General features: G+C 43.9%; 1 long non-coding RNA gene across 2 annotated transcripts; it reads right to left on the bottom strand.

Annotated features, from left to right (window-relative positions):
- Positions 1-9,945: 9,945 nt before the first annotated feature.
- LOC138060974 (uncharacterized) lies at positions 9,946-17,757 on the bottom strand. Of its 2 annotated transcripts, none has more exons than XR_011134502.1 (3): positions 17,631-17,757; positions 12,361-12,495; positions 9,946-11,129 (listed from the first exon to the last, which is right to left on the bottom strand). It is a non-coding gene; the product is annotated as an uncharacterized lncRNA (long non-coding RNA). The 2 variants fall into 2 exon arrangements; XR_011134503.1 differs by having other exon boundaries at positions 17,636-17,757.
- Between the last annotated feature and the right edge of the window lie 43,191 nt (positions 17,758-60,948).

Raw genomic sequence — 60,948 nt, 5'->3', positions numbered from 1 at the left:
TAGGCTGTGGGGAAACTGGCTGACCCAAATGAGCAGTTCTCCAAGTCAGTAGCTTGTAGCAGCAGTCAGGGACACTGGCATCAAGCTGTCCTTCAACATTATGCCCACAGGATATTTATATAGCACTGATGTGAAGTGACTAATGGCAGGTTTCAAATGAACAAGAGGATGTTTCTGGATGCTTCAACTTTTGTTTCCAAAACATTTCTGGCTCAAGTGGTGAAGCTCACTGGAAAATACTGTTTATATTGGTGCTGTATAAATACATCATGATGCTACTCAGGATCCTTCTGTCATCGGGAAGTTAAACCTACTCAGGATTTTATTAATATTCATCAAGTGCATATCAAGGTCTGCAAAAGTTGTTTAATAATTTGGGATCTGAGTTCCTGAGGGACCTGTCATCTCCTTATGACTAAGTAATTTAGTTAGAAGAGATGTCCCTTCATAGCAGGACTCAACAGTTCTCTGTACTTGTCACCCTGGATTCTTTTCTCTACCTAACAAACAAGAGCATGCAGAAGACAGCTAGCCAACTAACATCCCCCCCACACTGCAAAAGTAACCGGTAAGGGTTTGAAAAGCTTACCTTCTGCTCTAATGGAGCCACGTCACCAGATGTGGTTAACTGGATTTACAATTTATTTTTTGGAGGGTGCCTGGAGGTCCCAGGGACTCATACTTTTAGTATTGCACATAAAGCTTAAATTCAGATTGCCTTGCACCTTTCATCACACATAATCCACCAAACCCATCTTTTTTCACTTCCTGCTGACCACTGTAAAACATGGAAGTCCATGCCTAGTCTCCCCATGCATGGGTGCACGTGTGTGAATGTACACAACCGTGTGTGCATGTGTGCGTGACCAATGCCCTCTAGAGAGTATCAATGCTGTAGCAACACAGCTGCTCTGAACCCAAGGGTGCCAGAAGTGGGTGCTGCTGGCCAAAGCTGATGACACCATTCTCACTGCTAGTACTTTCAGCTAAAAGCCAGTTGAGAAAGGTATTCCCTGATCTAGGGTTTTTAAAAAAAAAAAAAAAAAAAAAGTGCCCTTCCATGGCAATCACTAAGGGTCCCCTTAGGGAACATGTGTCAGTCAGAGCTCACTGCATGGCATGCAAGTTTCCTCCCAACACTCTTCTGAATACTGGGGTCAGAGAAGCAGAAGACAATCCTCATTTGATGAGGCCTTTGCATGCCAACAACTACCTAGTTAAAGGAGCCAACTGCTTTCTTACCAGTAGATCATCTTTAAAGAAGCTGGTCTGCCATTCAGGATGAGTCTGCATTTGTGGGAACCTGTATCAGCTGGCCAGATGAAACTGAAAATACTAGGTGAACCTTAGTGAACTAAGTCCCCTCTACCAGTGGACCCCCTCAGCTAAGTCCGAGCAGGGATATTTGTAGCAAGAGATAGGTGCTTTTAGTATCACTACCATTCTCTGACAATTCAATGCATGCACACATGCAATACCTCCCCAGGTATTGCTGAACATTAGTCAAAGAAAGTAAGTCTTGATCTGATTTAGCCTTCCTGAATGTGTCTGAGCAAGGAACTCTCTCTACAAATGCAACCTTGACCTAACCTTTCTGTATATGACTTTGATCTATAGACCCTGCCGTGAACACAGCTTTCATCAGGGAGCTGTCATCTGGGAAGGAAGGACCTAATGGAATGAATATATTTATATCTGAAATGCTTTGTAAAGCTGTTACATACAGTACAGTCTATTCTCTTTCATTGCATATGTATAAATAGTCTCCTCCTCATCTAGGGGTCAGTTGAGCTTGTAACTCACCGCCTGCTCCAAGCTCAGAGGCCCACTCAGTCTCAGTTGCTGCCTAAAATCATGTGTCTGCTTATGCCTACAAACTGTTCTGGTGCCCAAGTTTCTGCTGACCATCACATATGCTTTAAATCTTGACGCCACAGACCTACCAAGAAGCCCTAGAGGATCTTGTAAAACATAAAAAGCAGGGGTTTGCCCGAGAACCTCACCTGTAAAACTTCATCTGCCAGATATTGTGAAAACCGTCCTGAACTGGGCCTGCCACAAAAGCCCCAGCCAGAGGGACAAGAGTCAGAACACTGCCTGGCTTCTGCTCTCATTTCAACCAATAATTTTGTGGGTGAGAGCATACTGCAGGATGTGGGAAAGCAGGGTCAGGGCTCAATTCCAGCTTTCCAGCATCTGTGGAATATGCTTAGCACTGCAGTGCCTAGGTCCCACGGCAAATCCAGCCCTTCTGGTATCAACTAAAAGAAAAAACACTGAAGCATCTTCCCTGACTTTCTAGCCTATTCTTTATTATATTTTTGGCAGCCAGCACAGGAACCTTTATTTAGTGCATACTTTTCTAATCCCTGAAGATTAGCATCCCTGTTGAGGTAGGACCTGTAGTTGAGAGGAATGAAGCGTCTAATGCCCTCAAAAATTTATCAGGTAAGACAAAAGCTCTCCTGGCTGGTGAGCACCGCTGTCACCTCAACCTTTTGTTGTGATTGACAAAAGCTATACCAGAAAGCCAGCCCAAGGATGAAGCTAATCTAGAAATAGAAAAATCTATCTTGCCTCCTGTAGTGTTTATCCTCCCTCTGAACTCAGTGCAGTATTTGCCTGTTCCCCAAAGCTTTGGCAATATGGCTTTAAATGCCTCAAGCACTGAAGCCCAGAGTTACAGACCAGCAGTTAGGAAATATCTTGCCAAAAGCCAACTTACATATTGCTTTTGCCTCATTTTATCATCTTACTGCTGTTGTTCAAATTGTTCATCCCTCAAGGTTCACTTTAGACTCTCTCTTCTCCTCACAGAGTGGGACTGAGTGTCCCAATAACTACTGGACCTTATCTTAAGGTTTGGGAAACTCAAGGAGGAAAAAAAAAAATCACTCCATAGTGTTTTAGTTATTAAACATTAGAAGTTTTATTGATTTTAAAGTTATTCTTCAAAAAGTGCTTGGAACAATCTTTCCAAACCTCTGGCCAGGTCTGCTGGCCAGATCTATTTATACATGATCCCAAAATCCTGAAATCATAATAGTTCCAGGAAAAGAGAAAAGAGTGAAAGAAATGTGCTCTATGGGCTCTTGGGTGGGTAAGCCCACATCTATTTCTGCTTGAGATCCAAAGTCTGTTTGAGCTCCCTGACCACAGTCATTCACTGTTTATTTGACTTGTTTATGCAGTCTATGTAATTGCTAAAAATAGAGAGGAACTATATTTTTGTTGCATTAGAACTTAAGTTTTACTTAAAGACTTGGACATTAAGGAAAGAAGCCACTGGGGGAAAAGGCAGGAAAGAGCTAAGAACATTTCCTTCAGCCAGCTTCTCAAACACACTGCATTTCCTCTCCGCATGAGTTGGAGAGTAGCTTTGGAAAGCCCTTGTTTCTCACACACTTTCGTCTCATGGACTGGTTTCAGAGACCAGTATCCACAGCTGCATGAAACAACAGAGAATTTGCTATTTGCAATTGTTATTCTTCTCCTGATCTATAAGCTTTGGAGTGCTTACATATGGCTTCTTTTGTTCCTTCAGTCCCATTCATGTCACCAGCCAGCTGGCTTTGTGCTGGTCTGCCCATGTCTCACTCATAGGACTTCCCACCACATACAAACCTGGCAGGCTACCACATCCCTACCACTGCAATTCTTGCAGAAGGGTCTACACAACTTTGTGGTTGTGGCCAAATCATCATGCTCTCTCCAGCTCTCAGTCAGTTACGTGGATGCTATTAGCAGCTCAGAGTCTACAGCACTAAAATTTGTTGGTACCAGAATCATTTCCCTTTTCTGCTCGTCTGTATTTGCTGAATACAACAGACTACCTGTAATTACACTTGCTTTACATCTAAGCAGACCAAACATTTCACACGCATGCTCTCCTGCCAAGGTACTCCGTGCATAGGAATGTACGCGGCTCTTTCCCTCCTGGGGATTTCTAAGAGCTTTGAAAACATATAATTAAGCTTCCTCATTCCTGAAGCTGGTAAATGTTAGAACATCTTCCTCCAAGGTGCACAAGCGGAGGTTTATAGATGGGCTCAGCATCATACATATCCATGGCACAGGTGAGAATAACACCCAGGCTGAGAAAAGACCCACACTTTTGCTGCCTATGTGGGTCATAAGGCATTTATGGACATCCTCGTCCTTCTCCCCTGCTTCTCTCCCAGCATGGCTCAGCTACTCAGACACCAGTTGCCAAAATCTGACCCTTTGCTCATGCAGATCACTCCTTTGCCGTTACAGGGACACCTGGGTATGCAAGGTGGTAAACAGTGTTCAGAAGAGTATCCAAATTTGGCCCTGAATGAACACTGAACTCCAGCTGGCTCAATATGAATGGACTAACCTCAAGAAAAAACACATATTGGTTAAACCCAGTTATGTTTCCCTTAACAAACATGAACTTACAGATTCTTCAGCAGCTCAGATGAAGTGTCCACATCATGGTGGCAGGTGGCACTATGATGAATTACCTGGTTCCTGAAATACACGACTCTCAGTAAGGAGCTATGCCATTTTATACAACACTGAGAACATAATTAAGAGCCCTTCAGCCTACTCCTGCGTCCACGCTGAAAGCTGTAACATTGTCACAGGAGATGACAGGGCCTATACTAGAGAGGAGAGGCAGCTCTTTTGCTCCGTAGGACCATATATGATACCCGCAGCATTAGCCACTCTGCATACAGCGCAGCTCCAGGCCTTGCATTTCAATAGACACAGAGGCAGAAGGACAACATGACCCCATTCCCATCAGCAGGGAAGTCAATCTACTCTGAAAGGAGCACTCGCAGACAGGAGGGGTGGAAATCTGCTTCTAGCACTGACCAAAATTCCCATCCCTCATTTGCCTTGCAGATCACTTTTCTGTATGACACCAGCCTTCACATTCTTCACACTATTCCTATCTACTCAGGAGTACCAAGAGCTGTGTCATGGGTGCACAGATCTAGACTGGGTGAAACAGCCCGACTCACTTCACTGTACAATAGCCTTTCTTCTCCTCATCTGGTTAACGTATCCCATCTTCCATCTGACTAAATGACCTCCAGAACCCTGCAAGGGCATGTGAGAGAGAAAATGAAGGCACCTGTGATGAAATCTGCAGGCAGAGCATGCATGAGGTGAGATGAGAACAATTGCCAGACAACAATAGAGACCTTTATTTGTTTTCTGGAGAAATACCTTCCTACTGCCAGCAGAAGAGCACGTAGTTGATCAGAGTTTGCCAGGTCAGCTTTTAGCGCAAGCTGCTGCCATTTGCCTTCTCCTCCCCCATTCAGCCCATCTTCCCTCCCTGGCATGCAGAAGCTTAAGAGAGGAAAGTTACTGTGCCCAGGAAGGGCTTGGCACTGCACTAACATACATTGACAGCGTGTTTTCTTCCCTGGCGCCTGGCCACAATATAAATCCCCTTTACTGAGTCACTCCCAGTGAGAAAACCAACACCGTCGTTCTGCTCTGTTGCAACAGTAAGCCTGAGAGAGCAAGCATAAAGGGAGCTGCCTCTCAGAAGGGGCCAGGGATGAGCCGATGTCTGGAAGCACTGGAGACAAGGGGAGGGAGTTCCTATAAATATAGTGTAACAGTGATAAGGAGGGAATAAAAAGGTAGTAAAGGATGCTGGAAAAACATCGCTTGCAGAGCAGACAATGCAGTCTTCCACCAGTGACCAACATAGAAGGCTAAGCCTCACAGTCCTGATTCCCACTTTCCTCTTATTATTTCTATCGCTATAGCACTCCTCACCAACATCGGCGCCAGTTTTGCTCGGCTCTGTACAAATGTGACAGATGCCATCTTGGCAAATAACAGAGTTGAAACAGGGACCAGCAGAGCAATAAAAGCAGGATTCTCTGCAGCTTGAGGTGGAAAGCCAGGCCAGGCAGCTGGGAGCTATAAGAGACCAATATCCTCTGCAGATGAGGCACAGATGTGGACATGTAACCACAGGCCAGTGTGTTACACAAACACATCATGTGGACAATTCGTGCCTCGAATGCTTACAGCTTAAACAGAGGCAGAGGGAGGGAGGGAGGGAGAATGGGACAAGTAAAAGATTGCTAGCTAAAGCAGGAAAAGAGTCTCTAGTTTTCTCAAGAGACTAATATCAGAGCCTAGAAATTAACCTAGATCTCCTGGTTACTAGAGAAGAGCCTTATGCACAAAACTGCACTTCTTCCAAGAGAAAGTCTTTACACTTGTGTATGCAGTCCACAGTGCTGACTCAGGCAAATTTTATCTTTTGTCTCCAGAAAAGAAGAGAAAGCTGAGGTCATATATACTTCCAGTAACTTAGTTCCCCCACTGGCTGGTTCTTCCAGAGTTATTAAGGTTACTAGTCACTTTCTGCTCAAACAGAGCAGGTGGAGTGGAATGAGTTATAGGCTTGCCTGGCTAAAGGTAAGCCATCTTCTGCCTTGGCAAAAGCGTAACAGATGTCAGTGGGACTGCATTCAAGCACTCCAACAACAAAGTCCTCTCGGAAACCTTTAGACATAGCCTCTAGTATGCGTCTCTGACAGCAGAAACATGGCAGCGCACACAAGCCATGGGTCACTGCAAAGCCACCTCCCTGCCAGCCAGATACTAATAACAAGAGCTTCTCAGCAGTGTTTGGTGCCATTTGCAGAATCACTAGCTGGCAGTTCCTTCCTGACCTTTCCTCACAGCAAAGACACAAAAAGCAAATATATATCTACATATCCGATTACGCTTGCTACATACTTGAAAGCAATCCTGAGCTTTGGGCTGCTAAGACCTAGGTCAAGGAGCAGATTTCTATTTCCAAAGCTGTCTCTGACCAAGCAACAATTAGCTCCTACGAACAGAGGAGCCACATCTGTAAATTATTCCTTCCCTCTTTTCCCCTCTTCCCTGGTTGCTTCTAGCAGCCCCAGTTGATCATCTTTCCATAGAAAACATGGCTTGATCCCCCCCACCCCATCTTATTCCCACATTTCCCAAGTCTCCTTTCCTCCACATCACCAATATTTGGCCAGCATTGGATGCATCAGCATTACCACATTAACACTCATCTGAGAGGACAGACAGGGGCGTTAATGCTATGGAGGTATTAAGGGCTGCTGTAGCAGAGGGCAGGAGCAGCAGTTCCCCAAGGAAACATTGTGGCTTCCCAAGTTGCTTCCTAAACAAATTGCTGAGGTGCTTAAAATTGTGACTAAACTCGACAGAGATTGCATGCGTTCCTTTTTCTCTCCTTTCAGATTCTCCAAATCAAGAGGCATCTTACATTTAACACCTAAAATACACTCTTGACATTTTGGATTTGTACAGATGTAGCTATCCAAAGTTATTGCATTAGAGATGGAAGAAAGCTAGCATAAGTACTACAGGCAGATGAACTAACCTATTTCTGTAACTGCACAGTGTTGCATACTACACACCAAACAATCGACAGCCCACATGGTCTCCCATGTGACAGACCACGATGCCCAGGGGACTAAGTACAACTCAGTTTTAGGCAGCCACGTCAGGCCACACAATTCTGAGCAGTTCTGCAAAGCAGTAACTAATGTAATAACTAAAATACGACAGCAGACATTGAGTGACTTCAAACATCCAGCAACAGCACACAAGACTATGCCTTTATTATCTGGCTGCCACTGTGAAATGAGATGTATTAATAAAGCTAAAGGGAAAAAGGGCTTGCATGCATTAAAGGCCAAAACTCAGCAGAACTTAGCATCGCCCAGGATGAGGTCTCATGATGGTTATAGGTGATATGTCTGCACTAGCAGCCAGCCACAAATAAGCCAGCCTTATCTTGTCTTTGACACTATTTCATGATGAGAGCATCTCCCCTTGTGCACATTCATGCTTCTGTATAGCATGGGTGCACAGCACCCATCCACACAGGCCCTGCCAAACAGTTTCGTTACACCTGCAGAATTTCTTTTAGCAGGGGCACAAAGCCAAGGGAGAGCCAACACTCACCAAATCAGGATAAACCAAAGCTGCTCAGTCCACATAAAAAGGATGAGAGGAAAGCGTACTGCTGATACGTGGCACGAGACTGTGCAGCACTTCAAATTACAGTAAGAGCCTCCTATAGCTACTCCACGTAAGTGAAGAGTCAGTTGCTTCTAGAAGCAGAGCCTGGGTACAGGAAGATAAAGTTGGATTTATCTCTAGATATTATGGCTAAGTATCCTCCCTTGATCGCTATACTGCATGGATATTTTCTTGGCTTGCCTTTCTTTCCCCAGCACACATAGAACAATTTGAACTACCTGGAATGACTGCTCCAGGACAAAGCCTTTGGTTTTATCCAAAGCCTGGCTACAAACCTAAGAAGATATGTATGTGCATGCATGTGTATAAGTGTACATAAACATGTATATGTGTGTGCACGTGCACACAGACAGCATGCTCTGCACTGGCCCACCTAAGTGGGGGCAGAAGCACCACTAGAATTAGGCCAGCACTGTTGCAAAGCCCAAATCACACACTGAGGGAACATCTGTAGTGAGATTAAATCATTAGAGACATGAGTTTTCACCACTGGAGCATCTAACACTAAAGTGCCTCCCTTCTGCTTGTTTAAAACAAACTGAAAGTATAAGTTACAGCTTCTGTGAAAGAAAGCACATGCTTGCTAAGACATAGCAATCAGCTCCTCACACTAGCAGTGGTACCAGGTGCTGATATGGTATCTCTACCCTTGAACTTATCCATGCATGAGTCATCTCTGAGATTGTTGAAGCCGGCAGGTTGCTTAAAATCACTGCCCACAGATTACATTCAAAAGGGAACGTTAAAATATCTTCTAATTATTTTTCCTTCCACTCCATTGAACATTGTTAATTAAGAGTTATTTCCAAAATACGTTGTACTGTAGCAGTGCTGTACTCCACAGGAGATGCACCAATTGGGCTGGACACCCTCCAGCTCAAACTGTCAGATGACAAAGTTGTTCTTGTCCATAGAATAAGTGGCCTTTACATGCAGGGAACTTACATTTTCTCTTTATTTAGGCAAAAGCCAAAGCAGAGTGCACGGCTACGGAGAAATCAAACCGCCTAGCTTATTTTTGCTTTTTGATGCCCGTTCACCAAAAGAGATATTGATAAGACTTATTTTTCTTCATTTGTTCCTTATTTCATCCCCATTGTGGTGTTATTCCTTCAGACTACACACAATACCTGCTCATACCCGTTTCTTTTGGGCACAGGGACTTAAATCTCTCAGTTCCTTGCTGTGTGTTAACAACCAGAAACAATTTTACAAATCCAAAACCTTGGGATCCAGTTCTGTAAGTCTCACATCAGTTCTAGGGGGTGACTAACATTGTGGAGTACTTAGCACTTTCTGGCTGCCAAGACTAATTCACGCTGCTCCTGGTTTTCCTGTGCTTTGCATTCCCTGTCTCTTACATCCAAAGCTCAGTGTGTGCGTGCGTGCATGAATAAAACACAAAACAAGTCTCAGTATCTCAAATATAGAATTATTTGAAAATATCACAGCAATTGCAAAAGCCAGAATAGGTTCTACAGAAAAAAAAAAAATTCAAGTTTGTTTAAAAAGTGACCCTTTTCCTCCGAGCTTCAGAACCCTTTCCATAACATCCCTCATCTAGGCTTAGTAAAATATATGCAGTTGTCTGTGTTTCATAGTTCTCAAGTTTCACTCTACAAACGCTAGGAAATTTTTTGAAAAAAGCTTTACCATACATCTTTAGTTTACGTTAGAATTGTTATGTATGTGCAGTGACTACAAATAAATCGATCAAAAATATTCATTAAAATATATCTTCAGTAAAAAAAAAAATGCCAAAAGATAAATTTTTAGTAAAATGTATCTTGGAGAAAATTAATCAGATGCAGCTTATTTTCTAAACCTTCAAACTGCTTTTACTTAAAAAAAGAAAAAAACAAACCACCTTTAAAATCAATTGATATTTAGAAGCCTTGAAAAATTACGTTAAGAATAAAAACACCACCACCAACACCCAAAGTTTCCTGAAAAAAAGTAATTAATACTTTTGTTAGTTAACTAATCCACCAAGCAGCAGCTCTGATTCTAATGAAAGCAGGTCCATGATACTGAGTGTGGTCTTAGATCTGGATTCTTCCAGACTTTCGTCTTCCCTACATACCCACGCACATTTTCCTGATCACCAAAATAAGTGAACAGATCCACAGCTAGCCAAAAAATTCATATCTTGATCCTGAAGATGGTGGACTGCTCCGATCTGGAGTGTTTGTTCAATCTTACGACTATTTTTATCGATTTAAAGAGTGTTTTCACATTGCCTCTCCTCCTAGGCGTGTTTAAACAAGAAGCAGTGTGCAGTGCCAGAAATGAACAGAAACATGTTCTATAGACAAGTAAACAAAATACCCAATGGCTTTAGCTACCCACACCAAGCTGGGATTTTGAACAAGTCGCTTCAAATTATGCTCCAGTCTTTGGACGCAAAGCAGAGTCAGTTTAGAGCTCTTAGCCCATGTTTTGTTTTTCTTTATTGTTTTGTTTCTTAAGCCATTGGCTGGCCCACACTCCCCAAAGATGTGGTCTATTCATTCTGTTCCAACTTACTGAAACCAAGTCAAGTTTGAGTGTTTAAGAGCTATGTGGCATGTAATGTGGTTATAATTTAGCCTGAAAACATACAGAGTCATCCCTACCACACACGGCTTGCGGGCCTCATGTCTGCAGGCTAGACTACCCAGCCTTTAGATCAACCTATTTAAATTGGATTTGATGGGCCTTAATTAAACACGCGCTTGGTCGGACAGCCGTGTTGCAGCAGATGAATTGGGAATCGCAGCCCTAGATCGGTCTGGACACACTGCAGTCAGGTTAAAAAAAGAAAACTAAGGAAGAAAAGCAGCAGCCAAGGTTATACTTCTCCATAACTCTGTTGGCAGCAGCATGGAGCGACATACCACCTCCTCCCTCGCGGAGCTAGGGCCAGTCTGCAGGAAGCGGCCGCCCCGGCGGCAGGAGCGGGTAGTTGGCTCCCGCTGCCATGTTTATGCATCTCAGTGACATTCCAGCAGTAAATTTCCTGTCGTGTGACAGTGCAGGCAGGAGGGAGCAGAGCAGCCCACACATGGCTCCAGCAGAGATCATGGCTCTGTCAGGGAGACCTGAAAATAACAGCTAGTCAGCACCGCTTCTGAGGTATGGCATTGCCTCCCTTCCCTTCAGGCACTTCACAATATTAACTATGAACTCTTCCAGGAGAAGTAGCACGTCGTGACCTGGGGTCAGCTGTTTTCCATCACAGGCATTTTTTTCCTCCCTTTTCATTGGCTTTAAAATGGTCTTTTCCCTCTTGAAATCTGTTTTCCTAGGAATGGATTCTCAGGGCATCTGAAACCGCTCCAGAGTCTGTCATCTTCTGCATCACCAGCCCTTCAGAGAACGTGAAGGGCACATGGACCATAGGGTGATACCCAAAGGGAGCATCACCCTAGGCTTGTCAGCAGCAGCGTGCTAGCTATCTGTAGCAGTTCGGCATGAGAGCTGATGGGAGACTTCATTTTTCACTACTAGTCAGCCCAGTCTGCCCTGACCACTCTGATCATGAGGTCCCCAAGGCTGAAGGTGTCTCAACATTGCAGCTGAATCCACGCTAGAGCTGCGGTTACAACGCTCAGCTCCACGGAGGAATGTGCTGGCATGGAAGGAGGTGAAACTACGCTGACCTATAACCAATTCTCTAACACAAATATTGGCAACGCTGTGATAGGCTACTGTAGACACCTCCTTACTACTTCTGTCAAGATTATTGCTAGCAGATACTAGGGCTAGCCTGTATTTCATACTGAAGAGCAAAAAAACCAAGCCTGCTCCAAATCGATAGGCACTTTCTCCCCCCTCTTTCCTTTCATTCTTTTCTCTATGTTCCCTTCTCCCTCCAGCCGGAATATTTAGTCTGTTTTGACACCAGCTTGCATCAAGTGCCAGGAGGCATTTGACAGCATTTTGTCAGTGACAGACAGCACATCCTTCTCAGCCCGTCCCACTTTTGTGGAGCGCAACTCTTTTCGCTTGAAACCGACCACAGGTTCAGCATTTAGGCTAAATGCTGTGTTAGATCTTAGCATCTTCTGCTATGTCTGATTTTGGCATCTCCTCACTTTTAAGGATTCAACACTGCTGACATCATAAAATGAAACCTAAAGGTGAGGTTTGAGATATTGTTTACACCGAGGATAGGAACTGCATAGTATGGGAACTTTCCACCACAAATAATTATGACCCTCATTTTGAAATCAGGGCCATACTTTGTGTTCCGTGTTGCAGTCTGGGCTTGGATAGATTTAGTTACATGACAGCAGATGGGTATCAAGACCCATTACACTGTGTACTCACCCCGCTGTAGCCAGGACATGATTTGGAGATGACTCTCTACCGGACTCAGACATCTAGAGCAAGCACATGAGTCGCACTGGAGCTAAAACCACAGTCACTGTACTCACAGCAGAATGCTTGAGAAGCCCTGGGAATCTTTAAAGGAAGACAGAGATGACTGGAAAATGAAAAGTCACCGAGAAACAGTATTTCAGTGACCTTCCCCATTCCCCCCCCCAAGCTTTTTTGACATTTTTCAAGCAGCACCAAAACATATTATATTACTTTTAAAGGTGTTAGTTTCTAACTGTTTCTTTATGGTCAAAACCAGCAACCTATTTGCTTCCTTCCTGAAATGTTTTTACTCCTTCACCGCACTGACAGTTTTCAAATGAACTGGCTTATTATTATGGAGCTTGTCTAGGGCACACAGCACTTTGTTGACTAGCAGTTACCGCATACAGAGGTTTATTATTGTAGGGTTGCTTGTAAGTACTTGGCTTTAAAAAAAGCAAGTAGATTTTATTTTTGAAAAATAGGGCACAAAAGAGCTCAAAGGTGCAAAGTCAGCCACATTAAGAGTGGTTTGAATAGGGGCACCAGGCATTTATTTTGTTAGGGCTGACAGCTGTTTCAATACAGCACTTATATTCCAACCAGCAGATTGGGGGGGCGAAGAAGTAGTATTTGGAACCCAACTAACTTCGACCAAGTCTCTAATAAAAAGTGATACAGCAAAGTGAAATGCCAGATTTGGGGCCTTTTGTAAACAACAATCACATTTTAGCCCTTCTTCCTAACCTACAAACCTTCCCCCATCGGGCTAAAAGCTCAACACTTACTCAGGTTAAATGGGGCTACACACAACAGTAGTCCTGCACGGTATTTAAGTCTTGCAAAGACTTACTGACTGTTTCACTTCCACCTGAAAGTGATCACAGCTGGGCAAATAGCTGAACTTTCAATCCAATGGCAGAACTGAAAAAAATCTAGGAAATTCAGTTTGTCTTTATCCAGGAGAAACTACAAAAATTGTTTAATGACTTTTTAAAAACTGAAATTTGACTCCTCCAGAAGTTCTTTTTGCAGGCTGTTATGCCATATTGAAAACCTATTGGATTGCAGGAGGGGGAAGTAGAGGGAAGGAATGGCTATTTGTTCTCAGTTCTAAATTTAGATCAACATCACCAAATTTCAAAAATGTCAAGATGTTTCTGCATTTCCGTAATATTTTGTTCTGAAAACACTGAAGCAGAACATTCAGACATTTTCTGGAGTAGCTGGTCTTTTCAGCTGAAACAATGTTGTAAACAACAAACTAAACACTTGACGTTTTAGAGACAGGTAACGGAAAAGAGGTGAACAGAGATCTTACTATTCACTGGAAGACTGTCCCCCTCCCTTCCAGCCCAGATATTAGTGCTCAGCATATAAGCATGTATTATACCTTTACAGGTTTGGAGCTTAAGGACTTGCAATAATAATTAATCTACAAATTGGATTCCCATATGGCTTAATTCTGCCAGAGAATCCAAGCATCTCACAATACAGGCATTTCCAGATAATTAACTGTTATTGCATCCCTGGCGCCATTTGAGATGTCAGTGAAAAAATAAATCCCATCTTGATGAAAGACAAAGCAGTGTGGTTTCTCCTCATGAGTTTCATGCAAATAAAAGCAGAAAATAAATTTTTCACACATCAACTATTTGAAAGCATCTGTTCTCACTGTGAAAACGGTGCCATTCCGTAGGCAACAAACGCCCCAAGGTTTTCTGCCATCCATCATTTTTCCCCTTGTAATGATATTACAGTTAACGACCAAATCAGCAACTTTCTAACATCACAACTTTGCAGTTCTCCATGGCAGAAACCTCCAGATCAAAGGTCCAAACAGACCATACACACCATCTGCTACATACAGTTGACAGAACATTTTTAATTCATTTAATTAGTGATGCATGCTACTTTATCCAACTTGTGCACAAGCCCTGGTAACTTCATGTGAAAATTAAATGCGTGATTGCACCAAATCCACATCATGCTCTTTGCAAAGAAAGGAGTATTTCAGAAAGGTTGCATGGACACGGGTAGAAGTGGATGAGTTGTGGAGCCTACTGCAAGTCTCCCTCTCCCACCTTTACCACTATCTGTCTACTACAAACTGACCTGAACCTGCCCACTTTTTTTTTTTTTTTTTTTTTAAATCTGCAGCCACAATTCACTGCTACCTTGCTTCCCAAAACAAGATAAAGCGTCCTCCACTTGTGTTTCGGGATTGGCGTATTATATTTATTTAGCTCCAGGATGTTTTACTTATTTCACTCCCCAGGAAGTAGACATGGAACAAGTCAACCAAGCCACATGCCTCCTCATAGTCCAGGCAACGCTGCACACTCAAGAGTCATAAAAATAGCAACACAGGAGCCCGATTACTTCTTTCTACAGAAATAACTGCAGCAAGGGAAGCAACTCTAACCTTCTGCCATGCCACCCTGCCAGCACACCTGCACTTTAGCCCTCAAGGTTTCCCTCATCCCCAGCCGTTCTGCTGAGGCTGCCAATGCAGACAAGCAGTGTCAGTTGCAATGGGAGGATCTGCGATGCTGACATATGACCCCATGGAAACTGCACAGTGCCCAACATTTTTATTTCTACAGGCAACTAAGCAGCTGTCAAAGACTGCTGACCTCTAACTCCTCCTGCCCCATGCTAATTCCAAGTCAGCAGCAAGATGTGAAAGGCTCTAGGCACCCATAATCACCCAGGCCTGTAGAACGAGGAACCGTCTAATCCACAGTACTGTTTGTTCAATGGCCAAAAGCATTTTACGGCCAAAGATAAGCACACCTCTCCAATTTCCAGTGATCTACAACCTCAAGGGCAGGCAGTCTTCAATCCCATTTTATACTGTGAAAAAGGAACTAGTTGTACTTCGGAAAAGATGCCAGAGAGGTCCAGCAACTGCTGCCCCTCCCAAAAAACCTAACTGCTCACCACTGTTTCTGGCAGAAGTACCCCTTATCAAGGGGGCGTTCAGATGGCTTTCCATCCTTTGAATATCTGCCTGCCCCTGACAATTTCTTTCAGGCTGGATGGTACCATCATTTTGGTGTTTGCATTCATAACTGAAGAGGAAAACTGCTGCAGTCATTTTGCATGGATAAAATGCCTATTGGAACATTGGTTTTAGTAACATTTTTTTCCCCAGCAAAGTTCAAGCAGGCACTGTAGGATTCAGGCTACAGCATTGTAAGTAATGATCTCCCACTGTTCTCTTTGCACCTAGCCCTCTCCTCATTTCCTGTGTCCCTTCTCTCCTCCACCCCGTCCATTCCCACCCTTTAATATATACCTATCACATGTATGTATGGTATGGAGGATCACAAACGTGTTCTGTCCACCACACAGGTGAAGTAAGACCAGCTCTCACAGCACACTCATAAGACCGGGATTTGCGTAACCCCTACCTTTACACTACTACCTAATCCTGCTATGTTCCCTTTACTTCTCTCTCTGCCTTGGCTACCCTTATCAGGTGTTCCTCGTGCAGGCGGATACGGCAACGGCTGGGACACAGCTCCTACCCGCCTGCAGAGATGAGAGCCTGCTATGCACTTCTGATTTACATCCTGTAAAATGCAGTGCATGAAGTTGCATACAAGAGACCCTGTAAACAAGCAGAGGGCCAGTTGCTTTATACAGCATGGAAAGTTTCTATTTCTTGGAACAGACAGGTCAGCTTGGAAGGAAATCAATCGTCAAGGTCTTTCTCCCTCTTTGGGGCTCATCTGAAACGCAGGCTAGCTCAGACAGTGCTGCCCAGGAGTTAGAAAAGCCAAACAAACAAACAGATCAGTGTAAGGCAGCCTCAGCTGCAGCAATGTTTCCATTTCTTGACTGGCCAGGCACTCAGAGGTGGGGTCATGTCGTCAGACCACTAGTATTTCCTCATCCGAGGGAGTCAGCAGTTTAGAGATTTCTGCTAACGAGCAGCACAGCTGGGACTGGCAAGCAGCAGTTGTCCCAGTGTTAATACATGCCTGTGTGCCTCGCCTGAGAAACTTGGGAACCCGGGGAGAGAAAACCTGAGGACTGTTGCAGAATTAGATCAGACAGCCCCAAGCCAGCTCTGGGTGCCAGAGGACAGGAGAGGCTCAGATACAAGTTTCACACTCATGAGCCAGGTCCAACACCAGGCAGGATGAAATGAAATGTTCATTCACCTCTCCCCCTCCCTTTTCCAGCTTGCCTCTTCCACCAGCAGAGCCTACTTTCTGCTTTGTTTCCCCTCCTCCACACAGCAGTGCTCTGACTTTCCTCCCCCCACAGCTCCCCATGCCTAACTGAGCTCCAAGCTGTCGCTCGAGAGGATGACACTTCTGAAGAACATCCAGATGCTTCAGCTATTTCTACTTTGTCTGGCATAAGGTGAATATCTGAGTCAGCTGGCTGTGCTCTATCAGGTCTTCTACAGCCAGAGTCCTGTCCCTCAAAAACACCCACCTAATTTTGGAAACACCACTCCTAACTTCGGTGCTCCTGATGAGAAGCAGAAAAACACACTCAGCTTAATCCCAGCTGCAGAAAAGGATCCAGGGAAAGAAGATGCCCGAATAGGAAAAAAATACTAGCTCCTGCTCGCTTACAAACATTTCACGTAGTTGTTATGGGAGGAAGACAGAAGTCGCTTGCCAAACACATTGTCTTGGCATAATTATTCCTCTCTCTGCCTCCCCCCGCCAAGCTAGCCTCCCTCTGAATCAGGCCATAAGGAAGGAACGGAGCCAGACAGGACTTCTACGCATCTTGGCTCAACATACTGCAAATGTAAGCTGTCAGGCAGTACTGTAGCAGCAGAAACACGTTTCTGAATTGTATAGGAATATTAATGAGCAAGATATGAACATGAACATCTGTCACAGAGGATCTTTCAGAACTACAGAAAGAACAGGAAAGGGCTAACAAGAAAATAATCTGCTCTTCAGGGCTGTACCCCCTTACTCCAGAGAGAACAAAGTTACCCCACGCCAAAAGCTTCCTCATCAGAGTGCTCGTTTGATGTGACCAGTCAGGTTGAGATTTGCAGAACTGGCTTAACTCTGCTCCCACTGACATCAACAGTAAGATATAGACAGATTCCAGTGGCAACAGAGATAAACCAAGGAGGAGTACTTTTCAAATGCTCACCTTCTTCCCCCAGCTTAGAAGCAACCTCAAAACAAAACCAACCCCCTCAAAAGCTCTCACCCTATTTCCACGCTACAGGATTAGCTCTGCCTTTGTCACACCTTACCAACGCTTCTCCGCCCATCCTTGGAGCTTTGCAATGCTAGAGGCACTGCGCACTCCCAGGCACTTCACTGCCTTAAAATCTCATCAAAATCTCTCTTCCAGCAACATAATTAATCCCGTTCCTTCTTGCCCAGTCTACCACAAACAGAAAACAGTTTGTTCCCTTTCTTTTTGCAGGGAACTTTGCACTATCTGACGGCTGCAAACACTGTTATCAGTTGTCACTGTCACATTAACTCCAGTAATGCTGCAGTCTCACATTAAAATGGTCCAGAAAGCAAGGCGATACAAACACAAACCTAAACTTGGCACCACAGCACCTTTGACTCTCAAGGAGAGGGCTGCTGTGTGGGTTGCAATAGTAAGAGACAGTTTTTAGAAGCCTGGCCCTGACCATTGACAGCTACCCGCTTCCTAGGCGGTTAGTTCCTTTTACATACTAGCCACACAAACACAGTCAGCTATCAGGCCCTGGTTAATCTCTGAGGTATTTTTCCCTTTTAAGACATAGCTTGTAGTTGCCTTTTTGTTTAAAAAAAGAAAAAAACACTGCAAGTTCCTAATATCACTCACCCTTCACAACACAGCCACCTCTCATTCTTTACTGGTACTTCCACCTTCAAGCCAAATCCACAAATGAAAACTTCACAGCCTTGACTGGAGAAACTGAGGCTTCTCTGGGCATGGCCTTTCAGAGCTGCACCTCATCAGGTTAACGAGGCTGCCAAGGTGCCTGTCTCCTGGGCTGATTAGCTGTGCTCTGACCTTTCCCTAGAGCTTCGATGGGGACTACAGAAGTGTAGTTCAGTATAGCTCTTCAGCCCCAAGTGGGGCTTTGCAGTTTAAAGTTAGAGTTGAAACCAGAAGGAGCCTGTATGCTATTTCCAGTTTGACTGTGGACCTTCTGATGGAAAAGCACTGTGTATTTCTAACCCTTGAAGTAAGGGCTAGGAGGATTTAAGTCTGAATCAGCTGTGAACCTTAATTCAAATCTGAATTTTGGCTCTTTGGCCTTTTTCTAATTAGTATTCTCTGTTATTGGCACAACTAAAAGGAAATGTGTTCTGCCACTGAAAGTAACTACTCGTTTGTAGTTTGACCTGCAAAGTCAAGAGAGGCAGCCCTGTATTAGCTAGGGAAAAATCAGGAGGAAACTCAGAGGTAGCGGGCAAAGCATAGTGCTGGGAATATGGTATTGCTGTGCTCTTATTTGTGTTATGGTAAGGCATCATTTTGATGTCACTGGGAAGATCAGTTAATGTCTCTGCACTTTCTTCTCTTGAAGATCTTCATCTTCTCCACGCTGAAGATAAGGTCACTACATGCAGCTTTTCATCCCTGCAGGGGATGGAGGAGGAATTGCTTTTTGCACAGAGCTTTGTAAACCTGCATTTTTAAGAACTATCTGCTGGCACCAAAGTAAGGAGCCGTAACACCCTACATCTAGGAAATTAGATTCTATTGACATCCCTGAGAATGTTCTGTCTGGCTTGAAGCTGTTCTTATTTACGTATCACCGCAAGCGTGTCTTGTAGCCAGCATTGTATTGTGGCCAATACTATTGCTATAGCTCTATAAATCTGCAGACACTCTGCAGTAGGAGTACAGCGCCAAAAAAATGCAGAGTTCCCTGCTAGCTTTCCAGTTTGGGAACACGTGTTAGAGTAATCCAGCTAGACAGATGTGGCATACTGAACACCTGACAAAGCCACTTGGTAACCACAAAGGCACTTCTGCATGTCTCAGAACCTAAAGGATTTTTCCTGCTCAAGTGTTACTGCAAATGACTGAAAAATAAACAGGAGACACAGCACGTTAGTATTGTTAGGGCCTACACTCAGAAGAGGTGTAGCTGGCAGTCACTGGGGCTGTCTGTGTGTTCTCAGTCTCTCTTTCCTTCCCTACCAAGATCAGCTACCAGTCTTACTTTCCTTTGTAGCATGAATTGGGTACCAGCATGCTGGAAGACTGCTTACTGCAGGAAAAGCAGTGCCTCTAAAGAAAGGAACAGGAGTCAATCCAAGCTGATGGGGCCAAAGGGGGTTTAGCAGTGCTGCAAGAGCCACCATCCCATCTTTGCAACAACTGCAGAAGAGAGCTGGGAACTCCAGGGATGCTCTTTCTTGGCACCCTCCCACGTTCTCAGCTGGCTGCTCCATTCCCGCTTGGTATGAACGAAAGAAACTCTGGCTTCAGATGCTATCCTGACTCTTTGCAAAACCCTGCAGTCTGGCAGGAAGGGAGGTGTTTTAGCAAGAGGAACTCAAATTTATTCAGTGCAATTCAGCCTGCTGGGGAGGGGAGCTCTTACAGAGCAGGTGGGAGCTTTACAAGGGTAGGAATACCTACAGTAGCTCTGCAGTGATAATTAGCAAGATGCCCAAAATCACAATCTGCTACCTCATAGGCAAGGCTACTTTGCCAGCCAGCACTGCCACCCACAGCAGCAACTGCAGCCATTCTACCACCTGCGACAGTCCAGCACCAGTATTGCTACCAGGTGAGCAAGTTTGTGCTTGCCATAATGTGTGACCGTCCTGCCTTGTTTGCCACACCATCTGCCAGGTGCTCCTCCTCCAGGTCACGTATTAATTGACTGCTGGATACTGCAGTCTGGTCCTTAGAGCTGCTGCCTGCTTGAGAAGATGGAAAGGGAAGAGAATGAAGAGTTACCAGAGCTGTACTGACACCAACTCTCCACATCATGTGCTGCAGCCATGGGATTTTGCCCTTAGGTTGGCTCTTAAATGACTGCTCAGCTGGAGTGGGCTACTGTCTGGCCTTGCAGCTCACAGTGCAGGAGGAAATCTGAAGAAAGCGGCTGTTCCACTGCTATGAGATGGGGACTGTGGGTTGTTATTATTTATATTGTGGTGCTGCCTAATATGTGCTGGGCACTTTCCAAAGACAGGGAGAAACACAGGCCGTGCCCTGGAGTGCCGTGTATAATTGAAAGAGCAGTCAGTGCATTATCCAAGCAGCAGCCTCTACGAACAAGCCATTCCTTCCATTCAGAGAATTGTTTGAGGCTGAAGGGAGTGCCGGGGATCATGCAGACCACCCCAGCTACTGCCATCGAGTGGGATTTATTTAATCTTTCCAGAGCGACAGCTAGAAGCTTAAAAGTGATTCCACAACGTCCCCTGACAGTTCATTCCAGTTGCTGTAACTCTTCTTGGAATTATAAAGTTTTTTCCTAATATTTATACTAAATGTTCCCTGGTGCAGCCTTAAGCCATAACAGCATTTTCTGTCATTTTACTAATGAGAGCATTTGATGTGTGCTCTCCCTCAGAACATCCCTTAAAGTATTTGGGCACAGCCAGCCTGTCTCCTCTGCAGTACGAACCAGCCCAGGGCTCCCAGCATTTCCTCACAGGCCACAGCACTTTTGTGGGTCAGTGCCCAGCTCCAGTCAGTTTGCCTGTCTTCATCTCAGCTTGTACCAATGAACAATTAAACACAGGAAACTCTTTCTCTGCCTTTCTTAATATGCACCGCATGGCCAGTGCTCTCAATGCCTCCAGCATTTGGGTGCTCTGAGCTCTTTGCAGACCATCATTTATGAAGCTTCACAGCCACTGACTCAATGTAGGACTCTCTAGTTATAATCGAACTCTTCTGTTACAGAAGCAGAGAGATTAAGTGGAGTTTCATAAGGTGTTTCAGCAACATAGTGGCAGAACTAAGCCTACAATCCAGAAATGCTGCAAATGGACCTCTAGGCAACATCCCACCATTCTGTTCTCACACATGTATCTACATGGGGCTGGAGGAACAGGCTGAGGTGATGTCCTGCTCACATATTCCTGGCAAATTAAATTCTTAGGCAAAGCTACATATTCCCTGAAGCAGATTCATGTGGTTATTCATGAACTGGGGAAAGGTATTTTGTTTTAAACTCTCCTCCTCTCTCATAGATAAGTAAAAGCTTATATGTTGTGGTCTCAGCTGTGAAAAGCAAATGAATTATTTATTGCAAATCTCCCTGGACAAAACTTTTCAAAACCATGTTCTAATCTTTGGTGCCACAGCTGAAGTTCCTGGAAAAGGAATTTGATTTCTGTGAACATTAGGTAGCTGTGCAAGGCCTTTTATTAGCATCTGGGCACCCACAATCATAACCCCCTCTGAAAATGCTGGCCATCATTAGCAAACTGGTTGAAGTGCACAGCAGGGGCCTGAATCCTCTGTTCTGGATACACCCACGTAATTGTCATTTCACCAAGAGGAGCCATGAAGGGCATAGATTACGTGGGTGAAACCAGGACTGCACTTACTGATGATTTCAGTAACATAGGAAGTTCCATCTGAACATGACGAAAAACTTCTTTACTGTGAGGGTGACTGAGCACTGGAACAGGTTGCCCAGAGAGCTTGTGGAGTCTCCTTCCTTGGAGATATTCAAAAGCCGTCTGGATGCGATCCTGGCTAATGTGCTCTAGGTGACCCTGCTTGAGCAGGGGGGTTGGTCCAGATGATCTCCAGAGGTCCCCCTTCCAACCTCAACCATTCTGTGATTCTGTGATTTATCTCAATAGAGACAAATCGGAGAGGAAAGAAAAAAAGAGAGGAAAAAAAGAAAAAAATAAGAGAGAAAGCAGGATACAAAGGCAAGATCTTTAAATAAGGATGTTTTGCAGGGTTTGCTCTGAGGCATTGGGTAGCCTTCCTTAACCCTGACTCAGAGAGCGCATGAATCTTCCTGACTTTAGTAGGAGAGAACTGTATTGCATAATGTTATTCTCTCTACATTGCTCTCTGAAATGCATGCATGGGCTTCATCGATGTTTATAGACCCTTGCTAGATTCTTCAGTAGCTCCATCCTTTCTCTGCAGATATCGTGTGAACAGGACAAAACTCCAGGAGGAGGGAATATCAGCTGGTTCAAAGTAGCATAGCTCTACGCACTTTACATCTTTACAGGTGATGATGGTCTCAGCAAATGGATGTGTATTCCTTCCAAAAGGACAGTAAATATGCTGTGGAAAAGTCTACAGCAGTGATCCTGGGTTCTGCAGGCTAACAGTGCACGTACAGAAAAGTATTCGCTTTTGTCAGTTTTACTTGTGTCTCTTTAGGTCCTGAATCACATACTAGGCAAACTTCTAGGGACTCAAGCAGGAAAAATCAGTGCCAGGGTAACTGGTATCACAAAACCTGATATTTCTTCTCAGCTTAGTACCAATGTGTCCCTGTAAACATTTTATACTGCATTTGGCCAAGCACCCGAGATGAATCCCAGTCTGGTCTTGCTGTCCTCCACCTACAGAAGCAGATCTAGGCATTTCCAAATCTAGGTGTCTATACAATGCAATTGCAAATCTACGTGTTTATACAGTGCAACTTTTCAGAATGAAATATACATCTCAGCACATAATGCCAAATATCTGAGCTGACCAAAAGAGATTGTGAGCCTTTAGAGAGGGGCAGCAAGCTGTTGTGACCAGCCACATCATGATAGCCATGACCACCATGACACTGATCAAAGGACAAATGGAAGATGCAACTATTGGTGTTCACTGAATACCCACTCTGAGGATGGGGAGAAAAGGAACCGTGCTGCCCATGGAGCCTTAGGGGTGCTGCACACGGTACAGCATGGCAGGACTCTCAGCATGGCAAGACAAAACAAACTGGTCATGCGGTCAGCATAACCAGCAGAGCTAACGTGAGTCTTCCAGTTTGGAAGAGGAAAGGATGCTGGGGTTTGGGCAGTCCCTGGACTAAGCGGTTCCAGCTGCCTTGCCATCATTTGCTTGGGGTTAAAGCTGACGGCTGCAAAAACATTTCATGAACTTGCTGTTCATTGCAGGATTTGTCATTCAAACTCCTGGGTTTGGCTGGACTTAGAGGAAATCACAGACTATGTTTCCAGCACGGGGAGTGAAATGAAAAGCCATAGCTAGAACAGCTGCTTCCTTCAGCCTCCCTGACCCCTCGGGTGGAGACCAAAGCAAGTCGCTTCCCCTGTTATGCTCACCAGCTTGAAGGGCAGCCCTCACACATGCTATTCATTCTTAATGGGGAGGAGGACCTCAGGTAAAGCTGGTGGAAATCCAAAAAATTTTTTAAAAGTGAGGTTTCAGCAGCTGTTTTCATTCTGCACAAGAATGAAATTGAGATGTGCATATCCTCCCCAGAAAATGAGTTTATCCTTCGCTTATCCTATTCCTATCTGAGCTGAGCGACTTCCCAGTTGGGCAGAGACGCAAGCTGTTGGAGCTCTTCCAGATCAGGCTACTGAGTTATTCTTTCAGTTTCTTGCAAGGGAGATGACCCAGTAGTTCAGAGCAGGGAGTGCCCACCCAGCTGTAGTATCTGATGCTGGGGGCTCTTCCCTTCTTCCCACCCCTCCAGCTTGCAAATAAGAAACTTTCCCAATGAAACATTGGCTGAAATTCACTTGGGAGAGCTGGTGGAGGAATGCTGACAAACGCTTAATGTGTGACTGGGCAGAGCTGGGAAATGGGCACTGAGATGTTCTGATGGGAGCATGTTTAGAAATAGCTTTAGGTATCTAGGGTACTTTAAGAGCAAATGGGAAAGCATGTAATGAAGTTTAACTGCTTCCTTAGTGGGTTATTGGAGAGCACGCAACCAAGCTGGAATAGGATGGGAATGAAACCCACATTCCCAATGTCCCAGGGCTCTATTTTCCAGATTGTCATTTCTCTCTCAAATAAATTGCATGTGACTCATATCTACAACATCTGAAGTGAACCACCATGCCCCAGTAAATGGAAGAATGTTTCCAGCCCCTCCGTGACCTAAAGTTCCTCAGAATTTCAGTCTCCCTAGAAGGAGAGGCAAAGGCAGACCATAAAGGCAACTGGACAGAAAGAGTACTCATATATCGCTGAATCCAGTCTCCTGCTATGCAGGCAGCCATGAGAGAAAATCTTTTCATACAATGATCAAATATCATCTCCAGGCTAAACATATTTCAGTAGAATATAAATATATTCTTGGTCAGTTCATACTCTTTTTTCTGTGCCAAAGCTGTTCTTCAACTTAAATACATTGAATGCAGAACTCTGGTTCTGCATTTTCAGAATAATCGAATCCCCACTTGGCCTCATCTTCTTAGGCATAATAAGAAAAGGTTCCTTCAACTTTTTCTTTAATTATAGCTTTTCTATTGGGATCAGCCTAGTAGACCATGTCATTCCCATTTGATTTCCTGCTTCTCCTCTTCATTGACAATTCCTACCATTCATGAAACTATTAAGATAGGTATCAAGCCTTTCTTTGAAGAATTGTACTGGTAACATCTCTACAGCCTTTTTCAACATTACCCTCTATCCTCTCCCCTTTAGCTTGCTCCTTTTCCATTTTTTCATTCTTGTAGTAATCTCCAACTTCTCCAGTTCAGCTAGTAATTCCCCATCATGGCCTTGTATCTTTATAGTTTCACTGAAGTCCAGACAGATCAGATATGCCACATCTCCTTTGTTTAGATCAGTTATCTTATCAAAGAAAACTGCGAGGTTAGTCAGGCCCGATTTACCCTTGATAAACACTTGTATTTTACCTCATTTGCCATTACTTCCTTGTCTTTAATTATTGTTTCCTTCAAAAAGTCTTGTCTGCTATTGAAGACTGACTCAGAGTTTTACAGTTTTCCAGATTGCTTCTTCCTTCCATCTTAAGTTTAGATAGTATATTTTCTGTTCTTTAATCACATCGTACCACCTTTGACTTGATGGTTCAATTAAAACTACTTTCTAATAAACTTGCAATTTCATGTGCCAGGTCTTTTCAGTATTTGAGGGTAGGGATTATTTGGTCCCCCAGCACAAGTCAATTAAGCAGCCTACGTTTTCCTTCTGTCTGTCTCAACTGTGGTCATTCCCATCAGCCATCCTGCATTTTTTGCCACATTCAGTATCTTCAGAAGGAATCTGTTTCATCTTTTTATCATCTCTGGATTTTAAGTTCTATTGACTTTATGCATAAGTAGATTGTGTGATGCATCCACTCAAAAAACATGTACGTTCACAATTTTCTGCATCAAATCATTGTCATTAGGCCTGCAGTTCTGATTCCCCTGCACTGCTACCTCAACTGCCATTCTTACATTTTCTTCCTTCTCCCTACCTTTAAAGTAAGATGGGAGAAAAGATACTCTATGTCCCCAACAAACTCCCTTTGCTGTTCGCTGGCTCATATGTGTTTAGCTCACCCCCAAAAACGTATATCAAGGAGAGAATGGAGTAATTCCTAGATCAAAAAGGGGAACCTGAATTCTGTTATCCATTCGGATGTTAGAAAGCAAAGAAAGATATTGGCTGCAGGCAGTGCCTTCCCAGAACACTTCTGGACTGTCCATAGGCAGTTCATTTTTAGCTCTATAAGTTGAGACCAATGTTATATTAGACGACTATCTGGTTTCAGCTATAGCTCTAAAGACGTCCATAAAGGGTCCTAAAGTGAGACATGTAAATCATACAGATTAGCTCAATCTCCTTGTTTTAATTCCAGCTACACGATCTTTGAGAACGCCCTGTCCTTTTCCCTGCTTACAAACCTTATTAGTAAGTGGCCTCCACTCAGTTCAGATGGGTTTGTTGCCAGATGTCTCTGCAGACAAGACTGCTTCTTAACCTCATTCTAATAATAAATACGAACACTGCTTTCACAATACCTTTCAGCATGGGAATTCAAAGTGTTTTAGATATGTTGAACATTTTAACAGGAGTTAAGAGTAAATTTTGCAGTTTGTTTCAACCTTGTAATAGCAGATGAAAATTAACCCTTGGAAGTGTATAAATATAACAGGATGGCTTTGTCTTTTCAACAGGTGACCATCTACAACCTCTAATGTGACAAAACCAATCTTTAATAAAGTTTTTCAAGTGAATCGTAATGCTGCTGAGACCTCCTTCAGCCAGCAAGGATGGCTTCCAGATAACAGATAACAGCAATCATTGAAAGCATGTCCAAGGGAAAGCATCCCCTTGGACTCTATGTATAGTAGGTTTATTGCTTTCCTGCTAGGTTTTACTTAATCTACAGTGAACCCATTAAATTGGTGTTTGCTCCCCAGGTATATCCAAGAGCTTCAGGGAAGAACAAGAACAGGATATCATACCACATAACAGGCTCACTGCTCTCTGCCAGGTGTTTCTACAGGTAACGGTCCTGTCAGCAGTGCAGCCCTGCCCCTGTAGCGATCAGGCTCTGAGTTCAACTGCCCTTAACACCACTGAGTCATGTAGTGAAGGCTTTGCTTCTTCAACATCATCCTTATCCTAAAGACTACATGAATTAGCTTAGGAAAAAAAAGTGTGATGGGAATGCCTCAGGAACCTCATGGCCCTCTTAAGCACTTGTGCTACTTGTGACTATAGGAGGTTATTGAGGTGCTGCCCATAGGAGAATGATTCTGTCTCCAAAGGAGATGTTCTGCAATGCTAGTGCCTGGAGTAGAGCCATCTGCAGGATTAAGTCCATCTTCACATAGCAGCTGTGCTTCACACTACATCCTGGTGAAGGAAAGACATTTTTCCAGGCAGAGTACGATGGTTCAAATCAACCAGCCAACTTCTCGCTGCTGGAGGACAACAATGCCTGAACAAGGGGGATTCAACACCCCTGACAGAAGCTTTTTGCACTGATCCAACATTCTGGAGACACTTCTAGTAATCTTTTGTGTGCCACAGAGTTTGAGATCAGGAAACTGCCTTTGTTTCAGAAGGCAAGAACATGGGAGCTCTAACCCATGATGTCAGCTGCAGAACGCCCAAGTCTTCCAGGGCTACTGGACATGTGGATGGGAGCTTGGAGGCCTTGTGAGCCCCAATTCAGCATGCTAGAACTACTTGGGAGCTGCAGACCCTTGTTGCCTTCTTGGCCTCCTGCCAATCATGCTAGAAACCAGGCAGAGATCCAGGGGAATTTTGCCTGTATTTCAGTGGGAACTTAATCATTTCGATGAAATAGGGTTTGTTTTCAATTAATCAAAACTTTTTGATGAAGAGACTGTTTTGTCAGAGAATTCCCAGAAAATTCTATCCATGATTCACTTTCTAGATCTCAGCAGTGAAACTCAAAAATCAGCTTGGATTCCCTCTTCCACCTCTGCACACAAAGCTCTTTAATAACCTTTGCCTCTGCGAAGGCCCCCCCCAGGGCACCTTGACCTTGCTGCAGATCAGTGGGACTGCAGAACATAGCAACCGTGGAGAGGAGGCTTGCTCTTTAAAATATAGCTGTGGTTTTGCTTCTCTGACTATCTCATTCCCTCCCTTTTGCTGCTTCATCACGTATAAGAAAGCCCTGAAACATTGTCTTCTCTTCCCTCTTCCCCCAATTTGTTTTTCAGTCCCAGAAATACACTGGAATGGCTGCTCTACTCTTCTTGGAGTTAGAGAATTGGCTGGAGAGCTCAGAAGTTCACAAGTGTTGGCAGCTGCCACTGTTTTGTCACAAGATCCTAATATTTACTGTTTGTCATACAGCTCCAGCACCCAGACCCATTTGATAAATACAAATTTTCATTTTTGCTTACATTTATTGTGTCATAGTAGCGGAGAAAGATGGAATAACTGAACAGTAAGATTGCGAGAAAAGAAAACAGAAAAAACTCCAGGGCTTATTCTCCTATTCTAATGAAGTAAGGTTTCAAAAGGTCTCAAAAACAGTAACTTTTTGTGCAACATGTGCAAATAAACAGATGGTGAGGGATAGAGACCCTGTTGGTTCGCTCTGAGAGGAAGGCTGTGGCAGGGTTCAAATGGTATTAGACATCAGAGAATTCAAAAAGGCACTCACCTGCAAATGTGACTCCACTAGGCTCTATTAGTTCTTCTCCTTTTCCATTTCATTATTTTGAACTCAGTCCTCCCATGTTAAGGAAGGCAGAGTCTCAATGTTTTAAATAGAGTCAGTAGTAGAGAAGGTGAGTGCTCAATTTCTTTTTACAATGGCAGATTGTTGAATTCTTTAATAAGCAAAGCTTTATGCTCAACTATTTATAAGACATTTAACAAAAGTTAACAAAACAAAAGACACTTAAAAACCTCTTAAAAATCGAAACCTGTATAGTTTGCACTTCTTTTCACTCCATAAAGGAGAGAAGGAAAAAGAGGCCAGAACCATTTTTTTCTTTAACATCATCCTATGGAAATACACAGCCAGCTCCATGGCACTAGTCAGCACAGACCCAATGCTTCACACTAGGCAAAGATTTGGTGCTGTGTGTTTTGCCTCTTGACTGTGGGAAAACACTACAGGATAAAAAGTGCTGGTGCTTTCCATTTCTTGCATTAATCCTTTCAGTCTGTAGAGTTATCATTGTCATTCATATAAAATGATAACAAACCCAGCCATCTGCTAAAAAAAACCCAGGCTGCTCATAAATCCACTGGTTCTCTTAGATTTAAGAGAGGGGGCAATGTTCAAAGCGAACAGGCTCTTATGCAATCTCAGTCTCCTCCCTGGGAATGCTGAAACCTTTAATCACCTAAGGAGGGGGGAGATGCACCCAGGCTGGGGAGCCCCTGGTGTCCATATTATTCCTCTTATGTAACATTCTGCTTTATTTGCTGATTGAGTGGGTTTTCTTTTTTTAAACTGAACTTGTCTCTCAGATGCCAAAAGAGCTTAGCAGTAAATTGTAACCCTCCCCAAAAGAAAAGCAAACCTCACCGGCAAGCAAAAACAAAACACCATCACAGACTGAGATTTGCCATCTAAAAATAAACAATCATTAACAAGAAACAACCCAGGAAAGAAGGTACAGCAAGCAATGGGCACCTGGCTGACACAAAAAATTAGGGCTAGCAAGGATGGACAGAAAGACAGAACTCCCTCTCTCTCCCACAGAAAGTGTGCAGCGACAACCCTGCTTGAATCACCTGCTAAGTATTTTCTTTGCCTCCTGCAGGGAAGATGTTTTATTGATAAGGCCTCTCCTAGCCTTCTGATTATCCCCATAGGGCAGTGCGAGATTTGAGGCTGGTCAGCTTGACCTCGTGTCTAGACAGTCTCTTTCATTGGCAAACACTCAGCACACCTGGGAACAGACCGGTGAGTCCGATAATGTGCAAAAAGGGGCAGGAGGAAACTTTAAGGGGCATTTGGTCCCAGTGTGGAAAACATGCATACACTGAGATGCTCACTTATGCTGCGCATACCACAAAAAGTCATTTTTTATAGGTGTACACACCTCGTATAGGTGCCCACTCCTGTCCACGCACCCAGGTTTGCACAGTCATTTTGACGTAATTTAAGCACCATCCATGCTTCTGGCAAGGACACAGGCAAGTGCAGCCACACATGCAGCAACAAAGATGCCTTTGAGGCATACGTACATCTGTAGTGACAGCGGGGCAGTTACCCCTCCCCATCTCTCAGTACCCGCCGCCCCGGCACTGACTTGGCAGGGCTGATTTACGCTGCGCGAGTGTGTGCAGGGCAGTGACACCACCCAGCACCTCCAGCCTTCTGCTGTGGGCCTGTTGCATAGATAGCTGAATTACTTGGGATATCCCTCTGCAGTTCACAATCTGAAGCTTAAAGACAAACAAAATTAGAGCGAGTTAACCTTAAAACAGAGCAGCTGAGGAACAGCTTTACCAAGCTGGAAGGGGAAGGAACCATATCTGCCCTCCAGTGAAAACTATAGTTCTTCTTACAGCACAGCCCCTGGCTTTATGATACACATATGTGTACATGCCCACTAATTTGCATGCTTGCATGCTAACGATCACTTATTTGCACACGAGAAGAGCTACATCTCATACTCTCCCCTCTTCCAGGGTAAAGGCACCCACATGCATCAGTGCTTGGACAGTCAGCTCTGCACACAGGGTCCCTATTCACCGGATTCATGTGCAAAAAGGAAAGGGTGGAGATCTTGCGATTCCCACAGGATAGCTAGGCCCTAGATTGCCCTTGTCATCTAAGGCTCACATGATAAAGCTGCTGTCAGCAGACCAGGACCATGCCAACTAATTTGTTGTCTTGGCCAATCAACACCCACAGGGCCCAATCCCTTTTGTGCTCTCCCTCTTTGAACTGGGCAGAAATCATCTCAGTGAAAACTTCTGGTATTTTTAGGCCAAGGCAGAGCTGCTTGAATGGCTCATGTCTGCTTCCCTTCTTGCCCTGTGGGAATGGAGCATGAAGAAGGCAGGGAGGAAAAGGCACGCTCACAGCACACTGTTTTGCAGCGGTCCTCAGCTGCCTGGGTACCACAGAGAGTCTGAGGGCACTTTATTCCCAGAAGTAATACAGACCTGAAGAAGCTCTACGTACAGGAGGAAAGGTCAGAGCCACCTTTGCTAAGAAGTGGCACCAAACGGCTGTGAACGGCTTCCCTCTGGTACGGGTTAGCAGCTGGCTGACTCAGCCAAACATCCATCACACAGTGAAACGCGATAATTGTCTTGATCTGTGCTCCCCAAACCTGCCAATTGTGGCCGTTGCCCACTGTTAGCAAATCCGACCCGACCCTCATTAGCTGCTCCCCACCCTTGGCTTTCCAAGGCACCTAGCACTGCAGTGTGCAATTAAGCACCCGCCATCAAGTTGCTTCTAGGCCTATTTGTCATCAGCAGCATTTGTTTGGGAATGTTTGTTAGGAAGCACATGGTGGCAAGGTCAGTGGATGTTGTTGGGGTTTTTTCTCTTGTGCCTGCGGGCCGGAGAGCTTTGTGCGTTTCTCAGTATGTTAAACTCAATTAGAAAAAAATAAAACAACATCAGGATAACTTAAAGCAGATGTGAACACAACAAGCCTGAGACCCTTCTGAGCACAAACACAGCCATTTCATTGCAATTCCAAAAGACTTGCTGGCAAGCCTCCCCTCCATGTCCTACATTCTTTCATTCCAAGGAAGACAAACAATTCAGATTGGAGCAGCAAGGCACGTTTTTCAAATAAACAGGTTCCCTCAAACAATTTTTGCCTTTGTGTCACCCCAAAACACACATTCCTCTCTTAAAGGATCTTTTGGTATGATCTGAAAGAGAATTCAGCTACTTTCTGGCATTTGTGTCACACCTTTCATGTAAGGAGCTCAAAACACTGTACTCACTCCGTGTGATGCTCTCACAAAACACTTCTATGCCTCAGCACTGTATCTACATGACCTGAAGCTACAGAGACAATCTGCAGCATTTGTGGTTGTTAAAGCCCGAAATCCTATGCAGGCCTTTGCAGCCTTTCATGGTTGGAAGGTGAAGGGGGACTAACTGTTGGTGAGTGAGGACGCATCCTATGAAAAGCAGGTTGCTTGATTGTTTCTGTTCCTCACTACATCCATGTTTTCAAAAGAAAAGGTAAATCCTGTTTTATCATACTGTTCTTCAGGGGCTCAAATGCAGGGCCTTTTTTGGACAGAAGTACAGTTTATAATGCACTGACTGATTCACTTGTTAGCTTGTCTTCATCTCTGTTATGTCTCTCCTGTACCCTTCAGTCTGGCTACTGCCTTGAGGGAAGTTGCTTGTTGCTGCCTTCTGGCTTCTACGTTTCATGCTTACTCTGCCAACTACTTTTTATTCTGGCTTTGGCTTCTGTGACTGCTTCATGGGTGCTGCTCCTGCCCTGCTCATGAGCTCACTAAAGCCTCCTTTTAATGGCTCCTTGCTTCACTTTGCTCCACCTGTCTCTTGATGGGGAAATACAATGCTTTGTTTTGGAGGACCTTACTATTTCAAAGTTTTGTTTCATGATACATTTTCCACATTCTTCTTCATGAAAAAGAACAGGGATCACCTCTGGAGAACATCAGGAGCAGGGGTGGAGACAATTCTAAAAACTACCTGGGATTTAAGACTGTTTCTCCTGGGTCCCCCACATAAGAGCAAACAAAAGCTAGACAGACTCAGCTTACAGCTGTAGCCTTCTACCCAGAGAAAGCTGAGCGTCACTACTCACAAGTGACTTCCATTTCAAATCAAGATTGCTCGGAAATATACTGAGCGGCCCTGTGTAGGCAACTTGAAGGGTTTCTTATGCTTTCCAGTCAGAGGCCATCTCGCTGCACCAGGTCAGCACTGGGCCTATCAAACAGGAGAGCAAGAAATGCCCCCTGCACAGGGAAAGGCTGAAAATCTCCCTCAGAACAAGCAGTGGAGAATTACCTTCTGTATACAAGAAAAACAAGAAGGTCTCTAATCTGTTAAGCAGCTGCATCTATTACCACTGAATCCAGGACAGCACTGTTGGAGACCCTGAAGAGTGAAACAAGGTATCACTGGCCGTGTTTAATTAAAATGGGGACCTGGAAAGCTACAAAAAGTTAAAGAATCTGTGCCCCAACCACAGACCAGTTCCTATTCATTACAGCCTGAGTCCTGCCTGTTTCTTCAGAAAGAGGATATCAGTGCTGATTTCCAAGGGGGAAGAAGTTTGACTGTGGGCAGATCACCTCGACACTAAATCTTTCAAGACAGGAGTCATCTCACCTAACTGCAGACGTCTATGAGATGTGTTAACAATACTTCCTCTGTGGCCAGTTGAGAAAGATACCAGCTCTGGAGAACAGTTAGTCTTAGGCAACTATGGTTGGATATAGGAAAAACTGCCATTTGAGAATGCATATCTCACACCACTGATGGCAGAAGCATAATCAGTTTAGGCTTAGACAGAATACTGCTAATTTTTAGATGTCTTAAGTTAGATGAGATAAACTCTATACTTGTAGACCGGACTTGGGGGCTACGGAAAGCCTTGAGAAAATAAATGTCCTTCTCTCAGCCATAGGCATGAACAGAACATCTCCTGAGTGATGCAATCCAGACAGAGGCCACTTTTTGGTGTTAGCTAAATGAAATCATCACATTTGAGTCTTTAATTCCCCCTTTCTGAACACAGGAAAAATCCAGATGTATGTGCCCGTCCTTCCCGCCTTGGCACTGTGCTCCCTGTGGCAGTGTCTAAACAATTCCCAAGCCCCTTGGCACTTGAAGAACACTAGGCAATGTTACTGAGTAACCTGCTGCTTTCCATTCTCTGATTCAAGGAAGGGGAGCAGACTGTTCTACAGAAAATAAATAAAGAGGGAATAAAATAAATTAAAGATGCAATGCCTTTTGCAATGTGGGCACAGAGCAATGGCTGGAGGACAAACAGCAGGTTAGTCCACAGCTGAACACTTTCCATTTGCACTGCTTTCTCCTCAGCTCCAACAGCTTCATCACAGGTTTCTAAGCTGGAGTAAGCAGTGTTGTTCTTAGTGGGACATGAGTCCACATGTGATGGTTGATGTAGTTGGAGCCTGGTGACTCCAGTGGAAGGGGGAACACAAGAGGAATGAGAAGGCCTTCACAGCCCACCTCTTACAGGAGGTGCGTTGTTACATCCTGTAAGAACAGGAATATCTACTTCAGCCTCCTGATAGGATTTGCATGTTCTTCATGAGCGTAATATGGGAAAATATGTATGTACAAAAAATAAATTGATCATTCCAAATTATGATCTTTTAAGAAATCTTTAAACCTCTGAAATCTTTCTAAATCTCTTTACAGGATTCTGTACTTCTCACAGTAAGTTCCTTTGGTTAATTCTGCCACTGAGTTAAGGTACCCAGAGGAGAAATAAAAAAAGCTCTAGTTGAAAAACATTTTTGAGTGCTGGACTTCACAGGACCTGAAAAATCAAGGGACAAGCATCCCACATCAAGGACAGCTGCATAAACTTCCTGAGCACAAGAAATTAATCATAATAAAAGGCCTTTTTTTTTTTTTTAATACAGTTAGGTACCAAAGATAAAATGGTTATTTCCCAGAATTGTTCCTGTTTGGCACGGCTCCTGATTGCTTAGACGAAGAAATTTTATTATTTAGCTTTTCATAACCTCTACCCTCAAAATCTGGGGAATGTCTTACATGGAAAATACAGAATGCACTAAAATTGCAAGCATGCCAGGCTTTTGCATTCCCTGACACCAATATTCTTTCCTCCCCTTCAGCAACTCACCCTAGGGCCAGGCAAGCAGCAGTGGGGTGAATGCTGCTTCCAAGATGCCTTTTGGCTAGAAGGACTGAAAGTTGGATGAGCAAAGCAGAGCAAAGCAAATTGCTACCTAAGTCTATCTGTATCTGTTTCTACTTGCACAGGATGGTAAATTGTGATTAAGAGATTCAGGTTTTTCCTAAATTGATTTATGTTTCAGATCCCCCTACCTATAGTGCTTGAAAGCTACTTGCTGTCAATATACACTATGTGATGGTCTCTAGAGGGTTCTACTACACAAAACCATGGCTCCGCTGTGCTGTACAAACAGATAAGAAATGGGAGCTCATTGCTTATTGTCTGGAGATAGCTCCACAGAATGACTTGGGAATGTCGGCATAAACCTGAGTAGCAAATGTCCACCCACAAACCAGGCTCTATTGAAACTGGTGGACAGGAAGTGGGAAGGAGCAGAGGAGAGATGCCCTGCTGCTGCCTAAATACAGTAGAAATACAAAGACTGCAGTTCTTTTACCAGGCCTTTGCTCACTCTGGATCTTCAAGCAATGGGGGAACGAAAATAAAATGAGAACCAGGCAGAGGTGAGTTCAACCCCGATCAGGCTGGGCTGTGGGAACACAGGCTGGGCAGCACAGCTTGGGCCTCACCGATGACATGGGAGCACACATCACACCAGCTGGTCCTAAGGAGGGAAGGAAGCGGGGAAGCTCTCTCCATCTCCTCATCTGCCACAGATCTATGTCTAGCCTCATGCTGTAACTGTTGTATTATTTCACCACTTGCAAACTTTAATCCTACTTACTAGCCTGTCCTGTAAGCTGTCTGCACAGAAAATAAATGTTAGTGACACACTTGATCTGCAATGGCCTTTAACATCAAAAATGAACATAAAACTATTAAGTGCAAGAGGAGAAACAGGTATGTGGAGAAGGAGGAGGAATTGTGGCTCAATTCTATAGGGTATTCATTCAGAGGAATAGTCCCTTTGAAATTATCATGCAAATCTGGAGGCTTTTCAGCAATTCTAGCTAAATCCTTTGAGTTTGTGTACATGAAGAGGTTAACCTGGATTACAGGCATATGGATTAAAAGCAGAACAGTTATTCCTGATTAATTCACTCTGTGGTTGCTCCTATTTTGGAATAAAAATGCAATCCATCCCCAATCTGGATTCAGTTTATTAAGGGTAAGCCAGCTTTTTCCAGTTAACAGTGTTCATAGAGAAAATTAATTGGGAATAGCCAGAAAACACTTAACATGCAGCTGAACCTTTACTAATTCAGAAAAAACACATAAAATGTGGTATATTTACTAGGTCAGATTCAGGTATCAATTATACCATTAAAAAGTTGAGGTTAATTCTGTTTTCTTCCATGAGCCAACTTTTGAGCTAATCCAGTGTAACCAAGATAAGAATCTAACCACTGACTGTAGAGGATGTTTTTCCAAGAATTGAAAAAAAAGTATAAGCAAGCGTTTGGAAACTGATTTGGGGAGAGTCATTCAGAAAGCAAAGGGGGATAGGACTGACCTTTTATTTCCATGTAACTAGACAATAATTTGTGATTTGAAAGGAAAGATTCAAGGGAGGAAAAGCATCGAAGATCTTGAGTTGGTTGTAACTTTTTCAGCTGGAATTTGCATTTGCTCTGTTATAACAGACGATGAAATGTTTTATGAACTTTTTCTAATGGTGATGGAAACTGTAGAAAATCTGAACAATGCACCAGCCAGGAGACTGAAAGTGCAGAGACAGCCTCGTGCTGGCTGGCTTGAAGAGCCTGCTGAAGGGAACATTAGAGCAAACCTAAAGACAGCCAAAATCTGAAGCTAAGATACCAGCAAACTACCTGTGAGTTCAGGAATGCTCTGGGGCCTAAATGTGCAACTACACAGCAATGCCTTGCTGCGCTGCAGAGCTCTTGGAGGAAGCACTGCCTCAGCACGTGCCTTCTGCTCAGGAGTAAAGCCTGTCCAGACTACATGCTGATTTGGGTTTCTATAAAACATTAGTTTCCCTCTGCTGCAAAATTTAGCCTCCTCCAAAGGGGAGCATAGCAACTTTTTGAATGCATATGGCTACATGCCAAGGCAGGCAAAGACAAAACCTAACGCAACATTATCTAGAATGGAATAACTGGTCCTGTAGCAACTCATTCAGGCAAACTCCAGCAAAACATCTTCCCACTCCTGCCCCATAGGCAAAACTTTCACCTATCAAATTCACATCCCCTTTACACCACAAACTGTTTCAGTCACCAGGCCAAAAACATGCCTCGTGCAACCAAGCTCAGAGGGGCTAATCCTAAAAAACACATTTACAAATCTCTGTGCAGTGGATGAAGAAAGCAGGAATTACCTGACTAAAAAAGTGAGCAGCAACAAGGGAATCTTAAAACGCTGGGAGTTTTGACTCAAAGCACCTCTAAAATTTCTGCTGTCACTCTCAGGCTGCCTTACCGTCATGTCCTACAAGACTTTGGAATTGGTAAAAATATACTTCAATTTACAGATTGCCCAGGTAGGTGGCAGGCAGATTAGACCAATAGGTAGAGTGACTGATTTGAAAAAAAATTAGGTTCTTTGGGTGACAGACACCATATAACCATCAGTCACTGTTAGTTACTACAGGTGAAGCACAGCAGGGTACACAGAATAGGGCAGGAGGGGGCCCGTCACCAGGCTGCGAGTGCACAGAGATGCCAAGCTATAAATATGCTGATATATTTTTACATTTGTTATGGCAAAGTCAGGGTGGTTGTTGTGATGCTGGGATGTTGCTGGGGCTGTTTCCTAATTATAATTAGATTCTGTTACTTTTCCAGTGACATTATCAGAGACCCAGTCATGTGTGCTTGCTTTTAAATGCTACTAATTATTCTGGGCACAAGGGAACTCCTCAGGCAGGGGGGATACAATTCCAGTCCCAGGAGCACCTCCTTCCACTGTCTGATGGTGGGTACCGTTCTCTGTCCAGTGCCCTCACCTGTTCGCCGCGTGTCCGCTGGGACATGCTGAAAGATGCTGTGACTGATTTTCTGAGCCAAGCAACTATCCAAAAGCACACTTTAGGGGGTGCCGGCAGTCTCTCTGCAGGTGCTCTTGCCTTGCCCTTGCTCCCTGCCCTTACATGCTGGTGCCCTCATGTCTGTTGGGTTTTTTGCACCTGTGGATTCAGGGGCAGGATTTGAAAGCAAATGTACTGGAGCATTTTCAGAATCCAAAAATAAATGACACCTGTCATTATAAATGACTAGCTGAAGCAGCCACGCTTGAATGTCCATGCCTTGTCAGAGCGCCTGATGCTGAAAGGGTTTTTTGCTGTTGCTTGCGGTACCCTTGCTCTGCATTCCACAGATGCCAGTACGGGAACCTTCCCAAACAAACTGCTAGGAGCCGTGCCCAAGAAAACCAGGATGCTGGGCTCTGCTAGTGAAGTTGATGTGCAGAAAGATTCCAGTGGAAAAAACTGGAGGACTTTCCGGAGCAGTTTCTCACCTACAAATCCACGGGAAAGTGGAATTAAATGATTGGAATTGACAGCTAGGGAGAACTACGCTTGCTCTGTTTAATCTTGCTTGTAGGATAACACAACCAAGGCAAGGGCAGGAAATAGCCCCTCACATTGATACAACTCTCTGGGACTTTTTGTTGGAATGATACACTACCAAGGACATTTTTGACACTAAACAAATAGTACGAAGAAACTTGAGACAGTTCTGTAGAAATGTACAAATGCTCCCAGAAGCCTTGGCCATGCAGCGTCTGATCAGGTTGGGTGGATGCTCAGGTGTCTCCATGTGTACTTCACCTCTTTGACCCCACAGCTAGGAGATTCTGGTCACTGCACATGAGCCATTCCCAGGATGCCTCCTGCGTTGTGCAAGGCCTCCTGCAACTGAAACGTAAAGACTCTTGGTCCATCAAACCTTGCTAACCTCACTGTATTCACAGAGATGTATCCTTAGGGTTGAGGCATTCCTTTATACTTGGATCTGAATGAACTGTTGGAGCAATAGAGGAAAAAGACCTTCAAGGTCATCCATAGTATAACTTTTATCAGCTGCAGGCTGTTCCTTACACTGTCTCCGTGTGTGTGAGAGGAAGAACAAACCGACCTGACTCTTTCATCCAACTTTCTGTAAAAGTATTTATAGTTTTCCCTAGCTGCACTGGCTTTACGTCCATAAAATAATGGTATTAGTGCCCAGCCTGTGTCTCCCTTTGATTCAGCATCAGTCCCTGAGTTCTGCTTTCCCTTCTACAAACAGTTCTTTCCTCTCCTGATGGCGATGCCCTTCTAACATTCGTAGGTTGTTTTTAAGTCACCTTTTAATCATCTTGTAGAGCTAGGCTGCGTATACTTAGCTCCATTAACCTTACTTTATTTAGCTTCTATGCTGCAAGACAAGATGCTTCCATCAAATAACCCTTTAGCTTACCCAGTCTGTCTGAACAGCAAATTACCCTCAATCTGAGGGACCAGTCACCTCTGGAGACCCTTCTTGGCAACCCAGTAAGTGCTCCACAGGCAAGTGTGGGCCTGCATGATGGAAGATAGTATTTCATCCTACTTTACAGCTTTGAAATGTAGGAGACAATCCAAAAGAATCATTTTTGCTTTTAAGAACATTATATTCATCCTCCAGATCAGGAAACCTAATTGGCCTGGCGGCTCTGACAGCATTTTCTCTTGGGAAAAAAAGTTCTGTTGCACTCCTTCAATGTCCTGAACTTCTTAATCCTGATGCCAAACGCATTTCTCTGAATTAATAATATTGGTAGAATGAAAAGACTTTCTTCTGTGCTTCAGACTTCTCTCCCAGGATAAATCTTTTTGGAATTTGCTTTATATATTGTGCTTTTGAATGTTCTTTTCAATGTTGAAAAATGACTGTGTGAGAATGTCGCCTTCTCATTAGCAAAATTTACTACATATTTTCCCCCATTGTTACCAGTACAGCTCCAGCAGTGTTAACAATGGGAACCCTAGAGCAAATGGTCTGGCACCAGCACTTGTCATCTATGACTGGTCAAAAATGTGTTTGAAAAGTGGTTTTGTGTTTTTTAAATGTGCTTGTTTTCAGTAAACATTTGCAAATGAAATTTTAAATTTAAAAATACAATTTTTAGTTATATCTTAATCAGGAAAATATTGTTTTTCTTGTTTTTTTGGGGAAAATCTATGGTGATGAGTAAAAGAAAGTAGGTTTTCTACTCCCTTGCCTTTTTCTTGACTAGACAGAAGAAATTAACCAAAAAAGACCAGGAGTGTATGATTTTCCTCATCAGAATGAAATTAGGTTTTTTTTTAAATAAAAAATTTCTAACAAAATGCAAAAAACAAATCATAAAACTTTCTGGTGTCTTTAAAAAAGTTATTTGGGAGCATATTTCTTTTCTTTGTAACTCAGACCAGGGTCAGTATAATATACCCCATCATGACAAGAGTTTGCAAGCAAGTTTTCAAGTCTCCACGAAGCTCTCACCACTGTAAGTAAAAAGAGCTTAGCTAGATTCAGCAGTGGTAGGAAATGTTTAGAAGATGGTTCTAGCACTGGTGGAACAAATGTAACGTTTGTTACATAATTCTCTGGCAGAGGCTCTGCAGGAAGCCAGAATGGTCTCCTTTAATATTAAAACCTAGGAACTTGTGAAAGCTGCTTCGACTCATTGGAAACTACTGCCTCTGTTTTGCCATTTGGGATTACCTAGATCTCCTTTGTTACCACAAGTCTTTGCTGTAACCAAAACACAGCAAAAGCACATGCTCAGAAATCCTTCAGCTGTGCCTTCCTACAGCCATGGAAACAGTTTTGCACGCCCAGGACAAGGCAAGGTGGATAGGTTTTTTTCTGTGATCTGTCACAAAGTCTATTTGTTTCGCTCGTGAATATACAAATCAGGATCTTGGATGGTGGCACTGCTGTTTTAATTCAAAGCAAAGGTCACACCTGGGCATGACCTGAACTTCACCAGCTTCCCTCAGTGAACTGCTTTTTTTTATACTGTTCTCATAATGAATTTAAGTCATCAGCTGTTAATACTTCTGCAACCCTCCTGCTTCCTTCCTGGTGTTAGACTAGGATTCAGAGGACCCAGTTAATACAGCTCTATCCAATTTAAGAAGGGGATTTGGAAGCTGAACTGGGTCGCTTATTGGCTGGTTCTGAATCTGAGCCTGGACTAAACCGTGTCCGAACCTTCCATTGGGTCAGACTGAAATAACCTGAGACGCGTCAGGACACCTGAACAAAAGCCCCTCTCTACTTTCCATTCCCTGGGCGGCTTTGCATTCCCTGGGCGGCTCTGAAATGCCTGCGTTTGTATAGGAACCGCTCCACTGACAATGCAGCCTCTTTCATTTGGTGCTGGCATAAAGTGATATTATTAATAGTCTGTGATCTACTGTGCCTTTCATCTGAGGATCTCTCCCAGCATATTTCAGGAGGCTGAATCAATTTTCAAAACACTCCTGTGTAATACTATCCCCGTTTTACTGGAAGGAAAACTAAGGCAGTGGGAGGCAATTTTCCCAAGGGTTCATTGGTAGAGTCAGAAATAGAGCCCTGGACTCGTGCTGCAAATATAGCCTAAACTCTCACCCCATGGCTGAAAACTGAATGCAGGAGTCCCCCCCTTTAAATGCTAAACATACACCTTCTGCCTAGGGGTTTATGCTTCTGACACGCTGCCTGTTGCCATGGGAACTGCAGTTCAGCTCTCTGGACCAGGCTTCAGTTACATCAATGCAAATCATGGGCAAATTCATTTAAGTTAATGGAGCTACTCCAGATTTCCATGTGGGAGGGGGGGATGCAGGCAGGATCCGTCCCTCTGGATTTGATATGAGATAGAAAAGATGGCAATCTATGAGTGTGGGGGAAAAAATCTTTGTTCGTTGAGGGGGGCTAGGGAGGAAGGATGAAGGAAGCTGCAACAAAGGTATAAAAGGTAAATCTGAGACCTTGACTTTACCTGGGGTGAAAGGACGTTCTTGGACCTACTTCTGACCATTATCAGTAGATGCTCTTAAAGATCCCAACAAACATACTGCTGGTACTGCACTGAGCAAACACCAGGTTCATACGTTTGCTGAAAGAATAAGGGATGGTGAATAATGGAGACCGAGGCAAAGGGTCTACAAATAGAAAGTGGAAAGAACCAGTTTTCGGGGATCTGCTTGCTGCAGGGCCTTGCAGGGGGGCAATAGGCTGCAGTGAGTCCCCAGGATGCGTTGCTGTGGCCTTTTTCTGGAGGAGAAGGGAGTGCCTGATGGAACAGGGCAGCCACCTGAACAGACAAATGCTTTCTTCTGCGTCTGCCACACCATGAGGACTGCTGCTGCCCAGGAGATGGAAGAAATGTGGAAGGTGAGAGCTGAAGCAGACACCCCTACTAGCAATAGTAACCATTGCCCATAGCTTCCTCATGACCTTGCAGCCGCTTGGCTCTCTAGATCAGACCGCAAAAAGCAGGCTGACCCAGCCAGTCCCCCCTCCCCAGTCATACACCGCTGTGCATGCAGTGAGAGATGGAGGCTGTCCACTTGCACAACTGCAAGAGGAAGAGTATGGTATATTGCAGGGAGGGGTGTCTCAAAGATACGCAGATTGGCCAGCTGGCACTTGTGCTAATGCACAAAGTCTAATTTGAGATGAATTCCTGTGATACTGGAAAGCAAACCATCCTGTGCCCAAAGCTGAGGAAGCAGCTACTGTTTCATACAGTTCACACAGATACTGGAAATATCCTGCTATAAAGCTCAGTCTTTCACACTGCCATGGCACATGCTATTAATATTGGTGCCAAACACTGGACCTCAGACACTGTAATCCTCAATTACTTATTTACTTGTTTTCATGAATTAGTACTCAAAACTTCCCAAGCAGCTGGCCATGCAGACTAGATTGTTGCTGACCACCCAAAGGAAACCCTTTGGATCAGGTAGATTCAGTATTCAGAGAAGGTGTTATCACCCTGGCAAAACTGATGCAGATTTCCTGTGAGTGGAGACTCCTGAACACACAAGAAAGAGATGGGAAGCTGATGAACAGCAAGGTTTGGCACCATCTGCTGTTCCTTATGGTGAAAAATCCTGCAGAGCTTTCAGATCTGTTTGGATGTTTGCATGGCAAAGGTTGTTCTCCTGATCTGGGGGTGAGGGCACCTGGCAGTGAATCTGGACAGTGGTAGGACTCAGCACCACTTTGGAGGACTGCAGCTGCCATTCCAGGGGGACATTGCAAGCTCAACCCTTGCACACTTACAGAATCACAGAATCACAGAATGCTTGAGGTTGGAAGGGACCTCTGGAGATCATCTAGTCCAACCTCCCTGCTCAAGCAGGGTCCTCTGGAGCATATTTCCCCAGGATCACATCCAGACGGGTTTTGAATATCTCCAGCGAAGGAGACTCCACTACTTCTCTGGGCAACTTCAGACGATGCAGTATGAAAATCAGAGCTAATCAGTCTAAGCATAGGACCCTACTGACATGGTGACTATGCCAGCACTCCTAAATCTCCCAAAGCTGGATCTGGCTCATGCACAGTCAGCCAGGCCAAGTTCTGTATACCTGAGATTTCAAAAACCTCAGGATTTCTCGCAAAACAAAAATTATTCTTTTGTCCACCTTGAAATATGAGATCAATACTCAGATTCAGTGGCTCACCGCATGCTAAAATTTGGATTTGGTCCCAACCTTTCTTCATAAGCTTGGCTGAGATTCGAGTTTGTAAAGAAACCCCCTCCTATAGGTGAACTTCACGTGGGTTCAGGCTCAAAGGTGAGCGCCTTCCAGATCCTCCATTGGAACTAGCCAGCAAACAAAAGATGACCAGATAAAATACAGAAACAAAGATCCCATGTTGCCAGCATTTTGAGTTTCTTAGCTCCAGTTCTTGGAAAGATATGAACCCCAACTTTCTTTTTTTCTTAAATAATTTTCCAGTCCACATGACTGTGGAGAAAGCTTGAAAAAGCAACTTCAAACTGAGTTGTCATAAGACTAATAACAAAGCATGCTGTTAAAAAAAAGCCTGCCGATTTTTATACACATTACATCTCACATTTTTGTGAGGCCCAACACATAAGATTTAAATACTTGCAGTCTAGTATAATACTAGAGATGCCATTACTACGAGATAGCAATACCTATTCATGTAGGATAAAGTTAGTAAGCCAAATTCTGCCCTTAAGTTACACCATGTTAGTCTCCAAAACAACCATCTCCTGAAAAATTTACACTTGGAGAATGGACCTTCTCCCCTGACTTAGGAAATCTAGCTACTCTATTTGGTTATAATAATTTGAAGAAGTAAAATACTTACAATGAAAGGCAAAAATTCTCAAAATTTGAGTTTGCTACTTCCATTAAAAATTCACAAAACAGACAATCACATCACAATTGGAAGCATACTTTGTAAATCACTGCTTGAAAAAGGACATTGCTCCAGTAAAAATGAGATTATTTCTAAGTTTGGTGGAAATATCGAAAAATATGAATACGGCCATTCCCAGATGATCAAAATATGCTCATTGTCTCAGAGATCTCAGAAGAGAGAGATTTGAAGGATGACAGTCACTAATGTTGCCAGAATGAACTTCTGCTAATGATTTTCAAAGAGCTAATTCTGCTGTACACTATAGACAGTGGCTGTAGAGTGTGTAACACAAATAACCTGGGTTACTAGGATGAGCTAGTATTGCAAGTCTTCTATATCTAAGACTGACAATAAAAATCCTTTGGGTCTCTGTTTTATCAGTAGGTCTTGGAAGTGGAAATGTATCACAGTACATGGGAAAGGATGAGCAGCTAATGTCCAAACCACATAGTCTTCTAATTTCAGCCTGTGACCATGTGCCTATACCAGAATATCTCACAGGGCATCGTTCTCCACCCGTCATGGCTGCCTGCAGAAGTTGGAAACCAATGCAGTAATGCCAATCCACTGGGCTCAAATTATAAAAGGAGCTTTGCAAAGGCAGAAAGTATCAGAAGACGCAGTTTGATCCCTCACCATATTCCAGTGACTTTACCAACGTATTTAACATGGTTTACTTTTGTGGACTTTGTCCTGAGATTTTTTTAATTATTGTTTACTGCCATTTTTCAGACTATGCAACTCTGTTCCAGTGGCAGTTACAATAATGCTCTGAGCTGAAAAGGATGGAAGCTGAAAACTTCATGTCAGCTAAAACATATATACAGTAGGGTTTGCATAAATGAACTTTACCTGAAAAGTCAAACGTGCATGGCATATTGGGATATGCAAGTCCCTGATTACCTCTCTCTCCTAGGTAACAAGATAGACAGACAAAGCAAAAACATCCACAGATGAACTGGGTCCTAATTACATGATTCTGCCAAAGCTGAAGAGACATAAAAACGAAGCAACAGTAAATTATCTCAGTTACTGCACAAAAATAGAAGAAAGCGTTTGACTGTCATGTTAAATAGCATGGCTTTGACTTGCTAGAATTGGTCATCAGCCTGTTTTGCATATCTTTTTGGCTTTGAGGACTCAAACTTCTTATTTCCCCATAGGCAAAAAACTGCCTGTCCTGCTGCTACGGTTCCAGCATGCAAACTGCACCCACCCGCTGAAAGGCCATGCCCTGCATCTGTGCCATGCAGTGGAGAACCATGCAGAGATCCCTAAGCTAGCTGAGACTTGACATGCCAAGCTCACACTGTGGTTTAGCATGGGTAGACCTAACTCTGGCGCCATGTAGGCATGCCATTAGTCGTCTTCGAAGAAAGTCCTCTGTAGTGAAAAATCAGGTTTAGATGAAGTAAAGCAGGCCCCCAAGCCAGTCTATAATCCATGTGCTTCCAGGGAGGAGGAGGATGCTGTGTAACACAGATGCGCTGTTGAATTCCACATGAATTTCCAGTGAGACCAAAGTTTGGATAAACCTACTAATCTCCACACACCTCTGTTTTCTCATGTAAGAAACCAAGATATAAATGCTTCCTTTCCTCACAGAGAGGCCACATGGGTAAATCCACTTTCACTCCAGTAGCTATAGGGACCAATTGCCAGAAGTGACAAAGTCTGTAAGAAATTCACAATGCTGTTTCACAAGCATTTGGTCTTGCTAAATTAACCTTGGGAATAAAACATAGAAATAAATGGCCAAAATGGGGAGAGTTAAAATCCTAGTGATTAAAATGACATCAAAACATGAATCCACCAAGGAAGGAACAGAGCTGCCCATCACACAACAGCTATGCCCTGCTCTCTTCCTCTGGTGCAGAGCCTGACCTACTTGATACATGTTCCTGCACTAAGGCCCCAGCACTAAGTATCTTAGACCCCTCAAATCGCATTCCAGATTTATAATTGCAAAGCAGCTGTCAGCCTTGAGCCCTGCCATCGTATCTCCCCATCTGTTCAGCCCATCTAGCATTACAGCAGAGGACAGCATGAAGGCTGAAACTGTATCGTACATGAAGATAGAACCTGCTGCACTACCCACAAGGCCCGATGAGATCACTTGCACTTTCATGGTCTTGAAATCTTCCAGGCTTCACAAGAGTAGTGGGCAGAGGCCGATGAGAAGAGAGGAGAGAGGACACAGGCAGAAGGATCAAATTCTGCAACATGACTCTGGCAGCTGAGTCAAAAAGACAGACATCCCCACCTTCACTGGGGAGGAGATGTCTGACTCCAGGCAGGGCTTGAGGATCATTTGAGATTCCCTCAGAGGAAAACCTGATACTGTAAGTTTTCCCAGACCCTCCCCCTTCACACCCTTTCATATTAACTCTTTCTGTAGAAGCTGATCTTACACAATCTCAAATCATCTGACCTGAAATGCATACACTGAGCAAAAGCTTCTCCTGTATTTGTGGGCTATTGCTTAGATAGTGCTTTGATGGGGGAGTACTTGCCTCTGAGTCAGATTAAACAGTGCGCCCAGTCCTATGGCCTTTACCACCAATATTGCCAAAGCTCCAGAAGGAAGCTAATTGTTTTTTGGTCTAAAGAACAACTATGGAAGTGTGGTGGAAGGACTTCAAGATTTGCCTCCAGCTGAACTGCACTAATACAGTATCAAGGGAACATACCACATTTCATCCAGGAGCCAGAAATGATTAGGTTTGTTAGCTTGCCAATACTTAGTCTATGGTCAAGCAGCGTATAAAGTCCCGATCCCCTGACTCCCAAGGCCCCACATGAACTTTTAGATCCTCCCTAACCCCAAGACCTACTATGTCCTCAGAATGAAGCCACTGTAAGCAGGCAGCAGTTGCTAAGAAGATGTGAGGAACAAAATAAGGTGCCATTCCCTTCTCAGTGAAACTGAAGAAATGTGGTGCTGACCTCCTAGTATCACCTACGCCAAGTAACGGTGCTGGCAGCTCTGCACTGAGGTCCGGCGGTCCTTGTACTGACAGGCATGTTTTTAGCAAACACGTTCAGAGCTACCAGGGTCACTTCCCCTATCCTGCCTTACCACTTGGGCTCTTCCCCCTTTCACGCTGCTGCTCATGCCTTCAGCTGACCTAAGACCCGAAAATGCTCTCAGGGAGAGCCAAGTCTTCCCACCTGACCTTCCTGAGGATTTCTGCAGACTGGGTCCTACCCAAGGGACAGGCACACCCATGGACGTGCAGCACCTCACTGACCGGAGCTCCCCACCCCACGCTCAGCATTTCTGGGATGCTGGGTGACCTGCCGTGGCAGCGGCGCCCGGAGCCACAATCTGCTCTCCGCAGTCCGTGTGAGATCACATGTTGCCGGAATAACTGCGCCTCAGCGCCCTTCTGTGTGCCTGCGTGCGTGTGTGCGGCCCCGTGCCTGCGAGCGCCAGGCTCCCACATGGCAGCAGACTGGAGGCAGGAGCTAGCGGCTCACAGATTCCTTTTCTGGCAGAGCATGGATGGGGGAAGGGACAAGCGCTGTTTGTCAGCCCACGCCGTCACACTGAGCCCCAGCCTGGATAAGCCGAACCTCTTAAAGGCACAAAATGTGTGTGCCGCCGGGACCCACTCTGCCTTAACTCCCCTGGACCAGCTGGCGTGAGGGCAGCTGCAGGTTCAGCAGCTGGGGCAGAAGGGCCGGTGACGCACAGTGCTATATCTGGAGATCTGCTTTCGCCTTCTCTGTTTTAACCTCTGAACCTTTGGGCGAGATCTGAGGGCCAGATCCGGAGCTCCAGGCAGTCCCTCCCAGGATATCCTGCATTTCTTACAGACAAACTCCCATTGATTTCAGTGGGATGTTTGCTAATAAAAACTTCAGGACTCCAAATTTTGGCCCTCTTTAGCTTGCCCTGATAGCTATAAGGGAGGAGTCTGTATGGGCAGGTACGTATACACGAGGGAGTGGCTTCTGGTAGGTCTAGTGCCACTCTGGGATGGACCAGTGCTACAACAGCAATGGTGATGGCTATCATCAAGAGTGGGCTCAAGACATTGCTGACTGGCAAACCGGGATGTATGTCATCACTGCGACCGGATGCAAACGAAGCACACGTTGCCTGAGGGCTCTGTCCCTCGAGGACCTCCTTTGGATCCAATCTGGAGTCATGTAGTCAGAGGTGTCAGCCAGGACTTTTTGTTTGGGATAAAGAAAACCTTCTCTGCAGTTTACCTGCGGTACTATGCCATGGCTACAGTTTGGTATTTTTCACTCTGGAATACACTTCCTCCCTAAGTACACATGGGCTTATTCAGAAGCTTTTGCTACCTGTACAGGATAAAAATACACCACAATAAGAGGTGTTTGCTTTCCTGAAACCCCTAAGTTAAGCCAGGTTACTGGTGGAATCCCACTTCTGACTCAGGAGGTCTCTAAATCTCAGCTTGCTGCAAGGCTGGAGGGCTACCATGCAAAGAAATCATGCTGTACTTCTAATCTTATGTATCCACCACTGGCCAGCACTAAAGGCAGGATACAGAGCTATATGGACTTTTAGATTGGCCTTGTAAGTCTGTTCTTATAACAAATAAAGGAATATGTGTTACTGCCTGGACAGCTGGTGGCTTCACACATGCCTCCCTATTTCAAACTGGCAATTAGGAGCGGAGCTGAAAGGGCAAAGTGTCCTTTACTCTAGATCCCCAGCCAAGTCCATAGGCACAGGTTCCACACAGACAAGCAGGAATGCTCATGTGGATACTTAGGTTAACAAAGTATTTGGGCAGCAACACATGTAGCAACACACGACAAACCTGCAGCATAGATGTGATTTCCTAGCACGTGTAGACCGACATCTCCAAAACACATTAGGAAAAACCAAGCCCCTGGAAAGTACTTGAATAGAATCATTCAGACAGTTTTGGGTACAGGTCTGGAGGAAATAATGCAGGGTGGCTGGAGCACATCTTCACCATGAGGACACTTTACTCAACAGGACGTTGTAGCCTGTAACCTGGAAAATGGGATGAAGGAGGAATACAGTGAACTGAACTGCCTCAGATCAGGTCCAGTGGTAGTGCAGTTTCTTTCACATGATGCTGCACTTGCCCTGGTAATTCCTGCTTCCAGCCCTGAGCTGGTGAATCTGCACGCATTGTAGCGATGAGCTTCAGTGCCTGCCAGTTCAGAAGTTGTGTACTGGCTGTCTTTGGGTAGTGCGCACATGTCTGTATTGTCAAACCGAGGAAAAGGGAGCCAGCATGACCCAGACTGAGTGGCCCCTGGTTAGCATAAGGACCAAGAGTCTGGGTTTCTCAGAGCTCAGACCCACTAATCCTGGAACAAAGACCAGGATTGGCTCAAAAGGACACGCAGCTCAGGTCCCTGAAAAAGCAGAAAGAAAGGACTGCACTGCCGAGTGACAAAAAAACAGCTATAGGCCAGGCCGGTCACTAGGGGGGGGGAGCAATGATCTCATGGTGGTAGGCTTAATTTGGAGGACTAGCACCAGACACCCAGTACATGGGTTCTGAAAATCTTCCCTGATACGAGGGAGCTGAGCACGAGAAAGGGAAGCACCTCCTGCCAGCACAAATAGGGCACAGGGCTCAAATGGACTGTGCCCAGGGGAGCAGGATGGTAACATCTGGTGACATTTAGAGGATCCACTTTAGTCCACCATAAACACGGGACCACTGAATCACCTCCATGCCCAATGACTTCCTGAGAGCCCAGCCTTTGCTCTGAATGTTGATATTGTACGCCTACAGCAGCCTAACAGACACCGTGTGTATTCCCCATTGTGCATTCAGTCTCCTGTATAAAAGCATACTTAGTCCTCTCACATGGAAAAATCTTGCCGAGGACAAGGCAGTTTGTAATTCTCACCTATTAACAAGTCATGACACAGCCTAGTCTCCAACTGTCTGTACTTGGCTTGCTAACACACAAATAAGAAAAATCTTTCTATCTATCTTCTTCAATAAGATTTTAGCTCATCTTAACCATCTTCAACTCCCTGTTTTTTTCTAGTAAAGGCAAGTCCTTTTTGGAAAGTTTCAAGGCTCTCTCTCCAGTTTATAAGGCTTTATCACCTTAATATCTGAGATGGCATATTTCCTAAAATCCAGTAATAGTCTCTTTCACTGGTATAAAATGCACTATTTTTAATTGTTCATTTTACAGCAAATTTGAAAGTGGCAGTTTTATAATGAACTCTGCAAATCAAAAGCTTGTTCAATATATAGCAAGAGAAAGTGACCTAGGCCAGGGTAAGATTTCACTGTTTCTTTTTTTTTTTTTTTTTGATATTTTTCTTTCTAACTCCCAGAAAAGAAAGGGTAGAAAAATAAGCCTGGAACTGACCTATTTTCATTGCCAAACCAGGCTGTTACTGCGCCAAAAGTATTCTATCAAACTTCTTATTGTTCTTAATGAAGCAATGCCATTCCTATGAATTCAAAATGACTTGTGAAAAGTAACCTCTTGTTTTGTGGCTTGCAAATTCTATGCAAGTCTCTCAAATACTTCCAGGGCACCTAAACTTAAGAAATTGAGTTCTGTGAGACAACCTCTAAAATCTTCTTGATCTTTCCCGCTTCTTACAGTGACAGTGGTTATAGCTGCAGGATGCAGGTTTGCCAATTGTCAGGCTTTTGTCACGCGCCTCCTTAGTATTTGACAGTTTTTCTAATCCCTAGCTTCTAAATTCATGTGATTAGCTGAGAATTTCTGCTTTGTTAGAAAAAGGAAGAAAAGGTTTTAGCTTTCTTGATTGCAAAGTGGAGCTTCAAAATATGAACCCTGGAAGCTACAACATCAGATAATAAATAACAGTAAGAATGAACTGATTATTGTTTTTAAAATATAAATGTAAATCTTATGACTGCTGCAGCATGATGCACGTGGCTGTCAGTGTTAGGAGTTGGAGATAATGAGATAAGCTCATTCACAAACACCTTCGCAAGAAACAAGTTGATTTTACCCTTCTCAAATTATCTCATTTCTCAATTCAAGAGTAATTCCTGTTCTTGTGAATAATTCCTGTGAGTAATTCCTGTGAATTCCTTCTCATGGACAAAAATTGATTTTCTGGGAAGATGACAGAGTCGGGGGGAGCAATCTTAGGTCAATAATTTCCTTACTAATGCTGTCCTCCAGGAGACCACACTCTCTACTTGTTAAGGCTGTGCCAAAAGCTCCCTACCATCACTGCAGCTTTCCCCAGCCTTTCATATCAAGTTTGATCCTCAGCCTGTGCTTATGTCTTTCCACCTACTGATGCCGATTGCAAAACGGATCACCGTAGGATCTGAATAGCAATAACATGGGTGATTTTATTGATGGTAAGGCATGAGGACTCAGGACAGTCCCCTTTATATCTATGACAAGGAGGAGGGTACCACCAAAAAATCAAGATATTCAAGGGAGAGATGGGAGTGGAGGTAGGATAACATGGGAATGTATCCATCTCCCTTGAAAAAAGAACCTTAGCAGACTGACCTTGACTCTGACCCTAGAGAGGCCCATCCACAACAAACTACCCTTAGCCAGATGCCTTGCAAAGACCAGCAGTTTTGAAAATTAATAACATTTTAAAAAAGCACATACAACTAACTTTTTGTGATATCTTTCCAACCTGAAGTGTTTCTTGGCTGTCTTGTACATTACTCATTCGTGAGGGGGAACTTTTCACTCTCCCTTCCTCTGTCTGAAAAGTCAGTAAATGTCTGACTGTTTGGCTGCAGAGATCCCCTTGTCAAGATCCTGTTCCAGTCTTGACTAACCCATAAACGTTCTGCTGGAATAAAGAATGCTCTTAGCATCCTTAGCCTTTCACTTCACAAGTTTGTTTTTGCATCCCAGCACATATGGCCAGATAACAAGAGAAAAATCCTAAATGTAGTTGGATTTTGCTGCAAGAGAAGCAGAAGGTAAGCTTCACGGGTGTAAAACAAAAACTCACTTCCAACTTTACTCCTTCCACGTTGCAAGTAGGCTGTGCCACTTTTTGAAGCAGTGAGGCTTGTCAAATGATACGCACAAAAAATAAGATGCAGCTTCAGGACGCTGTCTTTACAATAACTTTTTTTCGTTTTTTGTTTTTTTGTTTTTTTTTCCTTCTGGCTTTTAAACCAGCCTACACGAAGTATAGCCCCTTTTAAAATCCCTGCAGGAACTTCCAAAAATTCAAACTGAGCTTGTTCAAACCAGGTCCCTGCTTCACAGACTCCTGAAGGCAAACTGTGTTCTGCACAGGGCTGCCAGATGTAGAGCACAACAAATTCAGATATTCAGGATTTTACCAGGAACTTGGTACAATTCATTAGATACTAGAACTGTCCTAATTCATTGGGATGCTCAACACTTCTAACATCATGTGTTCAGATCAAGTGTGCAGCATAAAATACACCTCTGATGGCCAAATTTCTTAGCAAGTGGTTTAGCATCAACAAGAAAACACTCTTGTCCTCTCACTATTTTCAATCTATGGAGAGGACAGAGAGATCTCACTAGATCTCCAGATAAAAGCAAACTCACACAACACCTCATGGGCATTTGTCCTACCCAGTGATCTGGGATTCGGGAGGAACACAGAACTCCTTGGAGGTGGTTAAACAAGTGGAAAACACACAGTTAAGGCTGAGAGGAATTGTACTGTGCAGTTACCCTAGTATTAATGGGGGGTAAAGGCTAAAACCTTCACTTTTTTTCTGAGATATTTGGGAGTAAATATTGATCCCAATAGAAGCTGCAGCTGAGTGCCTGAGGACAAAACTGGACATGTGTTTTTCCACACAGACCTAAGCTCAGTATTCCTTTTTCTGTGCCAGAGCATTTCCAAAGCACCATTTCCCACTAATTTTTCCACGTTCTAATATTTCCATAAATGAACTGGTATCTCATAGAAGGCTCTGAAGGCTCACAGAGAACATCTGATCCGTTATCCCTTAAGCACCATGAAATTCTGGTTAACATCAAGGGGTACATGTGCTGTGTACACTCACAGGACCTTACCATGGACTTGCAGAAAGACAGGCAGGTTCAAGCTGCACACATATACACAGAAAGCCCCATTTTCAGGCATGTGTGCCCCTCCTTTTGCACTTGACAGAATGCAGGACTCCCAGGTCTGCCAGATCAGTCAGTGCAGCCCTACCACAAGCCCATTACCTGATCCTATAGCCTTTCACTTTACAGTGGGACTGCTTGTGTACGAAAGCAAGTTACAAGCTCAGGCTCCCACCAGAAACTTGCAGTGGGTGTCTTAGGTCAAAGAAAATTGTCTGACTTCTCCATGCTAATTACACACTTGTGATCCTCAAAAAGAGCAGCCAGGCGACAGCTCCAGCATGCTGACTGCTTTGCGCTTCTTTTCTTCTTTTTTTTCCTCTCCTTTTTCTGCAAACACATAATTTACTCTGCTTGACGGACCCTACTGAGTGTGTATCTGTCTGTAACAAGCTCCTCCTGAAGCAGCTGGACTGGTACATGATGAATGGAGAGGCAGTCCACCTCCTTTCTGAGAACGGCAGGCAAAGGAAGGGTGCTTGCTGGGGACAGGGAGTTCAGGCTCTGGTGTGCGGTGGTGGCACCCGGCCGTCCTCTCCATGCTGCTTGAACATTCTGTGCTGCTGCTGGCTGCCCGGGATGTCATCGTGAATAAGTATAACTGTCAGATTAAATCACTGCCCGGCTAGGATCTGCTGAGCCTATGACATGCATTCTGGGCACCTAAGGCAGGCCAGGGAATCTGTCCAAGAAAGAATTCTAAGTGGAGCCACCCACATGGCAAATCAGCTTTGGGGCTATAGGACAAAAGCGTGTCCTGTCCTGTGTCAGTGGGCTTGAGCAGGTGGGAGGAAAAGACATGACAGACACCCTTCCCTGCTAATGCACTTGTAGAGTAACTATATTTAAGTCCTCAGAGGCTTGGAGCAGGAGGAGGATGAAATGACGGCTATAGCTGACAAAGCAGAGCCTGTGTGTGGTGAGGCACAGTCAGCCTCCAGTCTCTGAACAGTGATGGTCAAAGGGGTGGCAAAGGCATGCCAAAAAGGACCAGGCTTTACCTACAAGCCTCTCCTGGTAACAGTTCCCACCACAAGTTCTAGCTGCTGGGGAGAAAGACACGAATTACTTCACCCCACCAAAGCACTCAGCTGCTGGCACTGTGCTGGTGCTATCTATATGTTCTCTAACTTAGCCAGGAGTCTGGACATGTTCTCCAGAAGTGTCCTTCCATGGATTCCTCATGTAGATACAGTGCAGAAAGCATTCATCGGGCCAGTCCTCTTGGCAAAGTGGAGGTACCAACCTGCTCTCTAACATCTTCTGAAAGGTTTGGCCCTACTTGTTTGAACAGCTGTCTCTACCACAACTCATTTCACCTGGTGGTGCATCAGAACCTTATTCCACCTGATGCTCTCCCAGTCATTTCAGGGATCTCAGGAAAAAAACAAAACAGAATGAGAAACAAGCATACCTGTTCTGATGATAAGTGAATGGGAATTGTGTCTGGATCCCCTCCCTCTCTCTCTTTCACTTGTGAAAACACAAGCAAACTTATTTCTGCCTACACTTTCAGCTACAACTTTGTCACCACCAACTCCAAGAGCTAATGTCCATATCATTTTCTGTTGGCCTCTTTTCCTTCCACTTTTCCTTCCTCTCACCATGGGTTTTTGAACACCATGCTGTACTGGAAGCTGGCTTTCTTACATACACTTGCCAGCTGCCTGTCAGAGGAGAGTGCTAATTTTTGGTAAGTATTTATTGTCATGCTGTACCTTAGCATGTGGAGCGAGGAGTCCTGTTTGCCCTTGCTCTGACCTCTGGTGACCGTGGCACCAGGCCAAAGATCCTTCTCTGAGTAGCTTCATTCATGGCTGGCTGTTTAATCAGGCAAAGCAGCACCAGTTTAAACAAACTTCCCTTGAATGTGCTCACTGGATGAATAATAATGACCATAATACTTTATGCTAATATTGTGTCTATCATCCAGTGCCATGATAGTGCTTCACAAGGGGGGGCGAATTTATTATATTTAGTTTTACGAAGACAAGGGAGGAAAACGCATAGTATACCAAGGTGAAATGCTTTTGCAAGAGTCACTGGTAGAGACCAGCGAGCAGAACCCAGCAGGACTCACTGCCAGTCTGGCTCTAACCTCAACACATTACTCTCCAAGCTGCTGAGCAAATGGATAGTCCCAGGCCCAACCTCAAGACATGCTGTTTCCTAGTGATTCTCACTGCTACTATCCTCTTACTGTCACTGAAATAAAGAGTACAAACAGTACTGGGTCTGTCTGTTGGCCTAATCAAAGACAATGGTATCCTTAATTATGATAAATGAAAGGCTGATAGACTTTTAATCCTTCCTAGCATCCCACAGGAAAGATCTTCCTGTGAAGAAGCTGCCTCATGCTCCCTGAAAGCCACCTAAGAGTTTACCTGCCTCCAGGACTAAGCTCCTGCTCCATCTGGCTGTCGGCAGCTCTTGGAGGTGAGGAGCGACAGGTATCCCTGTGTGTTAGCCATGCTTCTCTTCTTTCTCTGGATTTGGTTCAGCAGCGCGTAGGCACTTGCCTTTGCCACACTGAGCAGCCATGTGGTGGGTTTCTGTGAGCCAAGCCAAGCTAAGCAGCACAGTGCTTTTTGATGAACAAAGGAATAGGAAGAAGCTGATCAGGAATACGCAGGGAAGAGGGCAAAAGAGGCATAAAGAGAATGAAAAGCTAGTTCTGAACACAGAGGGAAGGTAAAACTGGGATTAAAAGGAAGGAGAATTAGGGACACAAAGGGGTAGCAGGGAGAAACAGAAGACAGATGGTCACATCTGCACTAGGCACAGCACAGATCCCTGGCACTGGGCTTTGCCAACCCATCAGAGCAAAGATCCAATTAAAATGAAAGGCAGAAGACTGCTGCCTTCAGTGGAACCCTGCTCCCTCCCTATGACATCACTCGTCATGCTCCTGATGCTGTCACTGACCCTACGTTGTCCCCGCAATGTCATTCTCCATGATACTCTGCAGAGGAATAGACATTTGTAACTGGGGGGTGGGGGGGAATTGATGGGGAACAGGAAATATTGGGCCCAGCAGTGGGAGGGATGAGTAATAACCTAAGCATCTGACTTCAAAGGGCTGTGCACAGGGGACACTGTGATTGCTACTCTTGCTATGTCTCCAAAAAGGAATGTAAGCTTCATTTGTGGCAGTGGGAAGCCACTAGGGACTTGGGGAAATTAGTAAAAAGAGGTGTTGTTGCTACTTTATAGAAACTTGACATGGTGTTCAAATGCTGTCTCTTGGGAGCCTGGATTACTGTATTATTATTTTTAATAATTCCAGAGGGCTTTTTTTTGCAAAAGAACTCAAATTGAGAAGGTGGGTTTGTATGTTCACTATTCATTTGGAGGGAGACTTGTTTGATGGATGCTAATGTTTGTGTTCCTTTTGCAATGAGAATTGTTTGAACGTTTTAAGGCCCAGATCTGTGTTCTCATTTTCACCATGAAGTTATGTAAGATTCTGAAATAATAAAATAAGGCTATCTTTTTTTTTAAAAAAAGAAATGGTTGCATGTGCTGTCAGTGTAATGGCCTATGTGTGATATTCAGTTAAGAGCAAAAGTCTGATCTGTAGGGTCCGTTCTGATGGGTCTCAGACATCCATCAAGATCCTTTGTTCTACCGCTGGGAAATTAGGAGTCTGTGCTTCAGAAGTACAAAGGATTACTGGACTTGTGTGTGTGCTCTAGACTGTATAGACATGAATTAACATCAAAGTGTAGTTCACTCATTGCTCTGATGTGTGTATTTTGGGGGAAAAGGGAAATGAGACATTTCTAGCACTGAGAGGATCTGATAATTTCCATGGTTTACCTGATTTCCTTTGCTCACATTCATTTTGAATTTGCTCACACCCACTTTTTGGACCCATGGATATTTTATTTTACAGAAGAATGGGCCTAGGGTCATTTAAGCTGAAAAGAAAGATTAGTTTGTCATCTAGTCCAAAGCACTGCATCATGCCCAGCAGGACTGATTTCTTAAAACTCCCAGCCTTCCCTGAGATGCAGATGTTTAGTCAATCTTTGATCTCCAGTTATGCTGATTCCACAACTTCCCTAGGCATCTTGAACCACAGACAAAGTACTCTACAGAAGGGTTTACCTAATGTTTAGCTTAAATTACCCTGCCACAGCCTAAGTTGATTTACTTCTGTTCCCGCTTCACTGATTAACAAGTATAATTGATCCCATGCATCATTTGCTTTTCTCAGTAGTAAAAGAAGATTGCAGAAACCATTTCCTAACATACTGTTTCGCAAAGTGATGGGCTAACTAGGTATTAAAATACAGAACAATAAGAGATTAATATTAATGCACTACAAAGACTGGAAAGTCAGGCAACTGAGATTCAGGAATTCTAAAGGAACTAAATTCTGCTCCTGGTCTGTGTTTGGATTCAGATTGACTCCATTAATTACAAAGAAATTTGGGATGAAGATATGCCAGACTGAGAATCTGAATTATATCCCCAACTGTTGTACAAAAATATAGAGAACTTTTTTCATGAAGCATTGTTTCCTCAGTAAGCTTCTACTGACTGTAGTCGGTTTGCTACTCAGTTAAGCTAAATGAGTGTAAGTACTTCCATGTAACAGAGAGGCACCTATATACAGTAGGGATTTAGGAAATTATTTAGTTAAGTCTGTGTAGTTTCTCTGTGTAGAATGACCCTTTGTGTAAATGAGGCCCAGTGGTTCAGACTACATGGGAGGAAAATCTCTCAGGGTTCTCACATGCAGTATCCTCAAAATACTTCCCCTGGGAAAGCAGATTTGCTGCTTCTTTCCCATACACAAGAAGCAAGAATCAGCTCAAGACTGATCAAAGCAAGAATAAGTTTCTATTGCTCCAAGATCTTGGGAGGATACATTTAAAACCAAAGCATCTATAATAATAAGGGGCTCTGCTTTTATGCTGCTTCCAGCCATGCTGTGAACATCCCCAAGATTCTTTGTCAACAGGGCTGTGATGAAATGCAACAGATGATATTTCCTCTGCCCTTTTAAGAGAAAGTCTGAAGGCCCAGGGAGCTCTGCTGGAAGATAATGGGACACAAGCTGTCCCTTTTCTCCAAAGGATCAAGATTAATTATAGGCAGATGATTAATTCAGGCAACAATAAAGAATCCCACTGAATGGTGACAAGATTTTATACATCGGTTTTCTCCTTTATGATATAGAAAATTTGAAAGAATCCATTCTCAGAAGCAATTAAGATCAGAATCTGGTCCCTGTCTTCAGGTTTCATTAGTTCCCATTCCAAATCTATTTGCACACAAATATAGGGAAGCCTAAAGGAGAAGCTGTTAATATTGTAAATCAATCAGCTATCCTGTAAGGCAGGAACTGAAGCCTCTGCTTTTATTAGTAGGAAGAATTGAATCATTTGCCATAACTCCATGCTTCTTGATATGATTTACTGCTTCTGCTGATTATTACAGAAAACCACAGATCAGTGCATACTGTCTTCCCTAAATTTCACATCAACATTTACTGGGAACAAATGGACATGGACACAAATTATTTTTGTTTCTGAACATTCTTCCAAAGTTGGACCTGCCTTCATACTTTGCAGTACACATCTTCTAGAGCCACAAGGGAAATGTGAGACACAGGTTGTGACACAGACCCAAAATGAGGGACAGAGAATAACTGTTTGTCTCAGAGATGCTGATTTCTTTGTTTCAAGCAAATAGCTCTTTCTGGACTCTCTGCAAAATGATTCTCCATTTTTGCTGTAAACTCTTGGAGGAGGGACATCACATTTGCTAATTTCATACAGCAGTTCATGACAGATGAGAAGTAGTTTGGGTCTCTCTCTCGAATGGCAGGGAAAAGAACCAGGGAACACATGGATTGCTGTGAATAAGATTAGTTAGCAATCTTCAGCTGGAGAAGCCAACTATGATTTGCTGAGCACGGCAGGACTGGGCAGAGCTGTCATTTCAGAAGAGGTAATACTTTGACTAACAAGTCAGTAATGCTTTACTGTCCTATTGCTAACTATTGTCTTCATACTAATATAACAGACACCACCAAATTTTCAAGTAGCTTCTTGTATTATGGAAAGCCCTGGTTTTGAACTATTTAAAAAGTAGTTTTAAGAGCATACGCTCAGAACCCATAACTGAATCAGTCCACCCACTCACACCTCCTCTTCCCAACTATCTATGGTATTTCTTGGGTGTTGATGGCCTTGCCAGTTAAAATCTATTTCTATACACATGATACATAGGAAATGCATAAGAATGTTCAAGTTGCCTCATAACCTAATCTCCTGAAGATGTTACTAAATGGTATCTTCCAAGAATTTGTGTTTACAGGACTTGAGATGAATCACTTCCATGGAAATTGCCCTTCTCCTCTTAAAATGGGAATCTTGTTTTGGTATACTCACATGCTGAGATATTGTGGCCTGAACTGTGAAATCTAGATCTGAACTGAAACTTCAACTACCTTATAAGCTGTTGAAATCTCAAGGTTTGTAGCCAGCCAGCATGATTTGATTCAAGTTTCCCTAGGCTCTGAATATATTAGAACATGGGAAAGTAATGCACGGGCTGTTGAAACATATCTGGATCAAGCATTCCCTGTTGGGCCTGCTACAACTGTACCTAGAGAGACTGAATAAGAGAAAACAGTTCACCTAACATTATGCTCATTCCCATGGCCCCAGCCTGGGCTGTTCTGTGCTGAGCTTTGCAAAGCAAAACAGATTGCTAGCTGCCTCAGAGCAGTAAGTGTGAGTTCCCTGAACAGAGCCATGCATTCCCCACTGCAGAGGCTGGGGAATGGGCAGGCCAGGGGAGGAGAAGGAGAAGGCAGTCCAGCCCTCTACCTGTCCCTCAGCCATCCCAGAGGTCTGGGAGAGATCACCGAGTGCTTAAAATGTACTACATCCTCCTGGGAGCCCAAGCTGACCCTCCATTGCTTAAGAAAAAGGAAAGGTTGGGTATATTTGCTGCCTCACATGAAAGCTCACTTACGTTGAAGAGCTGTTCTGTGCCTATTTTTTCAGCCTTCTTTCCATCAAATAATTTTCCCATCATAATCGAATGACCTTATTCAGCCTAACACAGTGGTACTGAAATTCATTTCCCAGAATCTCACACCCAAACAGTATTGTTACAGGTCTCTGTGGACTTACACTGAAATAATTTTTCCATGTAAAGTGATATTGTCATTTCTCCCTGCAGACTCGTATTGAAACCATTTTCCTGTTATATCTCACATATTATGATGCTGTTGGTCCCCACAGACCAACTCTCTTTGGAATACTTTTCTATGCAGTCTCACATTTTAAAAGCTATGATCGATAACCTTAGACTACCACAAAATCGTTCCCCCTAAAACTTCATATTCAAACAACATCACTTCAGTCCCCTCTAGACTTCCATTACAAAAGCTTTCCCATTCTAATGACATTGCAAAAGAGATGTTGGTGTTATATAAATGTTGCAGGCAATTTACACTTCTTTGCCTATACATTCCCACTTAGAATCTTATGCCATTTATAAGTGCCAGTCCAAATGGACAAATATGGACCCTTAGCAAACAACACTTGGAATGATGTGACACTTAGCTAACACAGTAGTGCTGCAACAACTTCACGGATAACGCAGAAATGTCAGGCTGCAACTCCAAATGATCTCATTTGTATCATGCTACCATTTGCCCTCTTTCATATGTTGCTGCTCTTTCAGCTTTTCCTAAATCTTTTCCCTTACTTTGCAGTCTTCGATTGCTCACTCTCCTTTTCTCTCTCCTGTGCTGTATACACCAGAAGTTTCTCCCTTTCTCCAACTACTGTTCTCCATCCCTTTACTGGAATGGATTTTCAAAGACGCTTGCTGACGGTCTTCTCATTTGCCTCTGCGGCTTCTTGCCTTTCAAAAGGAAAGTTCAAATTAACAGGCTTTCCTACAATACAATA

This window comes from Struthio camelus, chromosome 14 (assembly GCF_040807025.1).
Source record: "Struthio camelus isolate bStrCam1 chromosome 14, bStrCam1.hap1, whole genome shotgun sequence".
In the NCBI taxonomy this organism is placed as follows: Eukaryota; Metazoa; Chordata; class Aves; order Struthioniformes; family Struthionidae; genus Struthio; species Struthio camelus.
The sequence above is the reverse complement of the archived record's forward strand: the minus strand, read 5'-3'. Positions and strand labels throughout refer to the sequence as shown.